The following is a 72,089-nucleotide window of genomic DNA, read 5'->3' as shown; positions in this document are numbered from 1 at the left end:
TAAGCTGTGTATTAAGTTTGTCTCAAGGAAAGGTTAGATAGAACAAACATAATTCATCTCCTTTTTCCCCTGGATCCACTTGCAGAATGTCTGTTTGTAGAAGGGCATGTGGGATGTTTGCCACACAGTGTTGCTACAGCAAATGCAGAGCTATCAAAGGAAGGTCATGCTTACAATACAGCAGGAACAGTTTGTGTTATTGGCAGTTTATTACAGCCCTCACTACTGATAGGCAGGTATAACATGTCATAGGTGCTTTTATTTGCTTAAAATAAAAATATGGCTCATAGACAATAGCTGTTGGATTATTTACAAATATTTACTAATTTACATTAGGACATAAATTTCACTCCCTGTTTCTGTTTCAGTCAAGCTGTATTACATAATGTTTTGGCTTCTGCAGACCTCTTAGTGAACTCGAGTTGCGGCACAAATTGCTTTTCCATTGTCTGTTGGACAGTGTTCTTTGTTAGAATGTAGGAAATGGACACAAGTCAGTGTGTTGGGAAAATTACTTCTCCGGAGGAGACATAAACAACATCTACACCCTCTCCTAACATCCTAAAAACAAACCCAGATACCAAAGTTGACTCTGGGGAGCCAATGAGTTTATTCTTCTTGCTTATGGAGCAACAGATGACCAGTTTATGGTCAGGAGCATAACTGTAATGCAGCCATACTTGGAGGTCTGCACCCAGCATGATGATGAATTCCTGGGGCTGTGTCAATAGCGTCCATTCTCCTACTCCTTTCTTGTCTGTCTATATTCTCTAGCTCTCGCCGAGGCTCTTACAAGGGCCTTAGGGTGAAGAATGGTCATATAGCTGATCAGCTGAGATCATTCCATAAGAAAAATAAAGAATCGGTCTTGGGCAAAGCCGGAAATGTGTAAAGAGCAACAGCACCAGGTGCCAAGAAAGCAAAAAGGGTATAATGGATTGAGCATGACAGGAGACCCTCCTACAGGCCTGGGCACTCCAGGCAGACAGGCACTATTATGGTAAGCAAATGCACGGTGTGTAATGGAAGAGAGAGGCAGAATGGTTCATGTCCTGTGTACAGAGACATATCTGAAGAGGTGAAGTGGTGAGGAGTGGGCTGATAAGGCAGGCTTGACTACCATCCAGGGCTAGGGTGACGTCTGGGCCTGAGATATCTGGGTTCCTGGTCCAGATGCAGCCGCAGTCTGTGTTGATGTCCAAGGCTCCTGACACCATGGAGGGTAGGAGGACTGTACAGAGTTGGCCCTGCCTCTCACCTGCAACACTAGGGAGAACTGGTCCTGCCCCTTATTGGCTGAAGCACTCAGGAGAGAAGGTCCACCTCACCTAGGAAGCACAATAGAGCTGACCCTGTATACCACGGCATGGGCAAGGGTGTGAGAATGGGAGAGCAGGTTGCACCCCGCTCATCTGCCATGTGGTGGCATGGATGAGGGAAAGATGCCCTCCTCCCCTCACCCCTCACCCCTCACCACCACTAGCAGGTGGGGTATCTGACCAAACTCCTCACCAGCTGCAACACTCAGGAGAACAAGCCCTGCCCCTTGCCTAGGCCATACAGTAGAGTGGATCCTGTAGATAAGGGCACAGGTAGGTCAGCCCTGAGGGCATAAGAGGGCATAGCTGCTACCACCTCCTTCATCTGTGATGTGGTGGTGGGGGCTAGGGAAAGATGCCCTCCCCCTTGCCCCAACTACCTCCAGCTGGCAAGGGAGTTGACTCTCCCCTCTACCTGATGCAACACAGGAAAACCAGGCCCTGCACTTTGTCTAGGTAGCACAGTAGAGCTGACCCTGTTGATGTGCAGGTGAGCCAGCACAGAGAATGTGAGCTCGGGAGATCTGTACTGGCCCCTCATCTGTCATATGTCGGCATGGGTGGGGGAGAGATACCCTCCCCCAGCCCCTCTATACCTGAGGCAGATGGGAGAGCTGACCCTGAAATTTTAAGAGTGGGAGAGCTGCCCCAGCACCTAATCAGCTGCAGCACTTGGGAGAACAGGCCCAGTACCATCTTGCCCAGGCAGCACAGTAAAGCCAACCCTGTTGGCAAAGGAGTGGGTGAGCCAGCCCCCAATTTGCGTGCATGGAGCACTGTTCCCACTACTCGTCCGTCATTCAGTGGTGTGGGCAGGGAAAAGATCGACCCCCTTACCCCTAACCCCTGACCCCTCTCTGACTGTGACAGACAAGAGAGCTGACTCTCCCCTTTACCCGTTGCAGCACTCAGGAAAGTGGGTTCTGCTCCTCACCTGGGCGGCGCAGTAGAACTGACCCTGTTGGCAGAAGCATGGGTGAGCCGGCCCTAAGGGTGTGAGAGTGGGATAGCTGGCCACACCCCTCTCATCTGCCATGTGGTAGTGAGGGTGAGGGAAAGATGCCCTCCCCACCTTGCTCCTGCCACCTATGGTGGGTGAGGGAACTGACCCCCACCCCTTGCCAAATGCAGCACTCTGTGAATCCTAAACCCATGACCTTTCACTTAATTTTTTTTTTTGGTACTCATCATATATGAGATGTATTCAAATTTCCTTAGTTGTCTCAAGAAAAGTTTCCATTTCTCCAGATTGTTCCTTAAAGGTATCCCTCCCCACATTTCTTTTACTGGGACTGCAACTCAGTGGGTAGAGTGCTGGCGTAGCATGCATAAAACCCTGGATTCAGTCTCCACCACCACCCAAGACTGGATGTTGTGGCACACACTTATAATCCCAGCACCTGCAGAGATGCAGGCAGGAAATTCAGAAACTCAGAACCTGTAGCTAGAGTTTTTCTGGTCCTGCCTGGCCCACAGTCAGGACAAATCTCTCTAACCCGCCAGTCCCGCAGCAGCTCAGACCCAATCAAGTAAACACACAGAGACTTATATTGCTTACAGACTGTATGGTCATGGCAGGCTTCTTGCTAACTGTTCTTATAGCTTAAATTAATCCATTTCTATAAATCAATACCTTGCCACGTGGCTCGTGGCTTACCAGCATCTTCACATGCTGCTTGTCATAGCAGTGGCTGGCAGTGTCTCCCTTCCCCAGCCTTCCGCTTACCAGAATTCTCTTCTCTGCTTGTCCCACTTATACTTCCTGCCTGGTCACTGGCCAATCAGTATTTTATTTATACAGAATGATATCCACAGCAAAGACCAGCTTGGGATACTTAGGATTCTCAAAAAACTTGTATGTCATATTTGTCTGTGGTACCTTAAGTCACCCTGTTCTTCTCTGGCAATTCCTTCTCTCAACCAGGGAATCTAGTCATTTGTCCTACAGAGTTCTGCTGTGGTTCTGCGTGGTTGTATTTTCATTTGCTTTGAAGTGTCTTTCTAATCCACATATGCTTTTTGCAGAAGTCATTGAATGGATGCTTGATGAGAACACAGGGTTCCGACTTCGGTAGGAACTAAAATTTTGGTGAGGTTGACAGCCTACTTCACCTCACCATCATACTTTCAAAATAAAATTTCCCCAACACAGGTTCTCTTTTCAAAGACTGCATGCATGAGGCTGTTCCCATGTTCTAGTCACTCATTTATAGAATAAATGACTCCTTCATGTTATACATGACATTGAAGGTATCGTTCACACCAGTGTTGTGGACTGTGTGGGCCAGTCAGCTGCAATGAAGTCGAACCTCATGTGTAGATGTCTTGGAAGACAGACACACAAATGCAGCCAAAAGAGTAAGTGAAACTCAACTTTCCTTTTTACAGAATGTCACGGGGAGGCCGTGCAAGCCTGTAACCCAGTGAAGTGTCCAATGTCTGAGTTCGGGTTCATCTTTCTTCACCAGACAGTCATCATTTGCTCTTTATGACACCTTCCTCTCAGAACTGACGCTGGACTTCTATTACACCCAATTTCGACTCGTCTTTTCCAGATTCTGACTTTTGGTCATTGTCCCAACCCTCAAACTTTCTCACGTTTCCGCTCCTGAAGCTTCTATCCTCATTTCAAAGCTAGTCAATGTCTTGGGGCTCACTGACTCTCATAGTCCAATGACGACTTTTCCTAGCATAAATAATCATCATTTGATCTGGTTTTGATTACAAATTCACAGTGTGCCAGCCTGCGAGAGAAGCGGGTACCTGGATTCCTTTCAGTACTGGCACTGACATTTCCACCAAAGTCACTTTAGTCTTTACACCTCCTTACAAGAGAGCAAGCTGTTTGAAACAAGAGTCAGCCGTTTCCTTTTTAACTCCAACAAAGCATTCATGCAGTTAAAGGACCGCCATAAGGATGGCTTTAGGGGAACGACTGCTTGAAAAGGTGAGACATATCATCATAAAACTATTTCTTTTTCACATACTCTGTCACTCTTCCTTAATAGAAAAGTATTATTTATTTGTTTCATATGCATTTGTTGTATATGGGAGTAATTCTTGCCACAATGTGTGTGTGGAGGTCAGAGGACAACTTGGAGAAGTTTGTCCTCTCCTACCGTGTAGGTACCAGAAACTGAAATAAGAGGATCACACTTGGCCAAAGGCACACATTAAGCGCTGAGCTGTTTCGTCAGCTGTCTGTCACTATTCTTGCCAAAACAGGAATGCAATAGTTTTGTGATAATCAGTGTTTAATCAGAATTTTTTAAATAATGAAACTCTTTAATTTATAAAACCACATGCAGATAGCTTTCTATAGTCTCTTTTATTTGTGTATAAATGTATTTCTTTTCTTCTCAAATTCAAAAGATTCTACTGGACTCCTTGCATTAAACCAAGGTTTTCCTGGGGTTTTTTGTTTTTTGTTTTGGTTTTAGTTTTCGGTTTTTTGGGGGTTTTTTGGGAGGGGGGATATTTGAGACAGGGTTTCTCTGTGTAGTTTGGGAGCCTGTTCTGGAACTTGCTCTGTAGACCAGGATGGAGTTTTCCTGTCTTTTGTGAGCATTTAAGTCAGATTAAATAGGGATGTGAAAATGGCAAATATTAATAATCCTTCAGTTAAGCTAGCAGACAGAAACATCCATCCATGAATAGTCATTAATGGACGTTCTCAAAAGAGTGGGATGAGACACATTTTGTTCAGAGTTTCCTTCTCAAATCAAGCAGAACCCTACATATGTAATGGTCAGGTCACAGACACATCTTAAAAAATTGCAAAGTAAAAAATCTGACTCCAAACTCAGGTAATAAAACACATTATAAATTTCATTGAAAACTAATTAAAGAATGTTGAAAGGCCTCCTGGGAAATAACTTATTAGTGGCACTCTTTCTGTTACTGGTCATATAATCCATATGTTCTTCACTGTCAAGACCAGAACCTAAAACTAAAACTCAGGAGCTAAGTCTCAAGAGCAGCTAAGAACTGTATCCATATTTCTTATCCACATTATTTTTGATCATGATGCTTGTTTATATAGAAGTTTACTTGAAAGCTTTTGGGATTAGTCATTAATAAACATCACAGTAAGCAAACAGTACCAAATAATTACCAGAACTTTCATACAGAGCTGCCTTCTGTGCAAGGCTCCAGGTCATATCATGAGTGCAGAAAGAGGTGCCTTGTAGAAGTCTGCAGTTTGTAACGCTGTCTAATCTGCTCCTTCCTCCATCTTGAAAGCTATGTTTTCCATTTTATCCATAAAAAACAAACACACAAATCAATAAACCAGGCTTGCTGATGATTCTCAGCTCAGAAGCAGAACTGCTTTAATCCCAGTAGAGTTAATCATGAGTTTAAAAATTTTTTGGGCTGGAGAGATGGCTAGGGCTGGAGAAATGACTTAGTGGTTAAGAGCACTGGCTGCTCTTCCAGAGGTCCTGAGTTCAATTCCCAGCAACCATATGGCAGCTCACAACCATCCGTAATGAGATCTGGTGCCCTCTTCTGGTCTGCAGGCAGACATACAGGCAGAACACTGTATACACAATAAATAAATTAAAAAAAAAAAAACTTAAAAAGAATTTTTCATTAGAGTATGTGAATCTCAGGCTTCAAATAAGAGAAGTTGAACATTTCCAATAATAAACTATCTAAAATTTAATCTGTTAAAATGGTGTGTAAAAATAAAAATTTGAGTATCTTAAGTTAAAATAACTAAGAAGTAACTAATGAAGATATGCATTTGCATGTTCCAAGCAAAGATCAAAGAATCAACAGATAACAACTAAGTCTTAGAGCCTTTACACTTACAAAAAACATTTAGAAACAAGTGATATGGCTCATTTTGGAGACTGCTTTCCTAGCACGCATGAAACTGTGGGGTGCGTGGTGCATACTGTATTCCCAACACTTGGGTGCTGGTGTCTGAAGCACCAGATGTTCATGGTCATTCTCATCTACACAAAGAGTTTGAGGGTAACCTGGGATAACACAAGACTATCTGAAAAAAAAAATCACATTATTAACAATGCATGTTATTTTTTTTACCTGTTGTATATAAATGTATTCATACAATTGTGAAAGCATCCTTTAAAAACCAGCTAAGGAAGGGCTAGGAAGCTGATTCAACAGGTACACTGACCACCACCCTTGCAAATGTTGAGTATGAAAAATCCTGCCTGTAATTCCAGTGTTTGATTGGGAAGTAGGAATTCTAGGGTGAGAGGATACCCTTATTTGTGTGCTCTAAGTTCAATTGAGAGACCCTGTCTCAATGAATAAGGTGGAGGGGGCATAGGAAAATTCCTGAGGACAGCCTCTGACTTGCACATGTGCACATGCATGCATGCATGCGCATGCGCGCGCGCGCGCACACACACACACACACACACACACACACACACACACACGCAAGCATAAAGATACACATGTGTGCAAACCACACAAACACAAATTAAAAATTAATGAATAGAATACTGAAGGGTGAATAAGGAAGGACAGATGCTCTATACTAACAATTGGGAAAGAAAATACAAGGTAACAATAAGAATGAATTTGTAATTAAATTAGCAAAGTTAAAAGGATATATAATATTTAGAAGTCATGATAGTACTAAAAACTGGTTCTCTAATCAGTATGGACAGACTGCTACAGCATAATTAGATGGCAGTTGGCAGTATGTTTTAAAATTATCTTTGTAAGATTACTTAGTTGTATTATTATTGTGAGCATACTGTGTGTGTGTGTGTGTGTGTGTGTGTGTATGGGTTGAGGTCCGACAACTTTTGGAAGTCAGTTCTATCTTCCCACCGTGGAGCCTGGGGATTGAACTGAGACCTCTAGGTTTGCCCTGGAGTGCCTCCCCCGCCCCCCGCCGCCCCGCCCCCAACCATCTTGTCAGCCCTAAAGTTAGCTTAAATTCAAAGTTTGTATACAATGCTCCAGTATTTCATAACAAATGAGCAAAATATCTCAGTCTGCACATAGTTTAAAATCCTGGGCTGTGGCGATAGTTACATGGTTAACCATGCACAATGCTCTTGGAGGGGACCTGAGTTTGATTCTCAACACCTACATTATGCAGCAGTTCACAGTTGCCTGTAACTCCAGCTTCCAGAGGGTCAGACATCTCTACCTTCCATATCCACCTGAACTCAGTGCACATACCTATAACACAGACACACATGCATACACTTAAATTAAAAATGGCAAGTCCTTCTTTACAGTTCACACAATATGCGTTTATTTCCATAATTATAATAATTTTACATAAAATATGAATACTTATTTTATATTTAATCAAACATTTCTATCTTATTAATATTCATGCTTATATGGATGTAATTTATTCCTGGGCACATAGTATAGTTAAATAACATTCTCTCTCTCTCAGTAAATATTTCCATAATTTCTGGATTTGTAGTTTAATGTAGTAAACACCCAGGAGCTTTTGTTTTCCAAAATTTTAAATTTAGATTTTTTAAATTATAGAGAACAATGCATATTTACTACAGCATTAGGAATTTATACATACTATATGTTTTGGAAGGTTTGGAGAATTTGAGAAAAATGGAACTTACTGTAGTCAATATTCAATACTAGGGTTTTGTTGAGATGTTTTATGTTTCAAACTTTTCACATTCTTTGTTCATTTAGTTATGGGCATACTAACAGTATTCTTTACAATGATATTCTATTCACTTAATTTTTCATAACCTATTTTGCCATTTTCTAAACTTCTTTGACTTTTACAAAAACATTTTTTGGTAATGTGGCATAGAATCCATGATGCTCCTTCTTGATCCCCTGAAGTCCTGGGACTGCAGACATAGTGTGATGGTTGTAGAACTATTCAGTTTGTGTTTGATTCTAACACTGGGTTATCTGGGTTTGTGCTGTGTGTTGAAGGTATATGTGTTAGTTTGTTTTCCATTGCTGTGATAAAAGAGCATGACCCAGTGTCAGTTGGGAAGGAAAGAATATGTTTGACTTATGAGTCACATCACTGTCCACCGTGAAAAGAAGTCAAAGTAGGAACACGAGGAGAAAACTGGAGACTGAAACCGAAGCAGAGGCCATCAAGGAATGCTGCTTGCTGCTTGTTCCTCATAGCTTGCTCAGCCTGCTCTCTTATGCAACTTAGGATCATCTGCCCAGGTTGGCACTGCTCACCAATTATTAATCAAGAAATGTGCTACACAAGATTCACAGGGCTTGCATAGGTCCGATCCACATGGGTTTCCAGCACTGATATGGCAAAATTAACATGAACTCCTAAACCCAACCAAGAAGCTATTTCCAGTTGATAAGTGCTCACAAAGGAACACTTTGTTTCTTCAACTTTCTTCTTTACTGTGTATTAAAAAAGAGACACCTAATGATAGACCCCACATCCAGCAGTAGATGGCTAACACAAAACAAACTCAAAGGTATTTTTAGAGACTTTTCTGTCTTATGTATTATGATTCTCAAATTTTTATTTTAAAGAGTTGTGTGTGTGTGTGTGTGTGTTTATTGTTCTCTCTTTGTTTCGTTTTTTTTTTTGTTTGTCTTGTTTTATTCTTGTTTGTCTATTTGCCTTTTTGTTTTCTTAAGAGAGAGAAAGAAGACACGGAGTTGGAAGGGTAGGGAGGTGGGGAGGATCTGAGGAAGGGAAAAACCATGATTACAATATATTGCACGAAATGAATTTTATTTTTAATTACAAAAGCAAAAACAAAACAAACAAACAAACAAAAAGAAAAGAAAAAAGAAAAGGCATACCCTCACAGACTTACCTACTGGTAATCTAATAAAGGCAATTCCTCTGTTAAGTTCCCTTCTTCCCAGACAACTCACTTTGTTGTTTGTCAAGAAGATGAACACCAACTCGCACAGTGTATAATACACTGATTTCAAATTCCTAACACATTCTTTGTGCTCTTGATCAAATGACTATTTTCTCCATTGTTTTAATCCATTAAGTATGTCTATGTGTGCTTTTACCAGCATGTTCTTTCAGATCTCTTGTTTCACTAGAAATGCGTTCTGAAAATCAGTTATCCAGTAGGGGATTTTTCTTCTTTTCTAATTTTTGCTAAACAAATTAAATTTTTGTTTAACAATGTTTAATTTAGGATATAATTGCATCACTTCCTCCCTTCTCTGTCCTCTCTCAAACCCATCCCTTGTCACCTCCCTCCCTCCCTCGCAAATTGATGGCCTAGTTTAGTTATTAGTGTTATAAATATATAAATGCATAGACATATAAATATAACTTGCTTAGTTCATTTAGTTTTGTTTTTGTGTATGTGATTTTAAAGTTGACCATTTTGTATTAGATAACAAATTAGATAGATTTTTGTTAAGTCATTTGGGGAACATTTAAAGAACGGAATGATTCCCATGATAAACACTAAATATGACTATAAATAATGTCATCAGTCCTTATTTCTTTGCCTATAATTTTTCACAAATTCATTTTATAAAACTAATAGGAAAAAAGAACTCCATTTGTGTTTTAATTACTTCATTTTAATCTAAATATATATATATATTTAAATATAAATATAAAAATATGTCATCATAATTTATCTATTGCCATATCTGTAAGAGACTGAAAAAAGTTGACATATAAATGTGTACCCATTTTTAACATAAATTAAAATAAAATTTGATATAGAAAATTGACAAAACTTTAGAAAGTAGTAATTTCTAAATTTTATCTGTACATTCATTGGTTTCTAGAAAACAAATTTAAGAAAACACAGTCTAAATTTAGTGCTTTCCTCTGAGATTGATTACTCAAGTTTTTCTTTAAGCCCAATTATATTAGCAGTTTTATAGTGATCTCAAGGACAGAATGAAAAAAACTTTCATTCAGTTTTTTTGTTTGTTTGTTTGTTTTTGTTTTGTTTTGTTTTGTTTTTTTAATTTACTACTGGCACCGTCTTCAAGAGTTTTATAACTTCCATAGAAAGTTAGGATGTGAAAACCACAAAATATTGAGTTCAAGAATAGTTTATATAAACAGCTCAAAGACAGCAAGAGTTTTTCCAGAAGCCTGTTTCCTGTCTGCCCACAGCTTGTTGGCCATAACTTTGTCCCGTGGTCATGGCTAGTTACAAAGGAAACTACAAGGATAACTTACTTCTGTGGTATTTGCAGAGGATGTCAAGTAATAACTTGGTTAAATAATTGCTGGATTGAGCTCTCTATAGGCTATGTTATTAAAGTGTATGAAATTTGATGACCAACCAGCCAGGATATTTTATATGTAAAATATCCCTTTATGTATCTATTGTAGATGATAGTCGCATCATTCATTAAGCCTTTTTGTGTGCCAAGGGCTACACTGAGCACATTGTTACTTGACCAACAATTCTGTATCAGGGTTCTTTACACTCATTTTACAGACAAGAAAACTGACATACAAAGAAGTAAAGTTCTTTTTCCTTAATTTCACAATCTAGTATAGGAGAAATAGAGAAACTTTCAAATCAGTCTTTGTGTTTTATACCACCTTTAGTCGTAAGTTATTCTACTACTTAATTCCTTAAATATTTTATTTTTATATTTCATTATTTGAATTTTAAAAGAATTTCATTTATTTGCTTTATTTTGCTTTGTATTATTCTTTCAACCAGTCATGCTGTTCTGTAAGTGTGGATCAGATAATTTTCTGAAGAGTGATCTACAAAGACAATTTAGCTTGTGTCAATCAGATAGTAATAGTTGCTTTTTTTTAAGTTTTATTATTTATTATGTATACAGTGTTTCTGTATGTCTGCAGACCAGAACAGGGCACCAGATCTCATTACAGATGGTTGTGAGCCACCATGTGGTTGCTGGGAATTGAACTCAGGACCTCTGGAAGAGCAGTCAGTGCTCTTAACCTCTGAGCCATCTCTCCAACCCATAATAGTTGCTCTTAAATGTCTCATCCTTCTTGATTTTCAGAAGGATATTAGTCCATGTCCTTAAGCAACCTTCTTTGACTTAACACCACATAGTTTCAGAACTTTTTTAAAAAGCGTTTTGAGAGTTTAAGCAGAATATACACCATTATCTCCTCTATCTTTTTTACAATGGAAACAACTTTCAGGGAGTTTTTAAAAAACAATGTATACTAATAATTTTTCATATAATGTTCAATAAAAATCACAGTGAAAGTGATTTGGAGAAAAACTAAGGGACAACAACTTGAAATGCATTTTGAGTAAAGGAAAGGAGGATCTTCCAACTTCTCAGACCCTCCTCTGCATTCAGGGGAAAGTGCAGAGCTCAGTGCCAGAAGTCTACTTGATTTATACATGGATTTGGTTGATGTACAAATAATTGTCACAAATCACTCTGAGAACAATCTAAAATCAAGAATACATGCATTGCCCTAGTAGTGCAGGCTGCTCATGGGTAAATCATGAAATGTCACAAAGTTCCTCCCACATTTGATAAACAGATTCTGCACATGCTATTAAGAACTTGAAGAAAGGCCAAAGTTGGGAAATGTTTGGAATTTAATCCGTGGTCAAATACAGATAGATGCGATTCAAGTGCTGGCTCTGGTTTGGCTCAACTAGACCTTGGGCTAATCATGCTACACAAAACAATTCATTCATAGTGATAGGTGAGAATATTAAAATGTTGGTTAGTGTTTAAGTGTCTAATGGAAATGATTTACCGAACATCAAACAATGATAACTGTAATTATAAAGAGATACTGTAAGGCTGAGGCACCAATCAATACAATTGGCACTGCAGAAAACCAAACTGTTCTTTGTTGCACATTCTTTGGTTCATGGTCACTTTGGGCCTCCCAGCTATCAGTATAATATTTTAAAATACGTCTAATCTCTTTCTCATCTACCCTCCCTTTTTAAAAGCCCCATTTAGATCAACCAGGATGATTGTTCATCTTCTCAAGGTCTTCAACTTCATAGTTTCTTCAGAATTCCTTTGGCATGCAAGGTTTCCCATTAAGAGGCTTCACAGATTAAGACATACATTTTTTTTTGGGGGGGGGGAGGAGTAAGGACATTTTTCTTCACTGCAGAGAAACATACTAGATGGGTGGTCTCATTGATGGCAGTGTTACATCTTATTTATCTTTTCATCACTCCAACAGAACATTGTCATTGTGTGGTGCTTCCAGAACACAACAAGCAAACATGTAAAAGTGCTTCAATTAAAGTATTTATTGAGTATCTATTATGTGAAAGACACTCTTGTAGGTGGTGGGAAACATGACAGTGAATAAAATATCATTCATGTTCTCATAATCCTCATCTTTGGTTTAGAAAAGCAAAGAATGCACACAAAAATGAAAATTGTGTGATAGAAAGGACTATGAGTAAGAAATGCAAAGTGTTCTGGACTGCTACAGAAGAGGCCCTTTTATGAAAAGGCCATTTATTTGATCAGAGACCACAGGGAACTATAGAAGTAGAAGAAGATGCCCACAATAAAAAAAAAAAAAAAGAATTGAAAAGTACAAAGATTCTGAGATTGAAATATATTTTGAAACTCTTGAGAGAAGAAAAGGGATGCCTGTGAGGTTTTGTAATGAAAGATAAGCTCTAAAAAGATGAGGTCAGGGAACAGAAGAGCGGCATGGCTCAGTGCATAGTATTTTACAGTCATTGGTAAGAATTTTGATTAGACAGCAGGTATCTAGATGGAGCTTATACAATTTGGATCCTGTGTGAGGAAAGAGAGTAACTAAGATTGACTAGAAGGATTTGGGCTGAGAATTTTCGCTGAGAATTTGACAAGAAGGAAGTACAACTTGGGAAGATTGTGAAAGTTTCTGGATATGTCCAGAATGAGTTACGTATCAGAAATTAAGTATAAAACCTATGCAGGCAGATGGACACGGGAAAGTAGAGTTCTAGAAAGAGATTGTGGAATGTGGTGTCTGTTTAGAAATCTCAGCATGTAGAGGTCATGTAAAACTGTGGTGTTGAATAAAACTCCCAGAGGGATCTCTGAAAAGAATAGCCCAGCGCACTGGGGTTTGGAGACCAGGAAAAGAGAAGAAGCGTTAACAGCAATGGAGTCTGAAGAAGCAGGCAGCGTAGAAAAGAGAGAAAGTAGCATTCTGGATCCAGGCAAAGACAGACTTCCAAAAAAAGTGAGCAAATGTGTGAACTACTGCTGATATGTTAGTAGGCTCGGTATCTCCAAACTGTCATTTGTTTTATCATCATGGATATGACTGTATTTTGATGGAGTTGTGGGAACAAATGCTTTAAGTGAAGTTATTAGTGGTGACCCAAATGTCTTATAATCCAGCCAACTGCAAGGAGTCTATGCTGCACCTCTGAGCATTAAAGGATATTTAGAATTCTAAACTCTGACCTCATGCAGTGGAGAATAATACCCAAAACATATCAGTATTGGCTTGTCTGAATTGTTTTGTTCAACTATTTCACTTTTATTAAAAGACTAACAAATTCATAAAAATAGACTAATATAACTCAGGCACATTCAATTTCTGTGGCAAACTCAGTGTAGGCAGAATGGTTTGGAAAACATTGTTACTTTAATTTTTTAGCCCACTTCCTCATGGTGCTAACAAAGACCAAATATCAGAAGCTCAGGATCAGAGATTGGTAACAGGAACTCATTGTTGAAAAAGAGACTTTTATGCATTCATTCTGGAAAACGGTTGGTTACATTTTTATAATTGTGGGCTTATATTGGCTCTCTCATCTACATTTTATTGCCTAATGTCAACAAACAGTAAAAGTAAAGGGAGAGATTGTTAGTGAGTGTAGTTTTTAAGAGCAGCAGAGACCTCAGCTCAATTCAAGCCCTAGGCTTGATACTGGGGGAATCTGACGCCCCCTTTCGTCACTTATATTCTATGTGCCTCAGTTTCCTAAACATAAATTGGCATTGGTCCTCACATCCTGAGACTGCTGTGATGATACTATAAGCATTACATGGGAAAAATTTATAGTGCAAAATATAAGACCTGACAGACTTGAATTGGAAATTGAGTGATATGTCTTAGAAAGAAACAATAAATTTGACAAGTATACAATGAGCATGTACAGAGAGAAAATATTTCTTGAATAGAGACATTCCTTGGTTGCAATGCAAGGTCTTGTTGACTTATGTTGCCAAATGTTTAGTGCACAAACATGTATTATTTCTTAGGAAACTTTGAAATCTTAATAAATCTACCTCACTAGAAATCATAAAGAAAAAATGTATAGAAATAATATGTATACAAATAGCATGTATAGGAATAATAACACATCAAAATTAACTGGAGTACAGAGATGGCTTAGCTATTAAGAGCTTGGGCTGCTCATTTAGTGGACCAGAATTTGATTCCCAGCACCCATGTTAGATGGGTCACAGTTGCCTGTATTTCCAACTCCAGAGCACCTAACATAGTTGACCACCACAGGCACAGGTATCCTTGTGCACATACCACACCAAATCCACACATATAAAGTAAAACAAAAAAAAAAAAAAAAAAAAACATCAAAAGGAAAACCAAATGTTTTAATTCATTACACAAATAAAAATATATCCAGGTATCATTTCAGAAAATATTTTTCCATTCCAGAATGAAAAAAAATAACATGTTGGGCTGTTTATGCCTTCTACTAGCATGTCAAAATATATACAAGAAAATATTAATAAATCTCAAACTATCTTTAAATGTAGGGCATTTTTAATAGTTTCCTGTTGAAATGTTATACTTCTCAGCTTCTTTGCAACCAGGCAAGGCAACTCCTGAAGGGAGAGGACTTTGAGACGGACCTTGATACACATGTGGTAGTCATTTCTGTCCCTATAAAGGTTGTAACCATCTTTGTCCTGTGGAAGGTTTCTCATGTGCCCACCTAGCTCCACCATCTATGAGACTGAGATGGTGCCCCTCACTGTGTGTCTACCAACAAACATAGTCCTGCCTTAGATCAGACTCACTTCTCTTTCAGCCTTCCCATCTCTCTTTAAGCCACTCAGGAAAATCTGTCTGTGCCTATACTCATCTTGAAAACTACTGCCCATTCTTCTTTGAAATCTAGTAGTGTAATACATATTGCAACTCAAATAAACTTAAGATTTGAGTTAACTCATTGATTATAAAATGGTAATCTACAATGTTAACACCAGAGTGGACTTAATCAAGTCTACGTAGTTAGTCTTCCAAATGTTAATCATGTTGATGAATGTGACCAAGAGTGCTGCTCACTATGTACTAACATGTCCTGCCTTTGAATTAATGTCTAACTTGATCCAAATATTTTGTTCAACTTATGATACAAACAGTAAAATGTCTTCATATCTTCTGGCACATAGAAATATCAAATCACTTAAGAACACAAGCAACAAAAATGAAGTTATCAGACTTTGGTTTATTGTAAAATTTAGCAAAGTTTTCCTTATAATCCCTGACCCCTTGCTCTGAAAACATAAGCGGAAACAATTATTGCTTATTCTTTCCCCTCTATTTGTCTGTGCTACTATCAAAGAGGGGAGGAAGCTTATTATAATAAATAAAATAAAAATGTAACAGAGAAAAATAAATCAGTCTAGATGAGAAATATTAGGAGCAAAAGAAATATCATTAAGCAGTTTAAAAATAAGCTTCTTTAAAAAGGTTGCCTTATTAAAATAAATCACACCAAAAATATAGCAGCAGAGAAGAAGGATACATACAAGTTAATTGCACACCAGTCCCATGCAAAAAACTGGGTCATTAGCCAAAGCAGTAGTACTCAGAATCCAACTTGGGATGCTTGTGCAGAGCCTGGGAGTCCTCTATGATGGAGCTGTCACTGAACTGATCCAAGTCCGAAGGCGTCTGATGGCCCGGTACATCATCTGCCAGAGTGTCCAGATAGCTCCCCACAGAGATGCCATCCAGCCCGTCACTGCCATCTTGGAGGCTGTTATAGCTGCCATGTAAGGAGGTATCCTGACTCTCCAGCAGACTGCACAGGCTGCCACTGAGACTGCTGCCTCGGCTGGTGATGGTGGCCTTTTCCTCAATCATCCACTTGATGGACTCAATGCTCTCATTGATGAGGAGCAACTGGCGCATGAGCCTCACATCTGTGGCTCTGAGGTTAACCTATGGAAGAGAGGAGGAGAAGAAATACATGCCAGTTATTTCACATTCTAGAAAAATCTCAAATTTGCTTATCCTGTGTACTTCAGTCCACAATTTTAAATTCATAGAATTTTTAAAAAATACTCTTGTATAATTCTCTTTGGAAACTGTTGACTCCTGATAGGAGTCAGACTCAAGAACTTACTTCCTGGCATATGCATCAGCCTCCTAATTGGACAATAAAAGCTCCATTGTGTTTCTAACCCCAATCAAGCTCCTTGAATACACCCATCAAATGGCAAGTTGTCTGTTAAGAAATGTATTCTCTTTCTGGACAAACTAATAACTTATCTATATTTATATAGTACTAGGCTAACAAAAAAGTGGAGAAATGAAAGAATCCTCATTAGTTTTATAGAAGCCTCTGATTATTAAATGATAACATGCCAAGCAACATTATAAAAAAAAAAAAAAAAAACATTCATTAGAAAAACCTAATTACACTGTACTGCAGGCAGTATCACTTTCTTCTTCCTTTATAAACAACTGAAAACTGCAGGGGAAAATTTAAGAATATAGTAGAAACAGGCAATCCTGACTGTTTCTCCATAAGGAATGCTCGATAGTACATTTGCTTCTAAGGAGAACCAAACTGGGAGGCAGGGACCTGTCTGGCCACAAGGGGGCCTACTCACATTGATTACAGTTTGAAAATGGATACCCATTCTCCCACTTGGAATAGTAAGCCAAAAACGCTTGCCATGCCAATTCTCTCTTTGAGAGACAGGACTAATTCAGATATGTAGGTCTCTAGACTTCTCAAAAGCATTCCTTCTTAAGTGACTCAAACCACAAAGAAAAAGAAGCCTATTGTCATCAGAAATGTGCTTTCATCCAAAAGTACTTCCTGCTGGGGAGTTCATCCATAACTGAAGGTGAACTTTGGCTGTTGAGTATGTGGACAAACAGGGAGGGATAAAATCTCCACCAGAAAGCAGCTGAGGATAGTGCTTCATGAATAGAGCACTTGCCTAATAAGTGCCCTGGGTTCAACCCAGAGACAGACAGACTAAGACACAGAAAGAAGAGAAAAAGACAACAAGAAGAAAGAAAAAGTTTCACTCTAGAGTACACTTTTCAAAACATAAGGGAAATATAAGTGTAAATACAGAAAGTACAAAGTGCACTTTTAAAATACCATGGGATCACTAAGATATTAAAGCAACCTCTGCATCTTCTCAGTGAAAGGCATAAACAGTAACAGGTTGAAATTAGTCTCCCATGGTATCTCAAATAGAAGGATATGAGCTCAGTAGGCCTCAAACTGCTTTTTTTTTAATGGTGTTTCAATAACTTTGAAATTGACTGACCAAGAAGGAGGCTTTCTGAAAGTCTTTGTGTTCCAGTTCACCCACATACCTTAAAGGCCATCAAGACATAGTTCAAATTACAAATAATACAAATATTTACAAATACATGGGTCTACTGGTGAGCACAGAAAATCAGTGGGTAAAACTTCTACAAAATTCTTCAGTAAGTCCCTGAAGCTGAAGACATTTCCCATGCCTACTAGTGCTGTGGATATTGCTCTGTATAAATAAAACACTGATTGGCCAGTGGCCAGACAGGAAGTATAGGCAGGACTAACAGAGAGGAGAATTGAGGGAACAGGAAGGCAGAGGGAGAGATTGCCTGGAGCCTCCGCCAGGACAAGGAAGATGTAAGGTACCAGTAAGCCACAAGCCACGTGGCAAAGTATAGATTAATAGAAATGGGCTGAATATAAGAGTAAGAGCTAGACAATGATAGGCCTGAGCTAATGGCCAAGCAGTTTAAATAATATAAGAGTCTGTGTGTTTATTTTATAAGTGGGCTCCGGGACTGGCAGGACTTGGCAGGAGCTGGAGAGAAATTCTCCAGCTACATACTAGAGGCGTGGGGCAAGATCTGCATGGCCATTTCCCAACCAGTCCCCAAATGGACAATAGATATCCAATTCCACGTGCATGCTTCATCCCAGGAAAACTGCCAACTGGGTCCAGCAGTGGACCATCAGCGATCTTCATTTCTCCAAAGCTTCCTCATTCCTTCAGGTGCACTGTGCCAAGCTTACTGACTACTTATTCTCTTCTGCTGATCCACGAGCCTCTATATCACTTTCGGGTTTCTGTCTCACAACATTGTTGAATTTTGTGCGGTTGCATACTATGACTGATTGGGGATACATATCACAAATAAATATGTATATATTGATCTTCTCAATTTAGCAATAAGTCCCTTAAAGAAGTAATTCTTACCATTCTCCTACATTGTAAAATATTTCCTAAGCACTTTTTTAAAATTTTAGTCATATTTTTAGATCTTTGAAATATCTTAAGATACTAATAAATTCACACTTACAGAAATTATGTCACGCAAGGGTTAATATGTACTAAGAATATATTTTCTTTCAGCAATTATGGCCTTGTATAGTGGTAACATCTAATAGACATTTTATCATTTTCAATTTTATCAAGGAGTAATAATAAAAAGAAAGTAGGCTATGAAGAAACAAAAGTTTCCTTTGACAGTGAAATGATTTAAATAAGGAAATCATTGACTTCTAAAAGCAAAACATTCAGATGTTATTGAGTCATTGTTGGGGGGTGGGTTATGAAAGTAACGTGGTTAAAGCCTGTTGATGCAGATAATGATTATAGATGTAAGTGCATGTAACCCCATGTCCTCTAGGGCAGTAAACAGTGTCTGCCCGATTGCTGGGTGTGCTGGTTTCTATGACTGGCTGCTGCTAGTCTGTTCCAGGAGTTCTTGTCTGTTATACAGGGCCTTGTCCCAGAACTGAGGTGTGGTTATGGTATTGATGAACCTTGGGTGTATGAGCAATCAACCAAAAACTGAATCACAGTGTTACTCCTGTCTCCAGTGGTTGCCCCACCTTTCCATGTGTGATTCATCTCAGTCCTTGTGATGACTGCACCAAGAACAGAGTAGCTTTACCACAGTGGCTGTTGTTCTCTCAGCTGGAGTCTCATAAGCCCCTTGACTTTATTCTGAGTTTACTGAGAGTTGGGACCCTCCTCAAGCTCTGAGCTTCAATGTTACTATAACCTTAGAGAGCCCATTCCTGATTAATCATGTCCAGTCCTCAAGCCCAGTTACAGATTGAGTTTCATGACTATTGTTTCCTGCATATTTATGACTTGTTAGAATCAATTTGCTTATTACTTGCGCATGAAGGAGTTTCAGAGTACGGGGAACTTTGACTGCCTAATCACAACTACTTGCTAAGACCTAGGGGAGTGCTTGGCACACAGTATCTACTCAATCAAGATCTGTCCAATGACTGAACACTAGTTATGCTCTGGATTGGTCCCTTGGTTCAGCAGCCTGGAGCTTTGTGTAAGTTGGTGGTATAGGACTTGAAAGGAAGGAAAATCATCAGGAAGAAACACCCCAGGACTGAAGCATTCCCAAGCATACACTCCTCTTTCTATTCATTCACAGGACTCTGGCACTGAGTCACTGGCATAAATTCGCCCTTGCTTAAATTTACAGAGTGTAAGATAGCATCTCAAAGGGAAGCGGACTTCAGGCTGTGAGTCACAGTGCACACATGATTCTGTTTGCTTAGGGGTGATAACTTGTTCTAGCACAGCACAGGTGTTCTGCAAACACCCAGTGAAAGGAATTGAACAAAGAGACCAATCAAACCACATATCTTTTTCCCTAATACAAGTGTCCGTACTGACTGACTCAAAGTCACGTCAGTATATTCCCTTTCCTTCCTCACTTCCCACGCCCTATTCTGATCTTTACAATTTCTGCTGTGTGGTTTGCCTTCACCCTAAGTCTGAGTCTTCCAACCTTTAGGTTTGTGCCAAACAGGTTTTTGGCCTGTGGGGCAAATGCTGAAACTTCATGTCATTTCTGACAAGTGGTGGACTGAGTTTGTACAAAATTTGAAATGAAGGATCTAGAAAGAACAACTGTTTTCAAATAGTTGCTAAGAACAACATTTTCAAGATCTATTCTCTTACGAAAAATCCCTTCTAAAACCATTTTTCAAATTACATTTATTTATTTATCTATTTATCTGTGTAGAGGGTGGATGTGTACAGGTGTCCTAGACGTGAATACAAGTCATTGTAGAGTCAGTTCTCTCTTTCCACAATGTGGGGCTCAGGGATCAAAGTCAGGTCATTGGGCTTGGCCAAAGTAGATTTCCTGACATATACCAGAGCCATCTCATTGGCTCCACACAATCCTTTTCATAAGAAAGAATGCAACAGTTATGAATTAGCATGATGGAATTGAAGGAAGAATACAGTTAAATTTTCAATTAACCAAAGAACCGAGGTAGCTGAAGAGATGGTTCAGTGTCTGAGAGCACGGGATGCTCTTCCAGAGGACTAGAGTTCAATTTCCAGCATCCACAGGGTGATTTACAACCATCTCCAACTCCTATTCCAGGGCCTCTGAGGGGATTGGGCCAATAAGTGGGGCACAGACATACATGCAGGTAAAACACCCATTCACATAGACGAAAATAAATAATTGTTTTTTTAAATCAGAGAACTGATATTCAAGATGGTATTGTATGAGGAACATAGTACACTGTACAGGTCTGACCTTGACATGTTCTACCTGTGATCTCTGGATAAACAAGCTTGGTGTGTAGGACTTCAGATTCCTCCAAAGAAAAATCATGAAGTTCTGTTAAGTTCTCCATGAACCATGGGTCTTAATAAGGACAGCAAAGTGAGTTCCACGAAATAAAGAAGAATCCTCATCACTGAGACTGAATTGAGCCTGCCTCATGTACTTATCTCCATCCCCACCAAGGTTTCATTTTAGGTATTACTTTATAAGAAAGTATTACTGATCAGATGCTCCCTGGTTTTCCTTCTGTTCTGACATAGTCTCTGTCTTCTTTGAGGCTGTGTGATTACTAAGTCACTTTTGCTATGAGGAAATCATAAGGGCCATGAAGAGACAGACAATTCTTGCTCAACAGCTTCAGCATGAAATGTTAGCAAAAAGAAAAAAAAAAACTTGTGGTTAAAACTGAAATTCTAAGTCAACATGAATTATAATTAGCTTATCAGAATTGTGTGATAATCTGTTCAATTGTGTAACTGAGAATAATTTGTATTCTCACCATTTGAGTTTAATAAAAATCATATTTATGTTCCAAGGCAAACGTTTTTTTTTTTTATTTACTATTGTCTTGTCAGTGTGTATGCCTGATGCATATAAGCAAAGCCATGTGCTTGTAACAGCATACATGTGGAAATCAGAGGGTGACTTTCTGGAATCAGTTCTCTCCTCCCACAAAGAGATCCAGGGATTCAACTCAGGTTTTAAGGCCTGCACAGCAGTATTTTTACCAGCTAAGCCTCTTGCCACCCAAATAATGTCTTTAAATTAATCAACATGCACATGAGCTGTTGAATGTGTCTTCCAACAGCCGTTTCTCATGTTGTCTTGTTGTACTTGAGGACCACGTAAGATACCTCTTACAAAGTCCCCTATATTTTTACCCTTTTATTTACTAATACTAAATTGAGTAAACCAATAAAGCATGCCATGTCTAAGTTACACATTCCTACTATAAACCCATGATATAAATCCCAAATGTCCCAAAAGCGATAATAGGAATTTGGAAAAGAAAGTTGATGTGATAAGAGAAAGAGGTTAGATGTGCCTCTTAGTGCTGTGCCCTATGCCTAGTTTCCAACCAGAAGAAACAATGAACATCTACTTCTTTTTTTTTTTCCTCCCAATTACAGTTAGAGAACGTCTTTGATTCTAGACAATCCTCTTTTATAGTCATATTTATTTCCAACTTTCTTACCATACTTATTTTACAGATATTTAAATTTTAAACATGAATTGGAGGGGTATTGAAAAGGTGCCTGAAATATTACTTTTTCAGCAGCTTGTCTTAGTTTATGCCTTGTCTTGGTTAGGGTTTCTATTACTGTGATAAAATGCCATGACCAAATAACTTGGTGAGAAAAGGGTGTGTTTTCACCTTACACTTACACATCACATCCTTACACAAAGGAAGTCAGGGCAGGGATCAGAAGGCAGAGACAGAAACAGAGGTCATGGGGGAGTGCTTACTGGCTTGCTGCTCATGGCGTGTTCCTTCTTATGTTCCCCACCCCAGGACCACCTGCCCAGGGTGGCAGCCTCCACAATGGCCTGGGTCCACCTACATCAGTCATTTTTTGATTATGGTCCCCTTGTACCAAATTACTCTAGGTTATGTCAAGTTGACATAAAACTATCCAGAGAATGCACATCCTCATTGTGTAACCTCCTGGTATCCAATTCTGTTCCTTCTCTGAATTCACCACATAGCCATTTGATGATCACAAGACATTTTCTGCCTACTCATGGTTGAATCCTCCACAAGTTTTATTGATAGCTGTATTATACAGCATGTCTCTCTATCCGCCTTTCTCAGCAGATCCATGAGGACACTGCTGTCCCTGTCATCTGGGAAGACACTATAGGACGTTTCTATTCACTGACTTTCTATTCAGTATAGAAGCTTCAGGAGAAAAGCCTGTGATCACACACACCTTTCTCATTTGGTTAAAATTTTAGAGCAAAATTAGTTTCTAACTAAGAAATGGAGGGTTTAATTTTTATATCAGTCAGCTTTGACATCCTTCATTATGTTGCTCACTGGTAGAACTGGACATTAACTACAACAGTTTGCTCTTTTCCCAAAGCCTTATGGCTAAGTAATTTCCCCAATAACCACATTACTGACATAAACACTACCATCAGTACAGCTGACCAATAATCCTTTTGATGACGCAGAAAGTAGAATTTGGTTATTTGAAAGAGGTACATATGACTTCACTGACTCTGAATCTAGTTCCAGCATGAAAGCAGCTTGTGAGTACATATCAGCTCCTTCCAGTGAGTCTTCCCATAGCTAAAGTGAGCTACACAGCTTTCTTTCTTTCTTATCCCATCAGGTTGTACTCAAACTGGTACCTTTTTCATGTTCTAATGGACTGACTGAAAGTCAACTTTCTCTATGTCTGAAGCATAACTGACATTAATACAACAAACTGAAAATTACCTGAGCCAAGATTTATTTAGAGTGAGTTAACAAACATGTCTCACATTCCCAACAGAGAAGTTGGTCCACAGTGAACATAGACCAAAAGTTTGTCCACTAACATAAATTATTCTGCATATCCATCTCTCCAAGTTAGACCTTAAAGCAGTATTTCCAGATGAGGTTGAGGTCACAGCATGTGCTTCTCTGTGGCTGTAGTGATCAGGATTCTGTTCTAAGAGGAGGATGAAGGGAAGTATAATGCCAAGTGTTCAACAGCCAATCACTAGTCAATGCATACACACTTATTTACTGCTTTATTGTTGGCTAGTTTATGTCAACTTGACACAAGCTAGAGTTATCTGAAAGGAGGAAACCTCAACTGAGAAAATGTCTCCATAAGATCCTGCTGTAGGGCATTTTCTTAATTGGTGATTGATGGGTAAGGTCCCACACAATTGTGTTTGGTGCTACCCTGGGCTGATGGTCCTGGGTTCTATAAGAAAGCAGGCTGTGTATAGGACCAACCTAGGCCCTCTGCATGTGTGTGACAGTTGTGTAGCTTGGTCTGTTTGTGGGGCTCCTATCAGTGGGATCAGGACCTGTCCCTGGCACTTGAGCTGGCTTTTGGGAACCTGTTCCCCAAGCTGGGTTGCCTTGTCCAACCTTGATGCAGGGGGAGGAGCTTGATCTTGCCTCAACTTGATGTGCCATGCCGTGTTGACTCCCATGCAGGCCTGCCCCTTTCAGAATGGAGATAGAGGCGTGGATGGGGGCAGGGGAGGGGGGCAGCGGGTAGGAGCAAGGTTGGGGGAGGGGATGAGAGGAGAGAAGGGAGAGGAAACTGTGGTAGGTATGTAAAATAAATGAAAAAAAAAAAAAAAGCTACAGGGAGCAAGCCAGTAAGCAGCACCCTGCCAAGGCCTCTGCATCAGCTCCTGCCTCCAGTTCTCTGTCTTGAGTTCCTGCCCTGACTTCCTTTAATGATGGACTATGATGTGAGAGTACAAGCCAAGTAAACCCTTTCCTCCCCAAGTTGCTTTTGATCATGACACTTCATCACAGCAATGAAGCAGTGACTGAAACATCCCACCACTGTGTTGAAATAACTGAGCTAATCAATTTATAAGGTATAAAGATTTATTTTGGCTCATGTCTTCACACAGCACACTTTGAGCATGTGGCAGAATAGTACCTCACAGGGAGAATGCATGTGAAGAGGGCCTGTTTAACCTGCAGTGGGTGAGAAACAGAGAGACAGGCTGCAATCCCAGCATCAAGACATAATGCCCAGCAACTCAATTTCCTTCCAGAAAGCTGTATATCTGAAATGTTTTACCACCTTCCAGTTCCGTCCCAAAGTCAGGAATAGAGCCTTGGACACATGGGCTTTTGCAAGGCATTTAAGAGCCAAACTCTACCATATAAATGAATGCAATATAAAAAGTGGGCTAGTAAGGAAAGTGTGTAATAGATACGCTTTCTTTTTTTTGTTGTTGTTTTTTGATTTTTGATTTTTTCGAGATAGGGTTTCTTTGTGTAGTTTTGGTGCCTGTCCTAGATCTTACTCTGTAGACCAGGCTAGCCTCAAACTCACAAAGATCCACCTGGCTCTGCCTCCCAAGTACTGAGATTAAAGGTGTGTGCCACCACCGCCTGGTTTAGATACACTTTCAATAACATATAAAGTAGCCTTTACTATAAACTTCTGATAACCAATTGATTTTCAAAGGATGCCTTATTCATTCTTGCCGAACTCTTGGATGTATGGCAACAGATAGACTTGCTCCCACCTTACTGATTCTTCTCGATAATTATTTATCCTTAAATACACAGTTACATGTGGTTAAACTTTCTCATATAGTACAAATTATGTGTATTAAAACTGAAGCCTGTGTTAGCCTTACATTGTTTATGTTACTGGTTTATCAATGGTGTCAGCAATTTCTTTGGCGAACTGTATAACTGATTTTGAATACACACCAAAGACTCCATTTCCCTTTTCACTGTAAGCAAAGTAACAGGGACATTTCAAAATGTACTTATTTTGTATTTTATGTATACAGATTTTTTTTTTAATCTACATGTATATGTTCACCACTTGCGTGCTGGGGGCCTACAGAGTTACAAATGGTTGGTTATGAGCTGCCATGTAGGTGTTGAGAATTGAACAATGTCTTCTAGAAGAACAACCAGTGTTCTTAACCATTGGGCCATCTCTCCAGCCCTATAGGGACATTTTGAAGTTTAGTCTTCAGTATTAAAATCATCTCTGACTCTTTAAAGTCTAGAATCAATTAATTAAAACACAGGATTTATTTATAGTGTTTTCCAGTTTCTGTGTATGAATTCTTCTATCATGGCTAATTTCTAGTTAGCAATGTGATGTCAGCCAACACAACTGGTAGGTGTTTAGAACATCTCATATTCAGTATTTTCATCTCTCAGATACAAACAGAAAAAAATTTATTTTTGGGGGGATTTCATGAGTAATATATTTACATCATTTATACTTTTTGTCTCCAACTCCTCTGATGTCTGTAACCTCAACTTCTCAAATTCATGGATTCTCATTCTTTAATTATTATGTATATATATATATATATATATATGCAAATACACACAAAGTCATATACATACATATACATTTATATATACAACCTGTTGAGTCTATTTAGTGTTAGTGTTGTCACATGTAATCTATTAAGGGCTGATCATTTGGGATTAGATAACACATCAGAGAATTTATCCTTGGGGAAGGCTTGTTATTCTTCTCAACATCCACTGACGGTTCTTCTTCTAGGGGGTGGAGCCTGGTGAGTTTCCCCTATAAATGTTGGCATGCCAACTGATCTTTTCATTTTTTAGGTCTTATTTAGGTAACCATATTATTTAAATTTCATGGGCATAGCTTCCCTGTCATGTATAGAAGACAGTTGCCTTAAAACCAGGAAAAAAACCCACTATAACTGATAGTAAAACAGTAAAATCATCAAGAAGTGGTTGAGTACTTGCTACCATTGAGTATTGATTTGTAGGCTTACATACAAACCTAAAGGTTTAATAGTGAGTCTGACAAGAAGTTCCCAAAGCCCCTGAAAGTTTAATAAGCAGCTCATGCATCCCAATAGGTGTTAGTTTCAGAACCACTGGGAAGATATAGAAGGCTTTGCCTACTTTATTGTATTTTGTGAAAAGTATATTTAGGGACTTTCATTTTATACCTTAGGATTTTTATCTCTCTCTCTCTCTATATATATATATATATGTTTTAAAAACAGAATGTTCCTGTCTCAGAAATGAAAAAAAAGAAGAATGTACCTTTATCTTTCCCACTAACCAGAACTTGAGATAAATATAAAACATAGTGAAATAATTAATGTCAAGGTAGGCATGGTACTAAATGCTATAATCCAGGCATTTGGGAGGCTGAGGCGAGAGGATGGTGTCACCTGGGTTACACAGCAAGACACTGTCTCAAATATAAGAAGTCATTTATGGATATGGTCAAGTTCAGTATGTAGACTATTGTTTTAGTGTCATTGAGACATGAAGTAGACAAGAAGGGATAATCAAGGTGCTGAAACTCAAATGAGTATTTACATTTTTATACTGTGATAATTTAATGGTTATATTTTTAAAATATGCTCAACACTTCTGTGTTTTGGTAGGTAGAATCAAATAAATCCAAGCAATAAGGGTTGGTTACCATTATAAATAATATGCTGCATGTTGATGTGGAGTCATTCAAGAATGGATTTAAGGGGGTTTGGGGATTTAGCTCAGTGGTAGCGCACTTGCCTAGCAAGCGCAAGGCCCTGGGTTCGGTCCTCAGTTCTGGGGAAAAAAAGAATGGATTTAAGGGTTGTCAAAAAACAAAACAGGACTATAATGGAAGCACTTTATAGTTAACCTTTTTAAATTCTTAACATTGCTTTTACATTTATTTGTTTGTGTTATTGTTTTTTTTTTTTCTTGTATATGAATGCTTTGCCTGTTTGTATTTCTGTGTACCATGTGCATGACTGGTGCCCACTGAGGTCAGAAGAGGATGTCAGATCCCCTGAGACTGGAGTTACAAACGCTGTGAGCCAGCCACCATGTGGATCCTGGGAATTGAGCCCAGATCCTCTACAAGAGCAAAAAGTGTTCTTAACCACTGTGAGCTGGCTCTTCAGCTACCTCTTTAATATCTTAATGTCACCCATCGTTACATCTTTTGGTCTCAGTCCTTACATCCTCTACATCTTTCTTATTCCACCAACACTATCCTCAAAGTTATCCATCTGATAACTTTGTCCAAATCCTGAGTGCTCTAAGGACATTTGCTTTTCCTATACTTGTTGAATAAGGGAGGAGGTAATTAGCAGAAAAACTGATCTTTGAGTTTAATAGAATAACGAGAAAGTAAGTAAAATTGAGTAAACAGCTTCTACAACACAATAAAGCAAGTGGGCCCTGCTCATGGGGAAAGCTCTTGGATGGCAGGTGTTAATGGTCAACTTGACACAATCTAAACTCAGCTGGGAGATGGGCCTCGGGTATGGGGTCGATTACCTGAAAATAACTTATTTGGGAAGATTAGCCCATTGTGATACTACCATTCCCTGGACTGTGGACCTCCGACTGTAAAAAGTAAAGAAAGTGAAGCGAGCCACAACATGCATTTGTTGCTCCGTGCCTCTTGACTGCCAGCTCCAGTAAACTCTTGTTCTTGTGACTTCTCTGCCATGGTGGACTATAGCCTGGAACCATATATGAGCAAAGTAAACCTTTTCTCCCTCAAGCGGCTTTTTCAGTGTATTTTATCATAGCAATGGAAAAACAAAGACAGCAAGCTTGGATATGCACATGGACCTCCTAAGAATCTTGCTAATATATAGATTTGGCTTACTAGTTTCATGATTCTGCGTTTCAAACATGGTCTCAGTTGATATTAACTCATAGGAAGCCTGTAAAGTATATCTCCATTATTCCTCCTCTTGATGTATATCCTTTGGTAGTCCTTGCCATGCACTGTAGATCAAGTCTACTGCCTGGTTTCTAAAGAGTACTGGAACAACCCTTCTGAGAAAGGTTGCAGAGAGCATGGCTTCTGCTCAAATATAGCCCCCTTCCATGCTGTGAAATGCCCTAATCTGAGATCCACATGGTAAATAAGTGAGTGTCAGGCAATAGCCAGCAAGGGGAAGGACCTATCCACCATCCCCAGGCATCTCAGTAAGCCTGGAAGCACATTCTTGAAAAATTGAGCCTAGAGATGACTGCAGCCCTCACCCTCACCCCTGCCCTGCACCTTGATGGGAGTCTGCTAGAATCTCTGATCCAGGGTCACTCAATTAAAATGCACACAGACCCCTGACTCACAGGAACTCTGAATCAGTTTGCTTTTTGATGATGCTGAGTTTGGAGGAGCACAGATCACTAATAAATCATTGCTGTGACAACCCAGCCACACTTTGATCAGCAAGGGCCTGAAGGTCTTTCAGCTTCTGATAATTTGGGAGAATGGCAGACCACTGTGTTAATGGAATGCCACTCTTCTAATATCTAACGGGTTGTTGTTTAACAAACGAGTAAGTAGGTAAGTATTTATTGGTGGGAACAAAGAGTATTCTAGGTAAGGCAAAGTCAATATTTAAATAGCTATCTTGATTTCCCATGAGGCAAACTTTCTTCACCAGAGAATGCTGTTTCTTACACTGAGGAGTGATAATGGGAGAAATGTTTGATAAGTAGTGACAGAGTAGATACACTCAATGGAGATAACGCACATAACTCTCGAGGGAAAATAAAACGTAAATAATTACACTGATTAGCAGATCTAAACTTAACATCATAACATGCAGACACAATGTGAAGAAGAATTTGGAACAAACTAGAAGATTAACAGTGACATTATTGAAGTTTCAATATTTACAATTTTCTTCTATAGCAATTTTTCTTTTCAAAATTGTCCATTTAAGTTGAAAATGTTTTGAGTTGGCCTCAAAAGAGGAAAAATGGAAGGAGCATAGGATGGGAAAAGCAGTTCTCTATTGAGAAGCTTACTATACACCAGAATGTATTTATATGTTAATTCATTGTCTTTACAATGGGTCCCCTGTAAAATGATCCCTTTGGATAGGAAACATAACTGAAGCCACTGGCATCCTGTTGTGATACTCATTTTCAACTATTGTTAGTGATTTGGCCGCATTTGCAATCCGTTATGGAACATGAGTCTCAGTCTTGTCCTATTTTCCCTACAGTGCCCAACACTGACTAAGTATTTTCACTTGAGATTTCAGGCAAGACTCTCCAGACAGGACAGTGATGTAAGCCTCACTGGGTGGAGGCAATGATGAGAAGAGCAGCCGATAAACAACACCTGCAATATTCCAACACTCACTGCAGTACCTCAACTTTCTGCTCTCATGATTTATTCAGTCTCAGCTTTTAAAAGCAGCTTTGGGAATACTAAAAAAAGTATGTCATTCATTTATCATAAGCTTCCTATGCGCTGTACTTAGGTAGCTGCCGTAAATATCAATTTGTCAGTATGTCATCACACACACACACACACACACACACACACACACACACACACAGCAATTGCTGAAGCTGATTATTCTCATGGTGGTTGCAATCTGACAAGTAACAAAGGTCTTTACAGTAAGAAAACAACTGAACAAACTGCATGTCAACAACATCCTTAGAGAACTGAGGTCACAAGGCAAACTGCAGCCTGGGACACAGGTCAATAAAATCAATGCGGCCTGGAATCCAGAAGCAGAGAGCCCTGAGCTAGGACCAATGTCAGTTAGCAATGTTTCAAAGGCAATTTGTGAGTTGGTGGAGGTTGCACGGCACCTGCCTGGGAGTTAGGAATGGCTTCAACACTCCACACTTTCAGTTTCACCTCCAGGAGTGCTGCTGTGTTCTGATCTCCTGGGTTTCTGGCAGGAAGAGGGATGCTCTGAAGTAGGAACTCGCACACCTTTCTGGTCTCCTTATGCAGGACTCTCCTGACAGGAGGTTGTTTTACAAAGACTAGTAAAGTTAGGTTTTCCCTAAAGCATATCTTAGTTGAGAGAGGGAAACGATTCAGTCAGGCTCACTAGAGAACACTCTGCCTTGGGCTGCCATCCAGCAAATCAGCTACTCCTGGGTAACGTGGGGTTAAGATGGAAAGTGCTTCAGGCCTTTGATCCTGGTGAAGATTGCCCGAGAAAAGTGAGAGATCACCGTGTGCCAAAACAGGAGTCCTGGAGGAAATTTCAGTTGATGACACCCACGGCTGATAAACAGTAAACAGCCCAACGCTGGCTAATGCTAACAGGGAGCCGCACTTAAAGGCCTCGGAACCCAGCTCCTTTTTCATACCCAACAGCCACAGAAGACCAGAGAAAAGTCTAGAAACTGCCTAGAACAGCATAAAAACAAAGAAACAGACAAACAAAAAAACTAGACAACCAACCAAACAAACAAAAACAAAACAAACAAAACAAAAAAACCAACCCCACAGAGAACAAGTATAAGAAGCTACTTCTTTTGCAAACTATTTAAACTACAGAAATACTTTTAAGTCCTGAAGGGAAGGGGGGAATCACAGGAATTGAATATCCACAGCATCACAGTGACGAGAATCAGGCGAAGTTTAGTCAAGTATGGCCTGTTCTTCTTTCCCTTCAAGCTGCATGGAAAGACCTTCACAGTCCAGGTCCACACAGTGAGGCCCTCCCACAATCCTCTGGTAGTAGGCCACCTCTCGGACTTTGGTTGTTGATAGGAGTGGCATAGTGTGGTTGAATAGTAGCCAAACCAGCAAGCTTTATTGTTTAATTTAGTTTAGTTTTGTTTTTTTAAGAGCTAATAACAAGCTTTCCATCAGTATTGCTGAGAGTGGGTGAGTGACACTCTGGTAATATCCATAGAGAGAGTAGAAATTATCTCCCCAACGGAAGAACTTCACACTCAAGAAATAAACTTCATTTAATTAATTTTTGTTCCCTGGGCCTATCAGAAAAGATTAAAAACAAACTAATATGATAATTTTTACCATAAACTTTTAAATTTTGTTGAAAATAGACTTCTGAATCTTAACATAAAATTTTGTAAAATCAATATATCCTCAATGATACCCTAAAAGAGATTAAGGGTATGACCTGATGACCTAGGCTGACTTTTTTTTTCAGGTAATCTGCTATTTACTACCAATTTGGCACAGACTTACAAAGTCATAATCGAACTTGGAAATTTGTGTCTCAAAGATGTGCAAACAAATGTCTTAGGCCAGGTTGGAAAAAAAAAAAAAAAAGATAATCTCAAAAACTTCAGTTTTATTGTTCTAACAGATTTTTAACAGTTTTAACTCTAAATTAGGAGCTTGTGCTTACATTTTTCCTTAGAAAATATATAGCCACAGCACATTTATCTATTGGTTTTCTAACTAAATGCTCCATCATTTTTGACATATTCCTTCTAAATTTCTTGTGAAAGTCAAGGTTCCAGCTTGCTGGTGTCACAGTCAGAGCCCTCCCCGAGGAAGCACCTTGGACTCACCACAAGACCTGCTCATACAGAATGGCTTAAGCTGTTTCTGGGCCGAGGAAAGCATAGGAAGGGGACTTTACCTTCCAGGAACTTGGTTTCTTCTTTTTGTTTCTGGTTTGTTTGCTTTGCTGTTCCCAATCCTGACTATGTAGCTCCATGTTTTATTTAACTCTGTGATCATATCATGTCCATTTCACAACTAGATAATGGCAGGTTTTAATTACACAGCCAAGTATGCCTCAAAAACAAAACGTGTGTAAACAGCCGCCTCCAGTAGCTAATGAACATGGAGTCTCACCTTCTATACATCTTTGGGGGTGCCTAAAACTGACAATCTGGTTTCATGATGGGATGACTTCACGGTCCCAGTGAAAAGATAGAAATCTGTCCATATAATCTGGGAGGCAACAGTGGATATAGCCAGCTGCTCTCTATTGTCAGCTTGTCAACTTGCTAAGGTTTGTGAAGAAAACATCCTGGTAGCCTGTGTTTTCTATTGTCCTATGCTCAAGACCATGAAACAGAGGTTTCAATTCCTGTAGGTGGCTGTGGACTAAAATGAAAAATCTTTTACCACACACTAGTAAAATTATCACATGCAGGAGCCCCAAGATGGATTAGCAGGTAAAGTCCCTTGTTACATAACAACTGACCCCAAACCCACATGAAAGCATGGATACATGTACACACACATACAATAATGACGATGATGGTGATGATGATGATAATAATCATAATAAATGTTTATAGAAGAATATGAGGGGGCTGGAGAGATGCCACAGTAGTTAAGAACACTGGCTGCTTTTCCAGAGCTCCTGAGTTCTATTCCCAGTGCCCACATGGCAGCTCACAACTATCTGTAACCCTAGACCCAGGGGATCCAAGACTATCTTCTTCTGACCTTCAAGAGTGCCAGGCACACATGTGTACTACATACTAAGAACATCACATAAAATTAATAGACTTTTTTTTTTTTTTTTTTTTTTTTTTACCATGAGTATTAAAAAAAAAACTAAAAAAAAAATAAAAAAAAAAAAAAAAAGTCTCAGAGAAACTTCTTCTCTGCAAGTCTTAAATGATCTATGAAAAAAAAAAAAAAAAAAAAAAAAAAAAAAAAAAAAAAAAAAAAAAAAAAAAAAAAAAAAAAAAAAAAAAAAAAACAAGACACTTCCTGGAGAACTTTGCTGCGAGCTTTTCTTCTGGATCATTGGAAGTCTGGGCCCAGAGTCTTCCTTTCTTTGTCCACTCTTTCCATCCCAATGGCTGCCCGAACTGAGCTGCAGAGGTCCTCAGCAAAGGCTTGTTTTATGTCTGTGTGTCCTGTCCTTTGGCTCTTTTGAAGAAACATGTTCTTTGATGGTACCAGCTGATCACCACCGAGAGGAATCTTCTGAGAACCGACACAAACGCAGGTGGTTTCAGTACAGTCTAGATAGCGCAGCGGAAGCACAAACCGAGCAATCGTGGCAGCAGCGTAGCCAGTGACCACTACGTTCGTGTCTCTTGGCCTTCAGTTCATTGTTAATATTATTTATTATTCCTTTATTCCACATAATAAAAAAATTTCATTTGCCCAGCACAGGCACACACTGAATTTAATACTTCAAGAGTAACTAAGTAAAACACATCTTTTGGGTAGGAACAAGATGAATTCCATGAGGAAAAAGTGGATTGCTTTTACCTTTTTTGGATTTATGTCTGACTGTCTCTAAGAATACAGAGAAAATGTCAGAAAAAAGTGCCTTTCTTTGCAACCAACACAGGAGACAAAAAGGTGTGAAGTGGAAGTTTTTCCACATAGGTTCAAGCAAGCAGGGCAGTCTGAAATACATCCAGCTGTGTATGCTCAGTTTAGTTGAGTTCAGGTGCTGTGTCTGAGCAGATGTCACCACAGGTTAAGGGTTAAGTCTCACTCCAGGTTGTTTTCCCATGCTCCTGACCAACCAGCTACATATAAACCAGGTTCCTGGGATTCCCCTCCTTGGGTTACACAGTTTGCTATCGCCTCCCACAGAAGTCAGGGTACCACCTTCCTTAGATTTACCTGTGTATTATAAAGGGTACCACAAAGGATGCAAGGCAAGAAAGAAGGTCCATAACTTCCCATACCCTTTCTAGTACTCCACTGTCCAGGGGGCGTCACAGGCACAACTAACTGAAGCTTTCCAAGCCCTGTCCTTTTGTGTTTTCTGGAGGCTTCCACACATAGGCTTCATCAATTACATCACTGACCAACCTAATCTTCATCCCCTTTACTGGTCCCAGAGTTGGGTGGTTTGGACTGAGGTTAGCAATCTTCTAATCATGCTGTTTATTGTCTTGCCATGGTGACACGTCCCCATGTGGAAACCACCAGTGGGCTGATAGTCTTCAGTCAACTCAGTGCTGTACAAAACACATTTGTTACTGAGGAGGTTGCAAGGATTTGGGGAGCTTTATGCCAGAATACGTAAAGAAAGACCAACCGTAGATTTCACAACATTGTACTGTGACTCAACATCTATCACGTATTAAGTGTTGTGATGGTTCAGCAATAATCTTCCTTAGCTGCTTACATTATATTTCTACAAATAGCTTAATGGCAACTAAAGCACAGAATATCTATGACCCCAGTCATATACTCCTACCTCATCTTTCAGATGTATTTAAGCAATCCTTTTGCACGGTTCCATTTTGGACAATTACGCTTATTCTAAATGAATTTGGAGTCACTGAACTAGCTGTCCCCAAATATATTCTTTCTTTCTAATTTAGTTTTCTTCAAGAATTTCACATTTGTTCATTAAAAAGTTTATTGGGACATGTAAGAGATTGCTCATTTTTAAATTGGATAGAATGTGGCATGTGGCTATCTAGGCAGATGCATTTCCAGCATAAATAACATGTAAGTAGATTTAAAATGCAAATGATAGGTGCTTTGCTATTTATTTACTACTATGATGCTTTGCGACCCAAACATCCACTGATGGTGCAGTTGAGGGTTTGCTGTGAGAATACAACCTTGTTTTAGTTTTGTTGACGCTAGTGGCATACTCTCGACTTAAATCAGCTGGTCTTCTCATGCTTTCCTTGTCTTTTTTAATAGATGAGAATATGGAAAATCATTTTAAGATTCCCTCTAGCTCTGCAATGCTTTGGCTCTCAAAAAAAAAAAAAAAAAAAAAAAAAAAAAGCTTGTTAGAAGTACATGGCCACTGGAGAGTTTGCAAAGAAAACTCCAGCTGCTCAAGACATCAGAATGAATTGCCATTGCTTCTTGAAGAGACTGCATGGGAAGAAAATTAATACATGAATAACGATTTTCAGAGGTATGAATACTCTAGACAGGAGAAACAAAAACACCAAGGATGGTCATTCACAGAGAAGTGAAAAGGTGAACTTGCAGCATGTGTTCATCCTGTCGGTTGATCCCAGGGAAGGACACAGACAGCAACCGGTGCTAAAGACGTGGGTGAGAGAGGAAGAGCAGAAAGGCAGCATGCGGGGGTGTGCAGAGAGTAGCAGACTCGCTGTCCTTTGGGCAAAGAACTCACGTGGCAGTGAAATCATTTTGAGTTGAGAATAAGGAAAAGAACCACTTGCCCAGAAATATAAATATCCCTTTTTACTTAAAGCTGACAATCCACTGGAAGAGCTAGGCTGCAGAGTGTGGGAAGGTGTGTCATGGAGGGCCTGAGGTGGGGAAGGCCCTAACCGCACATTTACAAGGAGAAGCTCTGTGCATTTTTTTAGACCGTTCTTGAGCAGAGATTGGACTTCGCTGTGCTGCAAACTGCTGAGTGAACTTCCTCAGAAAGTGCATTTCACTGTGCAGGGCTTTATGAGCATCCGAAGCCCATTCTTTCTTGTGGGCAAAAATGCACCAGTAATAATAGCAGAGGATATTAGAGAAAACTGATTCGGTCATGTAAGAAGCAGATTGAAGGACTTCTGTTTAAATTGACACGGGCCTAATTTAATCATGTCTCTATAGAGGGCGTGCTGACTCTTCAAGTGTTGTCTTCCAAACTGCATGTAATTACCTCAATCTCCTGAGTTCAAAGCGACAGGTCTACTCTGGAGGAATTGTGATGGGAATGAAAAGAGGGTTAATTTGCACATGAGAAGCACAAGCAGTCGGCTTCCCATTTCTCAGTCAGAGTTTTAAAACCAGGGCAAAGAGCTTTTGGAGGATGACACGAAAGGCCTAGACCACTGACACCAAATTCTTTTTCTGATCTCCATTTCCTCCCCATAAACTCAGTTTTGCTGTTCCTACATTCTCATGGAAAATACGTTCGTCCTCTGGGGTTTTGAGTCTTCCTCCCTTAGTGGGGGGCGTTCTTAAGTTGCTCCAGCTTATGTCTTTAAAAAAAAAAAAAAAGACACAAAGAAAATTGTCAAGACTTCAAATGCATTGTTCCCACTTTTAATTTCCAATTACATTGTATGCTTTAATTTTTGAAAGCTCTTCTTTGTTGGGCACGGTTATGCATGCCTATAACCCCAGTTATTTAGTAGGTTGAGGTAAAAGATGCTGATTTGAGGACAGTCTTGGTACTACAGCAAGATCTAGTTTCAAACAAAAAATTAAAAATAAGATGTCCTTGGGGCTGGAGAGGTGGTTCAATGGTGCTGGGTTCAATTCCTAACAACCACATGGTAGCTCACAACCATCTGTAATGGGATCAGATTCCTTCTTCTGGTCTGCATGAAGACAGAGCACTCATATACATAAAATACATGAATAAATAAATCTTTAAAAAAAGATTTGCGATTTGCTCTTAATGTGGCAGCCTTAGAGCAGTCTAATTAAATGGATACAGAAAAACTTTCTTAAATGATCAGAGGTGAATTTAGGAACACATTTTCTTTTGAGGGGGTGGGGAGGTGGGCAGTACCTATGCTGGCACTCCCCTAGAAGCCACGGGGGGGGGGGGGATGGAGTTCTCTGTAAGCTTAGGAACTGTTAATTCACCAATGCCTATGGGCATGATTTTCAATATTCTCAACCACATTTGAAGTCATAGCCTGATGTGAGGTTTCCTCCAGGAGCACAGCTGTTACAGCTTGTGGAGTTGTTCAAAGTTTTTGGATGAATGGGCCAACGGGGATGGCTATGCAATAATTATAATTAAGAGACTACATTTTCTACTTAAGCAACTCATTAGAAAGATATTTTAGTGCTAAAGATAAGAATTATGATCTTTATCAAGATGTAAAAGCTTTAAAATTTTTCTGTTGCTTTATGCCTTAGAAGTCACAATTAACTTTATGCCTAGAAATTATCTAAAATAAGAGGTTTTAATTTCTCTTTGAACTTGACAAGAGAGACAGCTACCAACATTATTTAACTGTGGAAATTACTAATGTATGAAATCAAATATTCCAATGATTTTCCTAAGGCATCGTTTCCACATTTTTTAGGAATGTACATAAACGCATCCTCAAAATCTAAACTCAGTAAGGGGCAATAGATGATTATTTTACTTTTGGATTCCATGATTTACTATTATTATTATTATTATTATTATTATTATTGCTAAACCCCTGTGAGTTTCCAAATGAAGATGAGCTAAAACACAACCTCAGACAGCTTGACATCATATTAAAACAAATGAACATGCCTAGTTTTGACTTCAAAGGACAGGTTAAAATATCATTCTTCCACTTAGTGGTTTTTGCATTTCTGTCCATTGGACAGGTTGCTAATACTTTCTCTACATTAGCTCTCTAACCTACAAAATGACTGCATGGTGGTGGAACTGCATGAAATATTGTATGCAGCCTGTGCTCAATGGAATTTAGATAGCTCTTTTACTTTTGAAATAGGTCAAACTGTACTGAGTTGCAGTTATGTGGGACCAATAAACCCACAGATTTAATGTACATAAAGACTACAGTTAATAATGCAAGATGGCATACTAGAAACTTACCAAGAGTAGTTTTAGATGATCTTGCCACAAAAATATCATAAAGGGTAGCATATGAAATATGTTAACTTGCATAACTATGTAGTTACTTAACTATATAGGTACAGCATCCTGTTCACCTTAAATGTAAACAATAAAAATTTTTATGGCAGAAAATTTTACATCAAGAAGTTAGAATGTATGTATATATTTATTTAAAGACTGGCTCTGTGTAGACCGAGCTAGCGTTCTGTGATTAATGGTCTACACCATTGCATCTGACATGAAAACGAATGTGCTGAATTTTATTTCTGACCAAAATTTGGTTATTCATTTGATCAAAAGTGTTATTTAAAAACTGACTTTAGCATAGTAAATCCCGGCACTTGGCAGGCAGAGGCCAGTGCATCTCTATGAGTTTGAGGCCAGCCTGGTCTACATAGCAAGATCAGGCCAGCCAGGCTGCATTGTGGGACCCTATCTCCAAAGAGAGAGAGAGGGAGAGAGGAAGAGAGAGAGAGAGGAAGAGAGAGAGAGAGAGAGAGAGAGAGAGAGAGAGAGAGAGAGAGAGAGAGAGAGAGAGAGAGAAGAAACAAAAAAGAAAGAGGGGAGAAAGAGAAGGAGGGAGAGAGGAAGGAGGTGAGAAAAAATGCCTAATCCACATACTTAAGTGACTATAATTTTCATTTATAACATTTGAACCTAAATATCTGGTACCAGTGACACTATATTACTCTGAAGGTTTATATGTTTGAACTGTGTTGATAAATTCCTGAGTGTTTCAATGAAAAAATAAAAAGATAGCCTACAGCTAGGCATAAAAACTGTAGATTACTAATGCTAAAAGAAAGCATAGGCTGGGCAGTGGTGGCGCACGCCATTAATCCCAGCACCCGGGAAGCAGAGCCAGGTGGATCTCTGTGAGTTCGAGGCCAGCCTGGTCTACAGAGCTAGATCCAGGACAGGAACCAAAACTACACTCAGAAACCCTGTCTCGAAAATCCAAAAAAAAAAAAAAAAGAAAAAGAAAAAGAAAGAACGAACGAACTCAGGATTGACGATACACTGGCAAGGTAGCTTAATTTCTCCAATATATTCTGATGATACCTTAATATTGGATAAAGACAATATATTCTTCAAAAAGAAAGAACTCTACAGCTTGAATGTAGAACATTTTTGTACAATCCTACCCTGTCATATTATGCTATGCTGGCTTTAAAGGAAACTCAACAAATATCAAGCAAATAACAAGGACTCACTCCTCACATTTTAATGATAAAAAGGGTAATGACAAAGGCTTTAGAATTACTGACTCAAAAAAAAGGTGGCTGAGAATACAAATATACTTCTGCTTTCTATTCTTAGCCTCTAATATTGCTAATTTCTGAAAATTGCTACTGCCAGATTAAATGCCTTGCAAATAGCTGTTCTAGCACTACAAATTAGCATATATTCAATGTTAATTCATTGCCTCTAGTTTTGAAGAACCACAGATGAGGATGATAAAAGCAGATGTCTGACATATGGCAACAGATGGGTCAACACATTTGAAAGAGCTGCTGGGAACAGAGTGACTCACTTTTCTTAATTCCTATCAAAAAAGGTGAATGGAATGGACCCAGAAGCAATCCAAGCAAGGCGGACTGAACAGGCTCTTAATTTTCCCACAGCTTTTATGTGTCCTACAAAAATACGCGACTCTCAGTTGGCAAGGATGTTTCATGTCATAGTGTTGGTCTTATCCAGGTAGAAAATTCATAAACAAACATCAGAGAACTGTAGACAGGAACCTGCTCTACTGCTGCAGAATATGTCAGTTGGTGGCAAGAATTATTAGAGCAGATGGCACATAATGTATTCATCAAGACATGTCCAGACCTCAGTTCCTAATTCCAAGTATACAATTCTTGCTCCTGTGATTCCCTAGTTTAATGTAACCTGAAATTTTTCATTTGCAATTTTATATTTTTACATGCAGACATAGGGAAAAAAAAAACTAATGTGTAAAACTGTGACTCAACTATGACACTGCAGAGACACCTTTAGATCCAAGTCTGCTCATTTCTGTGGGCATTAGTAACATTAAATTACTGCTCTGGAGTAAGGGGAATTCCGTTATCACATGGAGGTGGTTCCACAATAGATAAAACAGGTGCCCACACAGTGAAAACTGAATGGCTGGATTTTGTTATGTAGCGTTCTTCATCACATAGCGTTCTTCATCACAAAATTATATGTTTTCTCTAGGGTATACATTTAAAAAAAAGTTTTTTTAGGTTGATTTGGTTTCTCTCTGCTAAGTCAAATAAAAACTCTTACACAAAAGTCCTTATACAAATTCCTAATTTAAAACAAAACCACCACACTTTCCCTACATTTGAACACAGGAATGAAAAGACAAAGTCCAACAACAAAAGCTCATCTTTCACACAGCCGCTCATAGGAACAGGAGATGCTTTTATGCCAGTTAAGACCTTGGAGGACACAGCTTTGGAAAAAAATCTAATCTGTATTGCATCTAGACTCCTCTAATGTCAGTAAAACAACCTGGTTCTGTAGCCAGGGTCTTCCCCTCTGCTTCAGGAACATGATTACAAACTGAATGTGGAACTTGTCTTGGTTTTACCTGTGCTGCATCTATACAGCAATCAGACTATTATTCCCATTGCCTTTTTTCTCTTTTTTTTTCTTTTTTTTCTCTCCAGTAACAGCAGGCTCAGCTTCCTTGCTGATTTGCAATTATCGGAGTCCACTGCCAGGGAAGCAGGGTAAAGGAGCACCCGCAGCGATGTACTGAATTCTGCAGAGGCATAGTTACAGCTCCAGCTGATGCCAGCCATGCACTGCAAAGGCAGTGGAGGGTTTTGTTGTCTTCCTAGTAGTTTTGTTTTATAATGTCACGGAGAAATTCCTTTAATTTTCAAGGTGGCTTTCATGCTGACTGGGTTATATCCCAACAACAATAAACAACAGCACAGACAAAACAGGTAGTCTTTAACCAGCTTTAGGGTCATAGCTACAACTAATACCTCAATGCATTTCCTCCAACCTAATCTTAAATCACTAAATGGTAGAAACTGCAGCTTGGAAGAAGTCATTCTCCTGTGCATCAGTGGGAATGGGACTCAAGTCTTATTCTCGGTGGCTCTGAAGCTTAACCTGCTACTCTGCCCTATGAAAGAACTCTGGAAACAGCATGCATGTACTCTTTTATGGAAAAGATTCAATGTGACAAGAGAAAACTCCCTCGAGAATTTGAAAATCATGTAGAATCGGTGACATTGATTCCTTAAGCTAGGAATTATTTGAACATATGAAATTTAGAAACTATTCTTCAAAATTAAAATCTAAGAAACAAGTTAAATATGCAGTAGTATTATAGGAATGCACACACAAAAGACAATTTTTCAGGTAATACAAACAATAATGTTTAAGACAGTCACATAGAGAGGCTGGAGAGATGGCTTGGAGCTTAAGAGCAATGGCTGCTCTTCCAGAGGACCCAGGTTCAATTCCTAGCATCCACAGGATGGCTCACAACCATCTGTAACTCCAGCTCCAGATCACCCAAAACCACCCTTGACCTCTGTGGCCACCAGGCATGTCAGTACTGCACAGACATACGTGAAGACAAAACATTAGTACACATAAAATAAATCTTTTTTTAAAGGACAGTTACATGAGGAAAACTTGTACAAAAAAAAAAAAAAAAATCAAGCAAAGGACTTGGCTCCCAAAAAGGTAAAGATAGAAATGACGAAGCATATCTTCTAGAATAAAAACAACTGCAAAGGAAAAACACCCAAATAAAATGAAAATGCCACTAATAAAATAATGCAGTCTGGGAAGCATAATCATCTTTTTGCTCCTACTATTAGTGGAGAATTATGAATCTACATCATTAGGATGATTGAAACATTTAATTTTTCTCTAGAAAACCTCAATAAGGTAACCTGGGCAACTTTAATTTATTGACATCATATTATGAAACTACAAAATCATTATAATAGTGGGACTATAGTCAATAGGAAGAAAACAAATATTTTTGAAATATTTGTATCATATAAAAGTTTAATAGTCCTATTTTGTTTCTATTCTTGTTCCAAAAATATGCTGCCATGTTTTACTTTACTGCACATTTTATTCCTCAGTAATCAACAATGTTTTCTTGTTATGGCAAGTTCAAAGGTACGTCTTTTCAAGATGCTAGATACAAAACACATGGAAACTGTTTTTCTCTGAAGAAAAGAAATAAAAGAAAATGAGCAAGCATGCAAAAACACCCCATCTGAATTATATAAATTCTCTAAAACAGCAGCTATAATTGGTCATTGTCGACTATTCAGCCATACAAAAACTTCTTAGTCTGGCACTCTCTCATTTAGGATTATCCCACCTTTTTATTAATCTCATTTTCATTAACTCTTAACACAGCCATACATCTGTCTCAGTCATTAAGGTTTCACAGTTAATTCATGCTTCCCCCTACCTCCGATTTGCTCAAGCTATTTAAACAATCACACCTCTGAATCAGCTGTTATCCTTCCAAGCTCCTCCCCAGAGGGTTAATCTAGCAAATGAGCTATTTTATTATTAATCTCCTTCTAATACTGAACTCTTGTACTCTGTTATAACAAATTCTAAAAGTGAATAAACTAAATGTGGTTCTAGCTGTGAGAGAATGTGTCATCTATTGAGAAATCCAAAAAGGAAGAAAAATCAAAACCAATACTAAGTAAAATGTAATGAATCGTCTGACCGTCATTATAATAAGTTGGAATTAACTACCTGTAATGTGGGAGTAAAGATGGGAAGGGAGCGAAGAGCCAGCCAGGCAAAGGGAGCTAAGCCCACAGATGACAAGAGGCTAGAACACTTGGAAGGGGCTGACGAAGGGAAATGGGCTCCAATTGCAAATTAAGATACAAATGTATAGCTCCTGGGTCCAGCATCAGATAAACAGCTATGAAATAATAATTTTCTTTATAAAAACATACACTTTATTACAAATCATGAGACCTTTGAGCTTCGACACAAATTTTCAATACCTACATAGAAATTAAATTGTTTGATAGTAGCCCCATGCCTTATTACCTGATTCACTTGTAAATTACTTGAACCTTATGTCTCCAGTGTAACCTGTATTGCTTATGGGGCTTATCACAGGAAATGATACTGCCAATACCTAAACATATGTGCTGTGTTTACTTCATGACTTCTATTGAAACATTTCTTGAGGTGGAGATACGAAGCCCCATCTAGGGAACATATTCACACTATTAAATGGTGTGCTTGTGAGTTTTCATCTGTGTCTGATCCAACAAGAAGCGAGGATTTGGAAATACAAGTTGCTTCATTTTACTGCAACAAAACCAAGTCAGTGATTTAAAAAAAAAAAGTCCTAACAGTACATTCCTCTGTAAGAATTGGGTGAAATCCAAATGGAATCCATTTGTCTCGAGACTGAATGCAAACAAACATGACCCAACACTTCATGTGGTGAAACTGCAGAGCATTCCCAGTAGTGATGCTGGACTTTTGGAATCAGAGTGTAAATGAAAATGCATTTCCTCTATTTATATTGGCCAAGCCCTTACACCTGGAACAACCAGTTCTGGAAGTGGGAAAGCTGGCCTGTCTTTATCAGTGTGAACTCTCTCCATTTCTATATCTCCATTTCCAACTCAGCAACTTGAGCCTTTCCTATTGCTCCTAAGAGAGTTAACTAACTGAATGGTTATGCGTAACAGTCACAGAGCAGGCAAAAGTCCCTTTGGCCCACTTGATTACTGGCGCCAAGGAAGACATGGCAAGCTCTGACAGCCATACTCAGAACTCATAACAGGAACCTAAATAATGCAGACATCTGAGAAAATAGTTTCATCTAGTTCCAAGCACAGCAATGGAGAATAGAGATTTCATTTTCCCTTGGTATGAATTACTATGACATGTATGGGTTTATATGGTGATGGCTTATAATCAAGCAAGTTGCTTCTTTGGTTTGAGTACCTCCCTCTCTGTAACTTGCCTAACAAAACAGCTCACAGGCTACTCATTCTGTTTAAACACAAGGGGATGATGTTGTTCCTTTATCTTTCATTCAAATTATAATTACTGAATACCTTCTGTAGAGCAAAATCTTCCCATCAGCCTTTGAAGATTTCACATGGATTGAATGCTTTAGTGAAGATAGGACTTTCTGGGACAGAACTGGCATAAACCAACCAGGAAGAGAAATTTCTGGTATGCTGTTCTGAGGCCTTTCTCAGGCTTTAGGCAGACCAACTTGTATCATCTAACTCAGGAGTGCTCAACTTTCCTAATGCTGTGACCCTTTAATACAGTTTTTTTTTTTTTTTTTTTTTTACATTGTGGTGACCCCAGCCATAAAATTATTTTCCTTGCTATTTCATAACTGTAATTTTACTACTGTTATGAATTATAATGCAAATATCTGATATGCAACCCATTTGGGTGTGGCAGCCTACAGATTGAGAACCATTGATTGAACACTGGTCTCCGGTAGGCTTCTGTGAGACAGGTCCTAGAGGTGTTCTATCACAAAAAATTCTAAGGGCAAGTTTGAATTCAGTGGGAAAGAGTTAAATAAGCCAGTGATTGTTTCATTATTGTGCAACAGACACAGGAGAGAAAAAAGACACCCACCTCAAACCCCTCACAAATGAATGTCTGCCTTGGGAAGTACTCACTAAGTTATTGAGAGTCATAGCAGCAGAGCGATATCAATCATACTTGTAGTCTTTAGGGATTTGAAAATGTTTGTGTGCATGTGGTATGTGCAGAAAGTGGGAGAAGGAAGAAAATGAGAAGGTTTAAGGGGAAACAGGTTAAGCACAATGCATTGGTTTGGGCCCAGTTTTTCACAACTCTTATGAGACTAAAATATTTAAAAAAAAACAAAAAACAAAAAAACAAAACATTATTTTTAAATGAATGCCACATATTTAGAATTTTTCCTGTAAAGGATTTGAATTAGAAAGACTGATTATAGGCAGGAAAATTCCAGGCAGTGTTACTTCTCAAAAGGCAAAGACTGATGCCTCTGGGAAAGGCAGTATTCACACAGCTGTGTACAGACAAAAATATCCAGAAGGGAATATACAGTTCCTGCTTTAGTTACAACACTACATTCTGTGGTGACCATTTAAAATCTTTCTAATTAATACATTTTCAAATGAAGACACACATACACAAATAGATTGAATCATCGAAACTTGTACCAATATTATGATCCTATAGAGAACATTCAAGAAATCTAGTGTTCCTCTTTCTATTCACTCATCTTTCCCATGTGGACCTTGCTTATGTGAAGGTCATTACCAGTTTGTTGTTTTAAACACCTCAGATACCATGTGCCCCAGCCACACTGCCCTTGTAATGTCCTAGTTCCAGACTGAACACCAAGCCAAGGACAGTCAGAGAATTCATACCCTAATGCTACCTAGCTCTCAAGTGAGGCTATCAAATTAAATGATTACTCGTTTTCAGCTAAAAAAATGTGCAAAACTTTGCACAGTGCATCTATATTTCTCTGTGTGAACCAAATTATATGAATTCTAATCTTTGTGTGAGTGTTGGGGGTGGGGGTGGGGGGTGGTAATGTGTGTGTGGTGTGGTATGTTAAATTGACTCTTTACCCTGAAACCTCAAAATCTCATTCCAGAGCATGATACGCTGGCGGAACTGGATGCATGTGCTCTCCGTGCACAGGCAAGGAGGAGCAACTCCATTCCATGCTGTGCTCTGTGAACACTCTTAGGCACATGGCTGCTGAGATTGGCTGCAGGTGATGACAGTGTGGGACCCACATGCCAAGTACAAATTCTCTAACACTCTTTCAAAGCAGGTAGAAAATAGTCATTTTAGTATCTTATGCCTATTACCACAATCACAGACAGCAGAAAGATGTTGTGCTCTCTAATCAAGAGCCTCGTTCCAAATGACTGGGTCTGGCTGGTGTCAGCCAAAGGAGGTAGGCAAAGGAGGCAGTGTTGGTGCACGCCACACATGAAAGCTGGAAACCGACTGAGGTAGACTTGAACTCACATTTAGCTCTAAGCAAATGGCTAGGCCTTTGGGAAACACAAGCATCCAGTTGATTGGTCATAGCGGTGACCTGGAATTGATTCTACTGTAGGATACAGGATCTGACGCTGCCACCACAGGAGAGTGTCAAATGAAGTCCCATCTGTGTAATTTTGTCAGACTTTCACCCCATGGAAACCTTTTACCAGAGGCTCATGAACCTTTTTAACAATAACTTTATTTCCCTCTAGAAAGATTTTTGTCAGTTCAGACTTTATCTGCCTATAACTCATTAAGTTTTAAGTGTGACTAATATCACTGATCCAAGTGATAAAACCATATACTGGGGGTGCTGTGTGTTATCTCTACAGTATGACTTTATAGTCACATCGTAGCGACAGATGACTAAAGTGCAGGTTCTGATTCTCGTCCATGAGTCATGTATAATCCTAAAAAGAAGCTTTTCTGTGCCCTTAATTATTTCTAATCCTCTAGTCTTGACAAGGACTATTTTTCTCCCTAAAAGCCTTTATTTAATCATTTTCAGTGGGACTAATGCTTTTTCCTCAACTACTTTAGCCAGCAGTATTCAGGCTATCATGAGCACTGGGTAGAATGTTTTGCAACTACCTCAGAGTACTTATTAATCCCATTGTTACTCACTCAGAATGGCCTGGATGCTGGGCACAGAGTTATTTTATTTACACTTTTTGACTTTTGCTTTGCTTGCTTGCATTTGTTTATAGACTGTCCCTGGTTCTTCCCCCCCCCCCCCCCCCCCCCCAGACAGGGTTTCTCTGTATAGCTTTGCACCTTTCCTGGAACTCATTCTGTAGCCCAGGCTGGCCTCGAACTCACAGAGATCTGCCTGCCCCTGCCTCCCAAGTGCTGGGATTAAGGGCATGTGCCACCACTGCCTGACTAGGTTCTTCCCTCTTGAAGGAAGAAAGCATTTAATTTATTTTGTTGTTGTTGTTATTGTTTAATTTTATAGGAGTCCACAGTTGAGAGACTTTGGGTATTTTAAAGAGACTGAACTTTTAAATTTTTGTGTTTGAATTTTAAAGATTGTAGGACTTTTGATGTTATACTATAGTTTATATTATGATGTTAACATCATATCTTGGGGATAAACAGGCAAGGATTATGATTTAATAGAGATATGCCTGTGTGTCAGGTTGACAAGGGTTCAGTTGTGCTGTTTGTTGTCAATTTTACACAAGCTAGGAAGAAAGGATTTTAATTGAGGAGTTGCCTCCCCATCAGACTGGCCTATAAATCTGGGGCACTTCCTTGATTCAGGATTGATGTGGGAGGGCCCAGCTCACTCTGGGTGATTCCAGCCCTGGGTAGGTGGTCCTGGACTGTATAAAAAAAGAAAGCTGGCAAGCTGTGGAGAGCAAGTAATGCTTCTCCATGGCCTCTGCTTCAGTTCCTGCCTTCAGGTTCCTGCCTTGAGTTCCTGCCCTGACTTCTCTTCATGATGGACTACAAGCTGTGAGAAGAAACAACCCCTTTTCTCCCTAAGCTGCCTAAGAGTACATTTTGGTTTGTTTTTTTTTAAATAATAATATCATGCTATCAAGGTACTTTCACACCCCACCCACAGTAAAGCATCAGTGACCATTTCTTCCAGTGTACAAGGCAGCACATTGGCACTCTCTTCTCTTTGCAAACAAGCATCAAATTGTATTGCTATTAGTCTCTAATGGCACAACACAATCACAACACCCTAAGTATCCTTTAAAGCAACATGTATGTATGATAGATGATAGGTAGATAGATGACAGATAAACAGATAGACAGATGAACAGATATAGATGATATATATATACCTATATATACATACATATATAGAGAGAGACAGACAGACAGATGATCGATAGATTATTGATTGGTTGAACCTAGAAAAATAGCTGCATCATGAGCTGCTAAGAGTCATGAATATAGCTGAGCATGATGGCACATGCCTTTAACCCCAGTTCTCTGGATGCAGAGTCAGGTTGATCCCTGTGAGTTTAAGGGCAGTCTCGTCTGCGTAGACAGTTTCACACCAGCTAGGTCTGCATAGTAAGACTCTGATGTGTTAAAAAATCTCTTCACACTGGTACTCCTGGTATCAAAACTTGTTTTAGATTCGTCTGGAACTCCAGTTTGTGTTCAATCCATTCACTCATCCATCTCTCTCTCTAACTCTCTCTCTCTCTCTCTCTCTCTCTCTCTCTCTCTCTCTCTCTCTCTCTCTCCAACAGAGATCAATATTGAGTGATTTTCTCTATTGTTCTCCACCGTATTTGGGGCACAGGGTCCTGCAGAGAACCTGGAATTCACCAACTTAGCTAGACTATGGGGCCAGCAAACTGTATGGATCCTCCTCTCTCTGTCCATCCCCCCACCAGGGTGGGCTTTACTGCTGAAGCTCTAAACTCAGGTCCTCAGGCTTGCTCAGAAAGTACTTTATGGATTGTGCCACCTTCCCAGATCCTGCCTGTGTTTAAAAGCCCCTTCTGAAATCTACCTTGGCTCTGCCAAAGTAGAGGGCAAAAGTCAATAGCAAAAGTGTGGGATTGAAAGAAAAAACAAGGGTCTGGGAGACAGCTCTGCTGTTATGAGTTATCATTGCTCTTTCTGAGATTTGGTTCCCATCACCTACATCATGGCTCACAACTCTCTGTACCTCCAGTTCCAGCGGGTCCAGGAGACCCAATGCCTCTGACTGACACTAACAATTGTTAAGGAATTCCAAAGACTTTCACCAGGAATCCCAGTTCCACAGTTGTGTCTTAAAAACTCAAGTCTTGATGCAGGAAAACGTCTTTTAAAGGCGACTCACTTCAATGGAAGATGATAGGAGGTTTATTTTTATGTCAGCACAGGATGGGCAGGCACTATGAGTTTAAAATTCCCACACAATTTGTAGTATCTTTTAAACAATGCAGTATGCTTCTGTTATGCAACCAGAAAGGAAGAAAGTTCTTTTCTTCCAGAAAATGTTCTTAGGAGAGGTGTGGTGGTACATTCCTTTAACTAGAGCACTAGAGAGGCACAGGTAAGTTGTGACTCTGACTAGCCATGGTTACACAGTGAGACTCTGCTCAAAAAAAGGGAGAGAGAGACAGAGAGACAGAGAAAGAAGGAAAGAAAGAAAGAAAGAAAGAAAGAAAGAAAGAAAGAAAGAAAGAAGAGAGAGAGAGAGAGGGAGGAGGAGGAGGGAGGAGGAAGGAAGGAAGGAAGGAAGGAAGGAAGGAAGGAAGAAAGGAAGAAAGGTGCATTATTAGATGAACAAGATGGCCCAGCAGCAGCTTTGATAACCTGAGTTAAATCTCCAGGACCTACTTGGTAGAAAATTAATTCCTACAAGTTGTCCTCTATCACACACACACACACACACACACACACACACACACACACACACACCACATAATTTTTTTTAAAATTTAAGAAAATGTTCTTCATCTGTGTCACTAATTCCAAAGCACATTCTTCAGTTTTGGGTAGGACATTAGTTTGTGGAAATGTGATGGTTTTCAAGTTATATATTTACCTTCTATGAACTTATAGCAAAATGGCATTAGGGCTACCGTCTACCTTAGTGCCACTCCTTAAGGAAGCATATCTCAGAAGATTTACTTATTACATTAAGAATGCTAACATTTGGGGGCTGGAGAGATGGCTCAGAGATTAAGAGCACTGGTTGCTCTTTCAGAGGTCCTGAGTTCAATTCCCAGCAACCACATGGTGGCTCATAACCATCTGTAATGAGATCTGGTGCCCTCTTCTGGCGTGCAGGCATACATGCAGGCATGCTTGTATACGTAATAAATAAATAAATTTTTGGGGGCTGGAGAGATGGCTCAGAGGTTAAGAGCACTGACTGCTCTTCCAGAGGTCCTGAGTTCAATTCCCAGCAACCACATGGTGGCTCACAACCATCTGTAATGAGATCTGGTGCCCTCTTCTGACCTGCAGTCATACATGCTGTATACATAATAAATAAATATTTAAAAAAAAAAAAGAAAGAAAGAAAAAAGAATGCTAACATTCTGTGGCAAAATGACAGAAGCAGCTGAATCCAATAAAAAATAAAAACAAAAGGACATGACTGCCTGCCTCTAGGTATGGTAGAGGAGAAAGCTTATTGTAGATTAAAGGGAGAGTATAACCAGATACAGGGACATCTGGGAGAGTCGAGGGTGAGCCTGACTCTGAGCCATGTGAGGAGAGGTGGGAAGGGGAGAGTCAGATCAAGAGCCCAAGAGGTTAAAGGGTAGACAAAAGACCAGGTAAACAAAATGGTTGGATTACATAGGGAAGGGCAGCTGGAGTACGGCATTCCAGCCTCTGGGTATTATATAGGGGGCTGGGTATTCCAGCCATACCCTATAAGGGGTAGGGACTAGAGGATGCAGGGAGAACCTGGCATCCAGGTCCACTTTGATATGTTAAATTGGCACCTCAACTATTTGTCCCAGGTTTGAGACCTAACAACAGCTACTGCTGGGAACTAGCTGTCCTTCAGGTCTTTATCCTAGGTTAAACCCTTAATTTTCATGGTTGCCAGGTCACCTGAGGGGCTCATCCTCATGAGTCACCTCCACAGCCAGGCTCCCCGGTCTCCGTGTGACATCTGGCACCTGCTGACATGTTGGTTTGTGATCTTTTTCAGACCAAATTATTTTCCCACTTTATCTTTCCAACCATCTTGAGAACTCATTAAAGAAAATGCTTCCACTTCCCAGCATCTACCTGAAGGGATCTAAGTGATAAAAGTCTCCTTGCCCACACTGAAGTGTACCCAAAGCAAATGTGAAGTTAATTTAATGAAATTAAAATATGCTTTTCAGGGAATTTTGAAGGTTTTTGTTTTTTAAGTTACAAAAGCAAAGAAGCCATTTAAAAAATGGCAGGGACATAGTAAAACTCAGTAAGAAAAGTCTCCATAAAAGTCAAATACAAATCTATTTTCAAGATTTTTTTTCAAACATTTTAAAATTGTGTTCCAGTACCATTTATGAATTTGTTTTTCAAAAAAATTTTAGCTTTATTTACTTTATTTGATATGTTTGAATGTTTTGCCTGCATGTATATATGTATATGGGTGCTGGAAACCCAAAACTGAGTTCTCTGCAGAAGCAGCAATTGTTCTTAACTGCTGGGGTGCTTCTTGAGCCCCATTTTTCTTTATATGTGTATTTGTGTGGAGTCCAAGGTATTGCTCTGAAAACTTTATTAAAGCAAAAGTTGACAATCAGTTGCAGCATGTGACTGTGTTATAGTAAGAAAGTCTACGTTACTACCTTCAGATTTCTATGCTCACAGACAGATATTGAAATCTGCAAACTATGGCCCCAGATATGGAAATTAGGACACAGTGTTTTCAAGTCGACTTTCACAATGGCATCACCCTACATAAAGACTGCAAAGTGTCTCCACTTGAGATGGCCCTGACTGGGATCCAGATTGTCATTTCCACAGTCAGTGCATGTCCTAGTCCACAAAACACTTTGATTTTCAACTCCTCTAGATAGGCAAGCTTAGGAATATCCATTAGACCCCTTGTAACTTCTATTTCCTACCCTTTGCTTATTGCCTCCATTATCTTCTGGATTTTAAACTTACTACAGGGTCAATCAATGGAAATGGTTTTTGTTCTCAAGTTAGAAGTATGACACAGACATTTTGAAATAGTACAACAATCTCTTGAATAACTTGTAAAGAAAGAGTATGGTATATACTAGATTACTAAGTGCTCGAAAAATGATAGACATTATTTATATTTATTGGAAGATTTCAGATATTATGAGATTATAAAGTGTAGTCATATTTAATAACCAGTGAAGTCCTCATTTTTAAACTGTTCAAAATGAGTCTTTTTGTATACTGTGGAAAGAAAGCTCCAAAACAGAATCTAAACAAAGTCCAAAGTCTCTCAAAACTTACTTTAAAAACAAACAGACAGACAGACAAACAGATAAAAATAAAACATATTATTGTATATGTATACATATATGATGTGTATGAGGGTAGTGGCATGTACCATAGTGTGTGTGTGTGTGTGTGTGTGTGTGTGTGTGTATGTGTGTGTGTTGTGTGTGTGTGTGTGTGTGTAGGTCAGAAGACAATTGTTAGAGGTAGTCAGCTCCTTCTACATGTAGGTTCCAAACTTGAACTCAGGTTGTCAGGCTGAGCAGCAAGTGCCCTTGTACACTGAGCCATCTCAAGAGCCTCAAGACTGAGGTTTTTTTTTTTTCTTTTTTTTTGGTTTTTCGAGACAGGGTTTCTCTATGTAGCTTTGTACCTTTCCTGGGACTCACTTGGTAGCCCAGGCTGGCCTCGAACTCACAGAGATCCGCCTGCTCTGCCTCCCGAGTGCTGGGATTAAAGGCGTGCGCCACCACCGCCCGGCAAGACTGAGTATTTAAGGATGGGATTTTGTTCTAGATCCCTAAGGTCAAAGGCAGGAGTAACACAGACATAATTGCTAATTGATAAAAGAATCCATCCTCCCAACAACCCTACCATATATCCTGAGGGCTTGTTTTGTGGGCTTGTCATTTTATGAGGTACTGAGATATCACAGATTTACAGAGCTAAACCATTTTTTAAAAGAAATTTCTGGAATACAGACTAGTGTAGGGAAAAAGACTACATGGAATCAGCTACCGTGAGTCCAAGTGATGATACTGGTCATGAGTTAACTGTGTGAACTTAGTCTGTGTCCTCTATGCCAAGAAAAAAAAATTTTTTTCAAACTGTGGATGAGAATATTTCCTTTGTTATAGTCTAATCTGAGGTACAAATGCTGTGACACACACTAAAATGAACTGAAAAGTAGTGAACAAATACAACTGGCAGATTTTGTTCATTCATCTATTTATTTTGTGGTGTTTCACTTTTGTTTTTTATGACAAGGCCTCACTGCTACCCAGTGGCTGGCCTGTAACTCACAGAGATCTGCCTGCCTCTGTTGTAGAATATTATTGTAACTGGGTGGCCCAAAAGAGAAAACCTGTTTCATGCCTCAGCCTCCCAAATGCTGCCAGCATTCACATGCTTATTGGGTAGATTATGTATCAGAGGTTCAGCATCTACCTCCAGTTTCATAAGAAATTTCATGTGTAATTTTATATTCCTTTCTTATATTGTCAATGTCCTAATCTCTAAATTCAAATAAGAACTATTCTCATTGAAATCTTTGTTCCTTCCCCCGCAAAAGAAATCCTGAAATTACTTAGAATTGGCCTATTGTGTCCAATTATGCTTGCCAATGTCTTCACCAATATTTTCCTTACATGTGGCACGAAGTGTATTGTTAAGAACAGTTTCAACTTTAAGGAGTTTAGCCAGAAACAGCTTCCTACACTTCTTCAGTCTCTTCTCTCACGTTTCTGCTTCATAAACTACCTCCCTGATCTCTGAGAGCAGTGGCTATAACATTTGAAGATGAGAATAAAAGATGTTATCCATGGAAGCATAAAAAGAGATGACAGAGATGAAGAGATAGTTCAGAGACGTTCAATGGGAAATGTGCTTGCTGCACAAGTGTAAGGACCAGCATCTGGATCCTTAGCATCCACACAAACGCCAGATGCATTCATGTAATCCAGTGAACAAGCTGGCTAGCTAGACTAGCCAAATGGGCTAGCACCGCCTCCATATAAAAGGTGAAGACCTATGGAGGAAGACATATGGTGTCAACCTACACATGGACTTACACACACACACACACACACACACACACACACACACACACACACGGAGGTTTAAAGAAAATAACAGAGATAATGATGGGATTATATGTATATAAAACCTTAGATGTTGAAACTAACTGCACTGTGTCCTTGAGGGTACACTCATGTATTCTAATAGGAAAAGGAGAAATACCTAATTCTGGGAGATCCCTAGAAAGGCTTGTGCATAGCTAGAGTGCTTTGAGGACGGAATGATGAGGACAAGCAAAATAAAAACCTAGTAATTATACACTACCCAATCTATAAATAACTCAAAATAAGATGTGGGATTGAGCCTACTACTAAGGAGGTTGACTCAGTGCTGGGCAATAGGACGGGAAGGTTGAGCCCAGGCTAGTTGTCTATTTCCTGTACTTTGGGATGCTAGGAGGAGACACAAAGGACTGCAGAGCTGTATCCGTCCCATCTTCACAGCAAAACCACTAACCAGCTCTACATAAGAGAAGTTAGTTAGTCACTTTGCAATTATACCTAAGTAAGGATTTTGGATACCCATAGAAATAGAGGGAAATGATGGCCTTCTTGACAAAGAAATATACCTCTACTGCCTTCTAAATTTCTGAACCCACTGAAAGATTTACTCAGTGGCGCTCTTCATTAGAAGACAAAATTTATCACAAAGCATCTTTCTGACATGAATTTTTCTCAGTCCCAGACACTGAGATATCATAGAGAAAATATAAAGAAGTTTCATCAGTCTGCTATTGCTGTCCACTTGCCTTTTCAAAAATTAATGCCAGAGTGCTGGAGAGATGGCTCAGCAGTTAAGAGCACTTGTCCTTTCAGAGAACCAGTGTTCAGTTCTCAGTACCCAGATGGTGACTTACAACCATCTGTAATTCCAGTTCTGGGGTGTCAAACACCCTTTTCTGGCCTTTGAGAACACCAGGTATGAATGCAGTGCAGACATTCATGAAGGCTAAACATTCATACGTGTAACAAAAATAAATCCTTTTTAAAAAAACTGATACACCATGGTCATCCGAAATAGCAAGATATAGCTGAAAGAAAAGGATTATCAACTTGGAAATTTCCATTAGAAAAAAATAGATGTCTGGCAGATACTCTTAGTTGAAAATGATAGTTTTCTTCATCCTACAGAATTGGATACTACAAATAAAAGGCAAATAAGCACAAGGAATTTGAAAGCCCTTGGTAGACAAACTCACTGAAAAAAATTGTTCTTACAACTATGATTTAATTTGTGAGGGTGTACATATGTGTGCATGTGACACCATAGTGCCAGTGTGGAGGTCAGAGTGCAGCTTGCAGGAGCTGATTCTCCATGTGAGTCCTGGGTATCAGATCATCAGGCTCAGGGGCAAGAATCTTTACACCCTCTACTGTCCAGAGTTTCCCAACTTTCTGAATGTTGTGACTCTTTAATACAGTTCCTCATGTTGTGGTGATCCCAACGATAAAATTACTCCCTTGCTACTTCATAACTGTAATTTGGCTACCATTATGAATCGTAATGTAAATATATGATATGTGACCCAAAGGGGTTGCAACCCACATATTGAGAACCACTACTTAGACTAAAAAGGTAACTGCAGTAATGACTCTAAACTTGGTAGAGGTTTGGAGTGCTTAGCGTCTAGGCAATCTCACTTCCTTTACTTTTGTATTTTATATTTCAGAACTCATTGCTTAGAAAGATATGGTGACTACTTAATAAATATTTGGAGAGATTAATATGCATAACTTGTATATGTGTATTTAGACATATTTAGTGAAATATGAATAGTAATAAAATAATTTGCGATGCAAAGATATATATTCTTACAAGCAGAAATATATCATATATTTCAATATTGGGAACATCTCAAGTGGTAAGCGAGTATTTTAAGAAGTCCTTAAGCAGACCATGTTTAGAGACTTAGTGAGGGTCTTTGGAGTGATGTTCTATAGTGTTTTAATAGGTCATGATCTCTGAAGACTGTCTTTTTGCTTGGTTTTTTTTTTTTTTTTTATTAGTGTCTTTCAAACACAGAAAATGAGACTGGAAGGAAGCTGAGACGTGAGCTTAGATAGATAGCCTGCTTCTATTAGAAGCCTTTCTCAAACCCCTCCCCCTCCTCCGCCCCTAGGACTGAGGGTCACTGTTGGAACCTTCCTCCCCTGCAAGTTGGTAGAAAATGCTGTTGGTTGTGGACTTTTTCTTCAGAAGGCTTAGAAAGAGATAATTTCCTCCAATCAGCTCATCACTGTAAAGATAAAGTGAGATCTGCAGAGCCTAAGACTCGCCCAGGAGCTCAAGGTCAACGAATGAATGAATGCCTTAGTCTAACTAAGTACATCCGGAATAACGAGTCTTAGATCTACTTGACCCATTGTCCTAATCCGAGGTTAACAGAAATGGCAGAGAAAACAAGTGCTGATTGAAGACTAGAGGAAAGGGTAGGAGGCAGTCATTAACAAATCCCTGGGCTCAGGTCACCTGCTCTCCAGGATCAAAACAGTGAAACAAGCCATTCATAGGCACATCAAGGGCGAGTAGCCATTGTTTTCAGAACCAGCTGTGGAGAATCTACTCTACAGTGGCCTTGGGACAGCTGCAGCTGCTGCATCAAGGGGGGGGGGGGGGAGCAAACTACCAAGGCAGGCTGCAAGGACCCCGCCGCGCCACCTCCCGGACAACTGGGAGGCATGTCTGCCTTAAGTGCATTGGACAAAACCACCCTTTGAACCGAGGCAAAGCATAAACTGCTCACAGCAGGCCCATACCCGCGGAGCAACTGCGGCCCTTCGGCAGGCTGGTGCGGGAGAATCCGCGGCTAGCAGCTGCAGAGTGGTGCGCTGTGAGTGACGCTATTAGAAAGTACAGCCGACTGAGTGGCAAGAGCACCCGGTGACCGAGCAAAGTCCTCAGGGTTCAAGCTTAGCTGTAGTCTAGTCCAGAGGCGAGTTCCCGCTCTCCTCCCGGCCTTTCTCCGGCTCCTGAGCCACCCTCCCGGTTCTCAGGCCCCCGGGTCCCCAGGTCGCCGCTGACGCATCGCACTCACCATCTCCTGCCTGAGGACGTGCAGTTTGGTCTCCAGCCTCTCCAGGGCGCTGGGGTGGCTACGTCGTGGAGATCCAGAGGCAGGGGAGGATGAAGACGAGGAGGACACAGAGGGAGCGAAGCTGCTGCAGCTGCTGCTGCTGCTACTGCAGCTCCCGCCAACCCCGCTGGGGTCCGCAGCCCCTTCTCGGGGCGCCTGCTCCTCCCCGCGCAGCGAGCGCGCTAGGCTCTCGGGCACTTTGCGTCCCAGCTTCAGCTCGATGTCTCTGAGGTCTGGCAGCGGGCCGTCTTCCATGACTCTTTGAGAGGGGCGACACTGACAGTCAAGGCAGAGGGCGCAAGGAGGCGGAGGCCTGGCGGACTCTGGAGCTCAGCAGCCGGCTCCCGGGGCCGGGCCTGGGTCCCCGCGGGCGCCCGTGCGCTCCATGCCGCCGGCGCAGTCGGCAGATCTGCACCCGGCCGCAGTTCCAGGTTCTGCCGCTCCGCAGCTAGCAAGATTAGCCAGATCGCTTCATTCCTTCCTCTCTGGCCACTCCACCTCCAAGTTGAGTTAATTGATACTGCAGAGAAGGGCAAAAGCTAGTACGTTATACCAAGAGGCAGGAGAGGGCAACGGAACCTGCTCGATCAGGGGTGAAATTCCCATTTCAAACTGCCCATTCACATCTCTGCGCCGTTCACAGTGCCCATCTGGTATTACACCACACAGAAAAACGATGTGGGCACACTCCCGGGTCGTTTCATTTTCCAGCCATATGTCTCCAAGGATCAGACTATCGTGGATCGTCGGGAAAAAAAAAAAAAAAAGAATCTCTGGTCAGTGGAAGAAGTGGGTTCGTCGTGTTTATATGCCGTATGGACGAATTTAAGAAAGGAAAAGATGGTTAGCTTAGCTTGGGTTTAAGGGCTCCCTTGGTTGCGGCAGCAGGGTCCTCCCCATTTAGGCTGTCTCATCCAAGTCATTGTGTTCCTCTGAGCCTCGGAAACTTTAAACTCGGCTGGCAGGTGGACCAAACCAGGGCCAACCCTTGTACCGTATGTCACAGACAAGAAGAGCATCAAAAAAAGTCTCAATCTTGAAGCTAAGGAACTGACTTGCAAGTCGTACTTCAGCTGAGCACCCCCATATTAGGTTACTAAGTTAAAAGTTGTCCCACTACAACTACAACCTGTCAAACACATTTTTAAAAGTAGGGGCAGAAGAATGGCTATATTTTATGTCATTTTTCGTCCCCCAAGCTTCCGAAAAGCCAATACGCTTAGCATTAGAAAACTGGTCCAATAATTCCCCAAAGAAGACGAAAAGGTTTAATCAATCAATAATTCAATGAAGCAGGATGGTGGTGGCGCACGCCTTTAATCTCACCACTGGGGAGGCAGGGGCAGGAGGATCTCTGTCAGGCCAGCCTGATCTACAGAGCGAGTTCCAGGACAGCCAAAGCTACACAGAGAAACCCTGTCCCAAATAATAATAATAATAATAATAATAATAATAATAATAATAATAATAAATTTAATGAAAATGTACAGTGAAATAATAATTGATCGAGCAATATCCAGTATACTACCACAAGCCAAAATGAAAAATAGACTAGTCAGATTTTATATATGTATACATATATACATATATATATACATATACATATAAACACTGAGGTGGCAGCAGAATTGAATTTCAAACAGAGAAGTTGCTGGATCCTTTCTCTTTAATTGTGGAAGAAAAACACTGAGAATAACTAGTGAAATCATACTTGTCTTCTTTGACAATTTCCCTATATCTTTCAGCTATTTAGGAAGACCCACAACTTTGTAAACTATTAATCTGCAATACTTCTGCCAAGTAAATTAGTACAAAGTACATAGGTTATAAGACAGCGTGAACATTGTATTTGTGTCAATGAGAGCTGAAAATACTATTTTCTACCGACTAAACTATAATTTTTGGTTTCTGTTGAAGTATTTTAAAGTTGAGTTTTGTTTTGTTTTGTTTTCTGGTACAACTAGATATTTGTGTCCTTGGTTCTTCTGGCCCCGCTTCCTATTCAGCTTCTTTATTCAAAATAACATAGATTAATGAGTTTGGAGTTTGTTTATATCATACTCTCATCTAAGAAACCTTAAAAGGAGAGAAAACATAGCCTTCTGAATGAAATATCTCATGTCAGGGACAATGTTGTTGAAATTGTTTTGTCAACAAGCCAGAACTTCACATGTGTTAACTCTTCTAGAAATGAAAAAAAAAAAAAAAAAAAAAAAAGTGGTAAGTTAGGTGGCTCGTTTCAAAGTCAAAACCACCATTTATGGAATCAAAGGAGAACCAAGTTAAACCTCAACTCTCCCATAAAACTGCATGCATTGTCTTAAAGCTGGCAAACCACAAGCTCATTGCATGAGGATTGTACCGTGGCATGTAATTATGGACGCCTCTCATTTGAGTCATGGACAGCTTTTCATTATAAACTCAAAGTCCAACTCAGAGCTGAGTGCAAAGCAAACCCCATGTGTTCCATATCCAGCTTGAACTTGGTTCAAAAAGTCGTAAAATTATCAGTGGAGTACCTTGCATACCTCAGACAGTAGTTGATGTTAACAATAACTTTAAAAAGGCTTGCTATTCTTGCTTTTTAAGTAAGTCTGAAGGAGAACCTTCTAATATAAAGTGTGTTGTATACAGTTAACATTTTGTTCTGGTGTAATATAAAGCAAATTTAAGCTTTCAAAGAAAAGACTAGTTATGTTAAACTTTGAAAGGTTCTGCATGATGTCTTATGATATTTTTGTTAAAATAGAAATGTTTTGAGGGCCCAGTCTCCTAATTTGGGGAACAACTTAGAACTCAAACCCTTCCTAGGCCTATAATAGAATATGGCAGGTTTATCTTCTCTGTGGTCTGATATGATGGTATTTCTTACTCTAAACTTCTAAAAATTGGATTATTTTTAACTTTTGGTCTTGAGCACATTTTCTGTTCATTTCAAAGATGTATCCATGAGAAAATGTGTGAGAGATTTGGCCAGTAGCTCTTGCCATGATGTGTGAAGTTAGTCATAAGCAGCAGTAGTGGCTCTAGATGGGCGGAGGGCTGGGAGTGGCACCAGTAACAGTGCAAGAGGAAGCCATGGGGAAGAAACACAAGGACAGAAGTACTCCGACCCCACTCTTCTAACAGCTCCCTGCTTCTTCCTACTTAGCCACCTCAATGCTATCCAAAACTCAGGCTGTTTACCCAAGCCTAAAGTACTGAAAAGCAGAACTGCAAAAACAATGGGTTTGGACAGTTTTTATGCTTTCGTAGGTGATAGGTCTGGGGACTGCTTTAGGTCTGAGCTATATTAGCCTTTTTACTTTATTAAAATGCATCAACAAATGAAGAATGGATGTTAAACCATAGAAAACAGAGAGACCGAACTTCCTCTCTTGTTGGGCAGTGTTCACAGAGAAGAACAGAGACCTTTTATTTATTATAGAAAATCCCTGTCGGTTAATTAAATAGGAATATTTTTGGACTCAGATGACACGTTCTCAAAGAATGCCCTGGTCACAACAGACTGAGGTGAGGCATGCTTCACACATTCCTCACTGAGAACACTTCCTGGTCAGAGCCTGGGACTTATAGCACAAGCCAACTCAGCAGGACTTGACTTTGTGGTTAGTAACACTCCTTAGTCTGCTGCTACCATTGCGGGTTAAGCAAGAACAGCCTACCACCTTTGCTCTGGCACTGACAGAAAGTCTGCCCAGCTCCTGCTGGCACAGAGTTCAAGGACTTGGGCAGTCTCTTCTTGAGACTCCACTTCCCACCATGCCAAAGAGAATTAAGCTTCCAGCAGGGTCAGGTGACCCTTAAGAGTTTTCGGAAGTAGCTATGTAATAGGTATCATGTTCTCTGGATCTTTGATTTAAATGCATAAAACTGCTGTGCCTGTAAATACTTTTGTTCAGCTTCTAGGTGGAACAAGGAAGATGTCATAGCAAAGCTAAAGAATGTTGACCTTACCCATACATAGAAGAATTATATGTCTGCTAAAGCCACTAAAGTTTTATCTGGACCATTTATAACATCATTTAATTTGCCTATGATTTTGTTGAAGGCTTGGAGCTGTTTACCGAGTAACATCATTTAGTTCACTGTCCACTTGAGCAAGTTGTACATTTGAATGCCACAGCTATTGCCATTTATCTAAAAATCCATCTGTCCATCTATCTACCTCCCTCCCTCTCTATCTGTGTTTTACCTTTTGTGTATCTGAAATGTTTTCCGTCTAAAGAGCACAGTGCCTTTAAATAGTACTCTTTGAAATCTAATTAATATTTATAATCAGAGCTAACCACTTCCTGAAGAGATTTAGTACATAATACTAAAAGTAGGTCACTGGCATCTAAGCCTCCCTTATCCCCTCTTTACAATCCTCGTCAAATCTCCCTTGGCCTTCATTGCTTGTAGTAGTGCATAATTTTCTCTTTCACGCTTTGCTCAGCTTTGTCAACCTGGACAGATAGAGAAATCTTAGTACTTTCCTCTGTAGCCATCCCAGTATGATTTACAAGATGACAATTTTGATTCTCTGTTGATAAATGTTTACAACAAGCTCCATGTAAATTGGAAAGAACTGATTTGCTGCTTTCTATAGTGATTTAAATACCTTCATCATATCAATATCTGCTACAGAGTAATCAACATGAGTTGGGGAAAGATGTGTAGTAATATACCTCAGTATAGCGTTTCCACTGTACAGATCAGATAAGTGTACATGACCGCACTATTTATGTAAATAAATGATAGTAAATTACTTATAGAAATAAATACATTCAAGAACATAGAGCAATCAGATGTCAGGAAGTGATAATAAAATTTGAGGTTGCATTATATTTGCTTTCATTTTACCTAACCAAAAGTTCATACAATATAATTTTTAAATAATATGTATGGTTAGCAGCAGGTTTGCAAAAAATTCCTGAGGATTTAACAATAATCTCTTGCAAACTGGAATGGGTTGGCTCCTGGACTCCTCTGTTTCAGAGTTTTCAATACTGTGACAGGGGAAGTGAGTGCCTAGGACAGACACCAGACAGTTCAGAAAGCTCATGAAATCGCTTGTGTTTGTTTCCTTGGATTGCCAAAACAAAGTTTCCCAGAGTGGGTAGCTTAACACAATAACAATTTAATATTTTCAGTTTTACAGGCTGAAGGTCTCAAGCCATGGCCGAGTGGTCAACGTGTCCCCTGGTAGAACAGCTCCACCCCCTGCTTCCACACTTGCTGGTTCTTTACTCCATGTCTGTATCTTAAATTGTTTCTTTGAAGGACATGTTATTGGATCACAGGCCCGTCCACCATAACCCAGTGTATCTTTTGTTAGCGAATTATAACTGAACTGATCTTATTCCCCAGGAATCTCACACTCTGAACACTGCAACTGAAAATTCGCTTCCATAAGCTACTGGCAAGCCTCTCTCTCTCTCTCTCTCTCTCTCTCTCTCTCTCTCTCTCTCTCTCTCTCTCTGTGTGTGTGTGTGTGTGTGTGTGTGATTTGTAAAAGCAGTTTGTGATACAGTGAGAATATTTTTATGATCATAGTGAGACATGCAGAGCATTTGTATATAAAAATAATATATATATAATATATAATATCATATATAAAAGATAAGTGCTGTAATTAAGTTCTCAGAAAAATAAAGCAATGACTACTGGACATTATGTCTATTGTACTGATATCTCTATGATGGGTCATCAAAAAACTCTTTGTACCAGGAAAAGTTTTTAACTCAAAAAATCACAAATTGTTGTGATAATTTGGGAGAAAGTAGAAAAGTACTAGATGGAAGCTGTTATACACTGAGTACTGTTCTAATGACCAGTCCTTGTAGATTTTTACTGCCCAATGCTCCAAACAATACAGAGAACAAATACCACTAACCTTCCTCTGTGAGGAGAAACATTTTAAACTCCAACAAATGAAAAACTCAGTGTTCTGCTCATGGCAAGTAAGGAGGCTCGGACTACTCCTAAATTGTGCTCTACTACAGTCTCCACGTTGTTTTCTTCCTGGTTTCTGTTTGTTTCTTTGATTCTGGGTTGTCTGTTTTGTTTTCTTTTTTAATGCATAAGAGTGTTTTGCCTGCATGTATATCTGGGTGCCGCTTGTGTGCCTTTGGCCTCAGAGGCCAGAAAGGGGCATTGGATCCCCTGGAACTGGGTTTACAAACGGTTGAGAGGCACCATGTGGATGCTGGGAATTGAATCCAGGTCCTCTGGAAAAGCAACCAGTGTTCTTAACCACTGTGCCATCTCTACAGTCCCCTACACAGTTTTCTTCACCTCCAAATGAACATTAGTCCTTGTTCAGAACACTTAAGGGAGGCTGGGTACGGTGGCACACACCTTTAATACCAGCACTTGACAGGCAGAAGCAGGCAGATTTCTATGAATGTGAAGCCAGCCTGGTCTGTATGGTGAGTTTCAGACCAGCTAGAGATACATAGAGAGAGCCTGTCTCAAAAACAACAGCAACAACAACAACAAAACAAAACAGAAACAGAAACAAACAACAACAAAAGCTGCATTATTAAGGAGTTACTCTTCTGTCTGACACATATATTATACTGAGGCTTTATTTAACTCAGAGCCTCAGACAAGTTATCAAGGTAAGTAATTGACCACTGAATAACATCTTCAACCCTGAACATATAGATTTTATGCCGCTATATAGCCTTGGCTGGCTTGGACCTTTCTATGTAGACCAGTTGGCCTTGAACTCAGAAGAGATCCACCTCCCTCTATCTCCAAATTTCTGGAATTAAAGGATTGTACCACCACATCCAGCTGAATATACTCTTTTAAGAAATAAAAATAGGCCAGGGCAGTGGTGGTGCACGCCTTTAATCCTAGCACTTGGGAGACAGAGCCAGGCGGATCTCTGTGAGTTCAAGGCCAGCCTGGTCTACAAATCGAGTTCCAGGAAAGGCTCCAAAGCTACAGAGAAACCCTGTCTCAACGCCCCCCCCCCAAAGAAATAAAAATAGAAAAACATCTTAAATTATTTTTTTCTGATGAATTAGGGGAGTTCATATACCAGTTGAAGCAGAGCTCAAAACTACAAGAGACAGAAAGAAGAAATTAGAAGGGAAGACTAGCTGAGGCTGTTGCAGTCATATGCAGTGGAAGGTAAGGGGTGTGGGAAGGCAGCTCCCATTCTCACCTCCCATTTCCTATGAACTCTCACACTCTTGGGAAGGACAAGGCCAATACTTGTGGCCAGCTCTTCATCTGGGAGAACTTAGGTCTGGATAGGTATAGAAATTAGTGATTTGGCTCACAAGTGATGGCCCCAAGGGAAGTGTGGAGGTGTGAAACAAAGTGCTGGTGATAAGGTGCCCATGAAAATTTGTGCCCTTAGTCCATGCTGGGTAGTGGGATTGTGACCTTTTGGCAAGGGAGACTGCTCCTCTCTGTCTGATGAAGCAAATGCCAAGGGCATGGCAGCTTCTCAAGGAAAAAAAGTCAAGGTGCCCTGACATTCCAGAAAGATGAAAGGCAACTTCAAGGCGGTTGCTCAACTCCTTCGTTCCTGTGATCTTCCTATATCCAGGCCACCTATGGCAGCCGACTTTGTGGTGGCTGACCCTTAATTCCATAATAACCTTTGTCTGTGATAGCTCAAACTCTTCAAAGTTTATTTTAAAAGCATGCCAAATTCTGTTTAAATTACATCATGCAGTACCAGAAAGCATTTCATCTTTGGTTTGAATTTGTGACTCACTGTTGTCTCTTAAAGGGCCAATGGAGAGGAGATCATCAGAAATATCTGTGAAGCCACAACCTAGATTTGATCTCAAAGCTGGATTGGGGTCAGGGGACGTATGTGAGCATCTAAAATGGAATGGCTACATTCTTCTGTGAAACCTCTGGTTAACTAACGCAGATATAGCACAGAATTATTCATTTCTTTTGCCCGCTATCAACTCCAGACAGATTCCGTAAGTATTTGGGTCATAGACCCATTGCAGGAACGGTTTAGTTGACATACAACCTGACATTACATCACTCAGAATTGAGTGTGAATAGGGATTAGGAAAAAAGAAAAAAAAAAAAAAAAGGATTTCCTAGCTTACTGGAATGTAGCCTCTGTTTTAGAGAACTTAGGTTTCTTGGTGTGATCTGAAACCTTTGCTTTGTGTTATAGCCCCTTTCCCACTTATGTAAGTTCAGTTTAGTTAAAACAGTACTTAAAGGCTTGCATTTCATGTATTTTTTTCTTCTATTGAAAATAGATTTTTTTCATACAATATATTCTGATTACAGTTTCCCTTCCCTCTACTCCTCTGAGTCCTTCCCCACCTCCCCTCCCATCCAGATCCATCCCCTTTCTATTTCTTATTAGAAATAAACAGGCATCTGAGGGATAATAATAAAACAAAGAAAGTAAAATAAGATAAAATTAAAAGATAAAACAAAAACTAACACACTGGAATAGGACAAAATAAATAGAAGGAAAAAAGCCCTAGAAAAAGGCACAAGAAGCATAGATACAGAGACCTACTCTTTTACACACTCAGAAATCCCACAAAAGCACAAAACTGGAAAGTCATATTTCATATGCAAAAGATCTATAGAATAAAAATGTAAAACATAAAAAGGCATAATTAAGAAAAAGAAGAAAAAAATCTGACACTGCATTGTGAGAAAAGGAACTTCCAAAGATGTCACTGCTTTCCTTTTCTCTTGGCCATCTGTTACTGGACATACAATCTACCCTTAAGAATAGTTTGTTTCCTCAGTGAGACTCACTGGAAGAAAACTAAATTTTCAATTGCAAGTGTTTATCAATTGCAGAGAGATTCTGGGTTAGCGATGGGGGTTACCGCTTCTTCTTTAAGCTCTAGGACCCCATCTGGTACAGACCTGTGCAGACCATGTGCATGCTGCCTCAGTCTCTGTTGGGTGTAGAAGGCCTTATTTCCTTGGTGTTCTCCATCCCCTCTGGCTTTTACAGTCTTTCTTCTTCTTCTTCCAAGCAGTTTCCTCAGCCCCAAGGGGAAGGGATTTGATGTAGACATATTGTTTAGGGATGAGTGTTCCAAGGTCTCACTCTCTGCATAATGCTGGTTGTAAGTCTCCTCTGTATGTGTTCCCATCTGCTACAGGAGAAAGCTTCTCTGGTGATGGCTGAGCAAGTCATTGATCTATGGATATAGCAGAATGTATTCAGAATTAGGAGTCATTTTATTGCTCTGCTCCTTTAGTAGAAGAGTAGTATTTCATTTTCCCCTAGGTCCTTGGACTATCTAATCTCAGGCTCTTGGTCACTCAAACAGTCTTGGGTATGGTTTCATCTTGTGGAGTAGGCCTGAATTCAGATCTGATCTTGGCTGGTTAATCCTACAAGCTCTGTGCTCCCATTGTCTTAGCATAACTTGCAGCAGGATGCCATTGTGGACTGAAGGGTTTGCATCTAAGTTGGTATTTACTTTCCTTTTTTGGTAGCAGCATTTCACATTATTTAAACAAGCATTTCCATACAGTGACAGACACATTAAAAAAAAGACAAAAAAAAAGAGAAAGTAATAGATGTTAGCACCCAGAGGTTGAGGTAGGAGAATGGCAGAGTTTGAGGCCACTGTAGGCTACAGAGTAAGACCCTGTCTCAAGAAACAAGCAAATAGAAACAACAATAACAACAACAAAAACTCCAGTAAACAGTAAAGGAAGTTTTGAAGTCCTATGTCACACTGGCAATCATTTGTCTATGTCAATACCAAGGCCCTTTCTCCCTTTTCCTTTTGCTCTCAGTGGGTGTTTCCTTAAACATTCTTTTCTGTTTCCATCATGGTAATGATTCACTGTGCTCTTGGGCTGTTCTGAGGAGGAATGAACAACGGTGCAGAGCTTGCAAGCTATAAGTGGTGCACACTGCTCTTTCCTCCCAAGTCTCCTCAAGTTTCTCGAGATGTTTTCCCTCATGGCATTCTCCTCCCTTCAGTGCTGTGGACTTGGCATGCTATTCCGGTGCCGTACAACTAAACTTCATCCTCAGCCTTCTCCCTTATTTTTACCTTTCTTTCTTTCTTTCTTTCTTTCTTTCTTTCTTTCTTTCTTTCTTTCTTTCTTTCTTTCTTTCTTTCTTTCTTTCTTCCTTCCTTCCTTCCTTCCTTCCTTCCTTCCTTCCTTCTCCCCCCTTGTTTCCTGTGTTCTGTCTGTCTCTTGGTCTGTCTCTATCTCTCTTTCTGTTCTTATAGTTCAAGTTTTGGCTAGAAATGTGGGGTATCCTCATACTGTTTAAAGATTTAACAGTTCACTAGTGTTTATTATTCTGCATCTCACTGTGTCTTCACAACCACCATGGAAAGGATATCCTCTAAAATAATAATATAAATTAAGTAGGGGCTGGAGAGAAGGCTCTGCATTTGAAAGCACTTGCTGCTCTTCCAGAGGACCTGAGCTCACTTCCCAGCACCCACATGGTGACTCACACCATCTGTCACTCCAGTCCTAGGGGAATCTGAGGCTTTTTTTTCTGGCATTTATGGGCACCAGACATGCCCATGGTGCATGGACATGCATGCAGGTAAAATAAGAACAAAAACAATAAATATGCACATAAAATGAATAGTAAATAAAATCCAAGAAGAAAGTCATTCCCCTTACCATGTCATAGACACAACCAGTGCTCAGCTGACTTCGGCAAAGTTCACACAGCTGCAGAATTAGGAGATGCTTGATCTGAAGGTAAACACTCCTCTCTGAATCCAGAGACTATATACTTAATCGGTAAGAAATACTTTCTCCCTCTGTTGGCCAAAACTGCCAGGGAACAGCGCCCTTCCTTGACATGAATGCAACTCTTTACAGTTGTGTTGTGACTGCGAATACCACATAATTCGGGCACCCAGAGCCTTTCTGTCTTTCTTCACCCACTTGGAGTCTCTGTTCTTGTTTTTATAAAACCTTGTAGAACACATCTGTTCAGTGGGGAGAGGGAATGCCTTATGATGTTATAGTAATGAATATGAGGGCTGGGAACTCAGGAGACAGAGGCAGGCAGAAGCTCTGTGAATTCTAGGCTTACCTAGTCTACATAACAAATTCCAGGCCATCTAGAGTTGTGTGACACACCACCCACCACCACACACACCCCGGTGCCACACCTCAAATAAAACAAACTTGACAAAGAATCATTGAACTTTGGGCTAGAGAGCTGGATGCCTGAGTGACTGAGAGTGCTTGCTACTCTTGAAGAAGACCCGAGTTTTTGTTCCAGCATCCATGTCAGGTAGCTCACAACTGCCTCTTGCTCCAACTCTAGGGATTCTCATACCTTCTCTGACCTCAGTGGGTGCCTGTACATATATGAGATAGGGACTCACATAGATATACAGTCAATAAAATAAAATTTAAAAATAGAGAGAGAAGTACTTAGTTGATAGAAAAAAAAAGCTCAACTAATCCTAGAATTTGTTTTGTTTCTGTATCTTTTGTCAGAGAAAAAAGTCCTGTGTTGTGTGTAGCTTTGTTCTACTCCTTTCCTGATCATTTTTATGCTGTGTTAGGAGTCCTACTCAGTGTCCACACTCTGACACCAAGCTGTACCTCCAGCCTGCTTGGAAAGTAGATATGTCTTTGTATGATCTCCTAAAAGACATATACCATCTCTACTTGGGTTAGGCAAATAAGCACAGCATTTCTGTGATTTCTGAATTCCACATGCATAAGGTTTGACAATATCCCCAAATTGTAATAATCATCATTTTGTTGCATTCTAATATCATGATAATCATAACAGAAATTAATGTGTCTCATTAATATTTTAGGAAATAAAACCACCCAGAGTTGTAAGCAATTTAATGAAAGTGATAATTCAGCATCATTGTCTTCTCTTCTTTTGTCCCTATCAGGAGCTCGTCTCCATGTTGCTCCCAGGCACCTGGCTTTGGTTCTTTTCTTTGTCTCTGTCTCTGAAATCCACAGCATCATATGCACTATCTATCACTTCATAAAATCATCTTGTGCAAAATTGAGTTTCTTACTTTTCTTAGCCTGTATCCTGTAATTCCTGTTTTACTTGCTGGTCCTGTGATGTGAGCTCAGTATCTCCCTATTTTCACTGTATTCAGTAGTTACCCGACTGTACTGATTCTTTCTATTCTGGAAAGGCTACTGTAGCTTAGGCTCATCAGCCTATGATTACACCTGGATTCTAACTGCTTTTTCCTTTTGAAATGGGAAATGTTCTTCTCATCTAACTTACAAGATACTGTCTCTAAGTACGTTTTTTTTGTTGTTGTTTGTTTTTAGAGACAGGGTCTCTCTATATAGCCCTGGCTGTCCTAGAACTTACTCTGTAGACCAGGCTGGCCTTGAACTCATAGAGACCTACCTGTCTCTGCCTTCCAAGTGCTGGGATTAAGGTGTTTGCCACAACTGCCTGACTTCTCTGAGCACTTTATTAAAAAAAAAAAATATGGTTTTCAAAAGATGTAAGTGGCTCCATTGCCTCTAACCTTAATCCAAATTACTCCTACCCCCAACACTGTGAAGGTTACAGCTTGGATTCCAGAGCATGACTCATATTTTAGTCATTCAACATAATGGCCAAGGGACCCTAAGTCAGTTTCTTGTTCAAGGAGAATGGCTTAGGGCCTTGCTGATAATGTCCTCTTGCCCAGAATTCTCACTTCTTACTCATGTATAATCCATTCTTCACCACCCCGGGCCAATTCTTCCTCTTTTCTAGTCTCTCTTCCTCTCTCCTGTTTCCCCCTTTCTCCCTTCTTTCCTTCCATTTCTTCTTTCCTTTCCTCCCACCCCAGAGCCCTGTAGGTGTCCTGCATTATTCTAGAACAATAACAGTAAGAGAAAAAAAAAAAAAACGTAAAGAATAGCTGATTCTTGTGCTTCAAGAATTCACAGTCAAGTGAACTCAACCTGCAATATAACAGCCTCAGGACAGTGCTCCACTCCAACCTGAGTCCACACTTTGCTCACTGTTATCAGAATGTGTGTAACAACTGGAATGCAGGGGTCAGTAGGACTTCTACTGTGCAAAACAAAGCATCTGGCCTTGACCGTGTAAGAAGGAATAGCACATGGCTCCTGGTCAAAAGGCTTACAGTCTAGTTGAGAAAGTAGATTGTGTTTTAAAAAGTCGGACACATAATGCTAATTCAGAAAGATGTAGCTCAGAAAGCAGCCAAGGGAGGGATGTGCTAGAAAGTATAGAGATGGCCTCACAGGATAAACAGGACTTGTGGGGGGAAACAGAACTCACACTAGAGGTTAAGTAGGGGAAAGGTGCTTCCCAGAATCAATTCTATATTTTAATGCAATTTCTTTTTGTCTATAAATTGTGTCTCAACAACTCTCCAGCAGTCTGGTTTGTTTTTATCTCCATCTATAAGAACTGATCTAAGCAACTGAAGACTGTTACTTGATTACATATTCACACTAAACTTACTGCAGATAACCATATTGTAATGAACACTACTGAAACACTCATTATTTTACAACTCACCTTTAAGCTTTACAATTTTGTTTTGTTTTCACTGTAGGGAAAGCCAATACATATTATAGATTAAGTAACCCATCAAGTTTTTTTTTCCCCAATGGTGTTATGAGTTTCTTCAATGTGACCTGATAGCATATCAATTTACTTCCCACTTTCCATTAAAATTCCTTGGAGCTATCTATGCGAGACATTATTTGCTTTTCAAATACAACTATCAGCTTTCAGAAGTATTCAGAGAATTAATTTATATTCAAATACTGTACATACAGGTGGAGATTACCAACAATAGTACTATCCTTAATGTTATTATTTGCCTTCATAAAATATTTCTTAGACAATGATGTTTCCTAATTATCATTTTTCTAAACTCTGCTCTTGAATGCAAAAATGAAAGTCATAGAAAGGACTAAACTGGAAAGAATATAATTGGATTTCAGGGCAGCCATGCTTCAAGCTCTCCTGTGACTTTGATATAAATTGCTTAACCTCTCTGAATCTGACTTTTGTCATCTCTACTATGAAGCTAATTACATACATATCATAGGACTAACTGGATGCTTAAGCAACTCTGGCTAGTACCTTGCTTAGGAAAGCTGGCCTCTCTGTAGCTAGGTAAGGTGCTGGTGCATGGTTGTAATTACAGAGGCTTTCAGAAGGCTGAAACAGAATGCTGATTTTGAGCATAGGCTACTCAGAGCAACCTTCTCTCAAGAGAAGAAGAATGTAATAAAGGAAATGAGAGACTGGGAAGGAGGGAGGGAGGGAGGAAGAGAGGAAAGGAGGAAGGAAAGCAAAGAAGGAAAAGAGGATGACCACACAAGCTTTCCATGGCTCACAGGAGGGGGAAGAGCCTCAAGATTCTTCCTGACAACATTTGTGAGAGGCTCAGCTCTGAATACTCCTCATGCTCTGTGGCCTGATGTTCATGTGTATGGGGAACACAGGATGAGTGGACTCTTAAATGGCCAAGGCACACATTTCGAGGCCCTCAGTGTTACTCACGTGACATACGGTAGCAAAGCAAACACTTTAGATTACAGTCAGCTGCCAAAACTTCCCTGAAACCAAGGCATGGACTCTGTTGTCATAGTGATCCAGCCATTGTTTGTGTTTTGTTTGACTTCGGTCACACTACTTTGCAGACTCAGTCTTCCTCCTCCTCCCTCCCCCACCCCCTTTCCTTCTCTTTCTCTCTCCCTCTGGCAGAAAGAGGTGACAGTGTACTAAGTATTGTGTTTCTGCCGCTTGGGACATATTTTGTTGTAGAGATTATGTCCCATCTTCCTGTCACAAAACAGGGAAGTTGAACCAGGGTGGATTAAACATGAAGATTTCTACCATTATGCTTTATGCACAGTTTATGTTGTTTCAGGCCAGATAGTGAGCACCTGCGAGGTCACCCAGAGGGTACCAGAAGAAATGAAGACTAACTTGCGTTTAAGAAAATGGGTGTGTGATATCCCCTACACACACTCGCTTCTGTCAGTCATTTGCTCTAAACCCCTTCTTTTCAGACTACCAGTAATTTTATTTTTTTTCTAAAACACAAGTACAAGTAAAAACAAACAAACAAACAAACAAAAACAAAAACCTCTTTTTTTTTCTAGGTGAGATCGCTGACATGACTAGGAAGATGCAGAAAGTTGACATTCAGAACCCTTTTTGAAAGAAAAGCTTGTTACTAATTGAAGACATAAGAAGTATGGAAAAGTGTGGAAAATGAGTTTCCTCTTCCTTCTACTGAGAAAAGAAGGCCAGAGGGGCCTATTCTCTGCTTCCTTCCAGAATTTGGCCAGTGCTGAAAAAGAAGGTCCAGCATATGTTTATTGGGTGTTTTAATCTGAGTTTGGTCACAGAAGATGTTGGTGAACTAAATCATGCCCTAGCCTTGCTGCCTGTTTGGGT

At 39.8% G+C, this 72,089-nt stretch overlaps 1 protein-coding gene across 1 annotated transcript; it reads right to left on the bottom strand.

Annotated features, from left to right (window-relative positions):
• Positions 1–15,656: 15,656 nt before the first annotated feature.
• Lurap1l (leucine rich adaptor protein 1 like) lies at positions 15,657–57,679 on the bottom strand. The gene is made up of 2 exons (XM_028873323.2): positions 56,684–57,679; positions 15,657–16,395 (listed from the first exon to the last, which is right to left on the bottom strand). Exons 1-2 carry the CDS (start codon positions 56,975–56,977, stop codon positions 16,021–16,023), a joined length of 669 nt encoding a protein of 222 aa, XP_028729156.1. The 5' UTR covers positions 56,978–57,679; the 3' UTR covers positions 15,657–16,020.
• Positions 57,680–72,089: the final 14,410 nt, after the last annotated feature.

This window comes from Peromyscus leucopus, chromosome 2 (assembly GCF_004664715.2).
Source record: "Peromyscus leucopus breed LL Stock chromosome 2, UCI_PerLeu_2.1, whole genome shotgun sequence".
Classification (NCBI taxonomy): Eukaryota; Metazoa; Chordata; class Mammalia; order Rodentia; family Cricetidae; genus Peromyscus; species Peromyscus leucopus.
The sequence above is the reverse complement of the archived record's forward strand: the minus strand, read 5'-3'. Positions and strand labels throughout refer to the sequence as shown.

What these genes read in the sequence shown, in the direction of transcription:
- Lurap1l (XM_028873323.2), bottom strand. Translation starts at nt 56,977, where the DNA reads ATGGAAGACGGCCCGCTGCCAGACCTCAGAGACATCGAGCTGAAGCTG. An exon ending in ACGTCCTCAGGCAGGAGATG is followed by an intron (nt 16,396 to 56,683) that starts GTGAGTGCGATG and finishes TCTCTTCCATAG; the next exon opens with GTTAACCTCAGAGCCACAGA.